The 71,431-nt window shown below is 52.3% G+C and overlaps 1 protein-coding gene and 1 long non-coding RNA gene across 4 annotated transcripts; one reads left to right on the top strand and one right to left on the bottom strand.

Moving 5' to 3' along the window:
* Positions 1-28,247: 28,247 nt before the first annotated feature.
* On the bottom strand, positions 28,248-29,484 carry LOC119103698 (uncharacterized). Its single transcript, XR_005094801.1, has 2 exons — positions 29,137-29,484; positions 28,248-28,628 (listed from the first exon to the last, which is right to left on the bottom strand). It is a non-coding gene; the product is annotated as an uncharacterized LOC119103698 (long non-coding RNA).
* A 24,417-nt stretch (positions 29,485-53,901) lies between these two features.
* Positions 53,902-70,146, top strand: LOC119103526 (putative pyruvate dehydrogenase E1 component subunit alpha, mitochondrial). 3 transcript variants are annotated; one of them, XM_037227103.1, is made up of 11 exons: positions 53,902-54,019; positions 57,981-58,075; positions 61,565-61,630; positions 64,417-64,590; positions 65,036-65,143; positions 66,108-66,218; positions 66,702-66,794; positions 67,639-67,794; positions 68,127-68,230; positions 68,682-68,826; positions 69,628-70,146. In XM_037227103.1, exons 2-11 carry the CDS (start codon positions 58,025-58,027, stop codon positions 69,817-69,819), a joined length of 1,200 nt encoding a protein of 399 aa, XP_037082998.1. In that variant the 5' UTR covers positions 53,902-54,019; positions 57,981-58,024; the 3' UTR covers positions 69,820-70,146. The 3 variants fall into 3 exon arrangements, with proteins under 3 accessions (XP_037082998.1, XP_037083001.1, XP_037082999.1); XM_037227106.1 differs by having other exon boundaries at positions 54,008-54,032; XM_037227104.1 differs by having other exon boundaries at positions 54,013-54,049.
* Positions 70,147-71,431: the final 1,285 nt, after the last annotated feature.

Below are 71,431 nucleotides of genomic sequence, written 5' to 3'. Positions count from 1 at the left end.
CGGAACCTACTGTTCGGGGTATCAAGCAGCTGACTGAAATAGAGGCACTCACTGTCCCTGTCAATTCAATGCAAGAGATGCTCTGACATTTGGGAATTCGCCATTCGAGTTAGGTGCTACATGGACACCCCAGCCTGCATTTCAGACCATTCAGTCAGGCATCTGATCGTCAGCCCAAAGAGGCACAAAGGACCCTTCGGGACCCTCGGGGCCTAAGGGCGAGGGGAATGTTATGTACTTCAGTCCGCTCCCCCCCCCCCCCCCCCCCCCTCCCCGCTACTTGCGCCCCTTTTGATGGCGCCCTTAGAAGTCGATTCCTCGAGAATTTTGAGGTCATTTCTGGTGTTTCTTCGAATTTGACTTCACTTAATGTGAAGGTTTTGGGCCCTTTGGCGGGTACCTTTGTTGTTGGGTGCTTCTTTAAAAGCTTTGGTCTGGCAGACACCTGAAGTGGGTCGGCTGAAGCAGCGTACTTAAGTTGAAACTGGTGTTAAACTCAAATTTGACCGGTTAGGTAAACAGATATTGTAGTGTTGCCATGGAGTTCCCCCTTTTCAAATAATAGCTTAGGTTTCAAAGGTCTGTGGTGTGCTTTATGTACCAACAAAACATGCCCTTCCCTAGTCTTTCAACTCTGAAATACAATGCAACCAGCTGGTGTTGAATGGGATTGCCGACGTGATCAGGAGGAATTATAGCTATGTGACGATCAAATACAATAGTATGTTACTTGACGTTTTATTTATCTGGGAGGAATAAGAGCTCCAGCTTTCTATAGCAAGATATATGAGTGTCACTCATTAACATCACTTTGTCAATGTGATCTGTTCATCAGAAAATAAATGTGGAAACTGTGGCTGAGTTATGTGCTATGTGGCCTGTTCGTGCACTGCTGGGACTTGAAACTACTGTATCTTTTTAGTTTAAATGGGTGTTTTCAAGCTGATGTTTTAGTTGAGCAGTTCGTGGATCATTTAGTGGTAATTTCTTTTTGATAAGTTTTCAATCCGTTCAATCCATGTGAGCCGACATATCTAAAAATCCGGCCCGGTCCTAATCCATGATTCGGAATAAATTTCTGATCGAGTACAATCCGGCCCGTGGATGAATCCACAACCCGTGGATTAACATAATTCGTGAAGTGCTCCAATCAGTAGTCTATATAAGCAGCGTCCAGTCGCTGGTGCGCGACGCGTGCGCCAGGTTCGGTGAGGCCGGCCGGCCGCTGCTGACCGCTCTCTGTCGCGGTCCGGCGCGGGGCCGGCCGGCCTGTCGACGCCGCCGGCACCACCGGCGCCGTTCTCCCGCCGTGCCGCGCCGGCACCACCCGTCAAAGACAATACCCACTTCCCAGGAGCAGCTCAGTTGCGTAATAGCGGCCAATGGGGACGGCGGGGCGCCGGCCGGTCCGCGTCGGTCGCGACGCGTCGGTCGCGACGCGCGGCGACCGGGCGTCGCGCCGGCGGAGATGGAGCCGCCCGCCGGCGGAGATGGAGCCGCCCGCCGGCGGAGATGGAGCCGCCCGCCGGAGGAGATGGAGCCGCCCGCCGGCGGAGATGGAGCCGTCCGCCGGCGGAGATGGAGCCGCCCGCCGGCGGAGATGGAGCCGTCCGCCGGCGGAGATGAAGCCGCCGCCGGCGGAGATGGAGCCGCCCGCCGGCGGAGATGGAGCCGCCCGCCGGCGGAGATGGAGCGCCTGCCGGCGGAGATGGAGCCGCCCGCCGGCGGCGTCGGCAGGGTCGTCCACAGTCAGCGATGGAGCCACCGGCACCACGGCGGAGGCGCCGCCCCGAGCGGCGGCTGCTGGCAGTGGAACAGGCGCTGTGCCCGCCGGCCGCGGCCGGGTGGAGGACGCGCGGGTGGAAGGGTGTCGGTGGCACGCGCCTGACGGCGATCAACTCCCCTGAGCTGCAGCCAGATGATATGCTGGTTTTGTACACGTCCAAATCCATACACTGGACCACATCCGCATGTCTGCATCGACATCCACTTCGCACAACTCGCGACTGTACTTTTTCAGACGACCTAATTTTAGATTGTTTGGCTGGCCCGAGCAGTGAGGTGAGGGGCCCGTGGAGCCACGCCTTTCCCTTGGAAACGAACCGGGCGCAGCCAAACAGTGCGCTTGCTTCTTCGAGATGCTGAAGTATGGCATGCTTGCATGCCTTCAGGGCATGGAACGAGTCGCCACCGGATAGCGGCTTCAGCTGTTCTTTCCTCTCAAGATTGCTTTGACACAGAACACTGGTCTAAAAATGGACTAAACCACTGAAGCAGATATCCAATAATAAGAGTACTTTCCACGTTCCTTTTTCTAGACTTGAGCCTGTGCCGTAACTGGCATTGTAAGTTTGTGATCTGAGAGTCAGTGGGAGGATAAGAATGACGGTTTCAGCTGTTTGGCATTCACTTCTAAGCTGAAGGCGCTGATCTTCAACTAGCGTTAAACTTTGTTAACTGCAGTTGTGACATCAGGACGTGTTGATTGTTGCCTGTGGTGTGTGGGCAGAAATATGTGGGTTTTCCTGTGAGATACGTTGAGCTGTTAGATGCTTACTTCTAAGCTCAAGGCAAATGACCTATAACTAGCAGGTAAACTTTATTAGTTGCATAAGCATGCTGATTGTTTGAATTGCCTGTGGTGTGTGACTCATGATAAATGTGAAAGAAAAAATATGTGGGCTGCTCTGCGTGACTTGCATAACCTTGTGGCAGAAAACCATCAATCAGAGTATTGTACATGAAAAAAATCAGTGAAATCCAGCGTTTAAGATCCAGTGTTTTTAAAAGAGCCAGGAACCAGGCCCAGGCCCATGGCCTGTTCAAGAACCAGAGGCAACTAGCGTCCACGGCTTGGCTTCTTCTGAGGAACCAGTGGTAACCAGGATCCAGGGGTTTGCTTTGACTGAGAACCAGTGGGAACCAGGAACCAACACTGGGTACCAGGCACATACCTGGTTTTGTCAAGTACAATTTGAGAAGCGATTATTCCACAGTTATACCCAAGAAGAGGTGCTTAATCTAGGAAAAAAATTCGATAGCAAATGCTCTGTCGGTTTGCACTAAATTTGGCCGGCATGCTCTGCTCCCATTCATCCAATAACACATCTTTCCATGTCAAGCACAGATCTTCGGTTGATCTCACATCTATATGAGGTCGATGCTATGAATTATCACACAACTGGCGCTGCCCGAATAGCCTTATAGCCTTATAGCCTTATAGCCTTCGGCATACAATGCCGAAAATGTAACAACGTGGTGAGCAGATGCCACGGCATCGGCGATCGATTACATGACGTTGACTACGCACCCCGCTCAGCGCGTGACGTCATTAGCCCGCGCCACACTCAGCGTCTGACGTCATCAGCCCGCGTCACGCTCAGCGTATGACGTCATCAGCCCACATTCCGTAAGTGCACGACACACGCCTGGCGGCCCGCGCGACGGGCGGCTGGATGGTCGGCGCGCGGGTGGCACCCTCCCCCTCCGTCTATCCCTGGGCTGAGGCCGGCCGACCTCGGTGGAAGGGGAGGGGGGCGACGATTACCATGGGATAGTCAGCCCCCCTCATCATTGTTCCGGCCAGACCGGCACCTCGCCCCGGGAGAAGTGACTGGCTAGGGCGGCCGGCAGCCGACGGCGACGAGATGGACGAGGTGCCGTATTGGGTCTCCCTCAGGGTGGTGTGCCGTATTGGGTCTCCCTCAGGGTGGTGTGCCGTATTGGGTCTCCCTCAGGGTGGTGTTCCGTATTGGGTCTCCCTCGGGGTGGTGTGCCGTATTGGATCTCCCCTCAGGGTGGTGTGCCGTATTGGGTCTCCCTCAGGGTGGTGTGCCGTATTGGTCTCCCTCAGGTGGTGTGCCGTATTGGGTCTCCCTCGGGGTGGTGTGCCGTATTGGGTCTCCCTCGGGGTGGTGTTCCGTATTGGGTCTCCCTCAGGGTGGTGTGCCGTATTGGGTCTCCCTCAGGGTGGTGTGCCGTATTGGATCTCCCTCAGGGTGGTGTGCCGTATTGGATCTCCCTCAGGGTGGTGTGCCGTATTGGGTCTCCTTCAGGGTTGTGTGTCATATTGGGTCTATTTCAGGGTTGTGTGCCGTGTTGGGTCCCCCTCAGGGTTGTGTGCCGTATTGGGTCTCCCTCGGGGTGGTGTTCCGTATTGGGTCTCCCTCAGGGTGGTGTGCCGTATTGGGTCTCCCTCAGGGTGGTGTGCCGTATTGGGTCTCCCTCAGGGTGGTGTGCCGTATTGGATCTCCCTCGGGGTGGTGTGCCGTATTGGATCTCCCTCAGGGTGGTGTGCCGTATTGGGTCTCCTTCAGGGTTGTGTGTCATATTGGGTCTCCTTCAGGGTTGTGTGTCATATTGGGTCTATTTCAGGGTTGTGTGCCGTGTTGGGTCCCCCTCAGGGTGTGTGCCGTATTGGGTCTCCCTCGGGGTGGTGTTCCGTATTGGGTCTCCCTCAGGGTGGTGTGCCGTATTGGGTCTCCCTCAGGGTGGTGTGCCGTATTGGATCTCCCTCGGGGTGGTGTGCCGTATTGGATCTCCCTCAGGGTGGTGTGCCGTATTGGATCTCCCTCAGGGTGGTGTGCCGTATTGGGTCTCCCTCAGGGTGGTGTGCCGTATTGGGTCTCCCTCAGGGGGTGTGCCGTATTGGGTCTCCCTCAGGGTGGTGTGCCGTATTGGGTCTCCTCAGGGTGGTGTGCCGTATTGGGTCTCCCTCAGGGTGGTGTGCCGTATTGGATCTCCCTCAGGGTGGTGTGCCGTATTGGGTCTCCTTCAGGGTGTGTGTGTCATATTGGGTCTATTTCAGGGTTGTGTGCCGTGTTGGGTCCCCTCAGGGTTGTGTGCCGTATTGGGTCTCCCTCGGGGTGGTGTTCCGTATTGGGTCCCTCAGGGTGGTGTGCCGTATTGGGTCTCCCTCAGGGTGGTGTGCCGTATTGGGTCTCCCTCAGGGTGGTGTGCCGTATTGGATCTCCCTCGGGGTGGTGTGCCGTATTGGATCTCCCTCAGGGTGGTGTGCCGTATTGGGTCTCCTTCAGGGTTGTGTGTCATATTGGGTCTATTTCAGGGTTGTGTGCCGTGTTGGGTCCCCCTCAGGGTTGTGTGCCGTGTTAGATCTCCCTCAGGGTTGTGTGCCGTGTTGGATGTCCCTCATGTTGCTGCAGCCCTATTCGCAGAGTACTATGATGTTTTCAGGACCAAAAATAAAAAACAACATTGTTTTGGTGTGTCGGGGATGTTAATTGCAGAACCCTTTCCCAAACAATATTGTTTGTGGGAAGCTAATTAGTTTCGAACTTTTCCATTGCTGCCTTTTCTACTACCCCTACCTCCCAGTATCTTTTCCGTTACGCACCTTTGCATACGAACCCTTACTCAGGCTTAGCCAATAATTTGATTACGAACATTTCGTGCCCGAACTTTTTTCGCCACGAAACTTTATTAAATACCATCCTTTTCCGGTACGAGCATTTTCCATTACCAGCTTTTTGTTGGTGAACTTTGGTCCAATCATCTCGCCAGCAGGTGCACGAGGCATGTCGTGGCCTCTCCTCGCATAAGTCTGCATACGTCCCGTCCGGAGAGCTGAGCACGAATGGACGGTGAGCGGCCCCTTTCGATGACGCCATGCACGATTTCCAGCGTTCGCATGGCGGCGGCAGAGTGCCGTGCTGGTACACCCGAGCTTGTAATTGCAGCACCTTCGTATCACGTAGTAAGACCACCTGTCTCCGGCCATCCGCGGCGTCCAGCGGCGAAGACAACTCGGCCCCCGGCGGTAGATCAGATGACAGCAAAGCGTGGGCAAACTCCTATTATGCTCCTAACTAAGGTCATTATTACTGCCTTATCTATGTGAATACTGTTCATCGCAAATGGGCTTAACTTTCGTAATTTTGTCCCGCTTCCTCCAAACTGAGATGCCATTTTGTTTCTAAAACGTGATATCCAGCACTAACAGACGTAATTCAACGGAAATGTTGTCACTTGAAGCTTTTTATTCAGCCGGAAACGCCGCGACAGTATGTCCTAAAGTACTCAAACGGAGACAGTGTTCAAGACAAAAACCTGCATAACTATGGCAGCTCAGGGACCAAATGGCTGGCGAGCACAGGAGCATGACTATAATTGAGAGTAAATAACGCTACGTTTTGCATGTTCAACTGAACATGTTGCTACGGACTTATCTCTGTTAATGGTAGCATGCCTACTGACGACACCGCACAACAGGTGACACCTAGCCTGGCCTCCAGTTTTTAGCCGTGCCCACATATACGCAGGACGTGTCCGACGCCGCTCATATCCAGGCGTGTGTCTCTCAGCGTCCGTGAGGCAGCGCGGCCGGGAGGGGGTCGGAGACCGGGGTTGGACCGGGGCCAGTTCACCGGCGCATCGGGGCCGGCATCCGACCGTCGAAAGCTCCCGACCAACAGACACGGCGTTACGACCAGCACTCGGAAACCCCAGTAAAGACGCGGCTCTCAGCGCCATCGACTTCCAGCTGCTCTCCCTTTTATTGCCTGATTTCGGATTGTGTTTTACTGACAGGAAGGAGCGTAAAAGCCCGTACACTGCTGACTGCTAAAAGGGAACGATCACGACTGGAAGATTCTTGCCTCTGCCACCGACATCAGAATGTGTAGAGGCATTGCCATTTGAAAAAAGCGAAGCACAGCCCGGTGCGGTTCGTGACAAAACACTGATTATTGCATACCACTAAGCAGGATGTGTAAGTTTCCTTCCCGCGTAGTTGTCTCCACCCTCCAGTTTTGGTCTGAAGCATTCTGAAAATATCAAAATACAGTCGAGGTCCACCCGCTTCGTTGGGCGACTGTTATGATTATTTTGAGGTGTATCGGCCTTTTTACATTTTCATATCCGCAAAGATATTTGTCTAATGGTCTCCCATCTGTGTGACTCCTTTCATGCTTCCTTACGAAGCGCTCTCTATTTACGTGGTAGCTTCTGCTGCCGTCCCCCTCCATGCGCCGCCCTTCATCTCCAATGTAGCTCCTCTTCCCGCCCCTCTCCCTGCGCCGCCCTTCATCTGCCACGCAGCTCCTCCTCCCGTCCCTCTTTCTGCGGCGCCCTCCATCTGCCGGGCGGTTCCTTCTCCAGGTCCTGCCCTTGCACCATCCTCCATCTCCGATGTGGATCCTCCTCCCACTCCTTCTGAGCTGTCCTTCACCTACAGGGTGACTCCTCCTCCTGCTGTCCCTCTTCCCGCGCTGTTCTCCATTTGTGGGGCAGCCTCTCCCGCTGGTTCTCTTCTCACCCGTCCTTCCTCTGTGGGACGAGCCTTCCTTCTACTCCTTGTCCGGCAGCGTCCTCCACCTGCGAGCCGACTTCTCCTCCTGGCCTGGTGACTTCTCCCTGCTCCTTGTTCTCGACGGTCCTCTACCTGCAGGATTCACTCTGCTCTTCGTCCTGAGCCGTCCTCTATTTACGGTGCAGCTCCTCCTCTTGTCTCCCTTCCTGCACCGTCCTCCATCTGCGGGGACCCCTATTCCAGATTCCCCTGCACAATCCTCCATCTGTAGCACGGATCCTCCTCGCTGTCCCCTTTTTGCGGGCGACCCTTCCCGCCGTTTTTTTCTGTCGCATCCTCCCTCTGTAAGAAAGGTGGTATTCTGTTCCTTGTTCTGCAGCATCTTTCATCTGTGGGATAACCCCCCTTTCTGTCTTCCTCCTGCGACGTTCTTCACGTTCCCTTCTATAAACAGCCGCATTTTCTTGAGCTCCATCGTCGCACTCTTTGATACGTATTCTTGACACAATCTGTGCTTCTTTGCTTTTCTTTTGTGTAAAAGTGAGCAGAGCCACATAGCAAATTGGGATCCGATTACCTGTCTCTTTTTATAGCCCATACCAGCTTCTATATAGCCACATCTTACCAGCTTCTGGTGGCCAAACGCACCGGAATGACGCATGCTGTTGTCACCGTGGCTGAACTCTTCCGTCCGCAGCCAATTCATGAGATGCAGATGAATAAAACACGATGGTTGTATTTGTTCACAGCGCGTGCGCTTTAGCACGTTTTACTTGAATTACTCGGCGGCGGGGACTGGGCAATCGATCGGTTCGCATATTGGCGTCGCGGAAAAGGCGGAATAGTGGTCCCTTAGGCGAACTTGATGTCCTGAACGGAAGAGTGCACAAAATGATCAAAAACGGCTGGTGATTACCGCCACTGAATCGGTGTGTGCGGTGACATAAATGTCGACGCAATCGTGACGATGGTTCTTGCGACAGCGTGATGCATTTGGCCCCGTTTTGTCGAATCTCGACATGCCTGGCTTGGACGACAATTACCGGCATCATGGTGCCTTGCACAGCCTCGTGCTAGTCACATAAGTTGCAGGCGGTACCGGTACATGTTTTGACGCTTGGTGCTGGATTCACCCCTCTAAGGCTCTGGCTCCCAGGATGTGACAAGAGCCGTGAAAATGGTCAACACCGAGAACATCTGCGTTTGCCACCGCTTTGCACGTGGCACGTGCAGCGCCACACGCGACGTCACGCAGTTCCCTGCTGTCCAATTTCTGTCCAAGCGTGTTGATTTGGTGTCGCTCCGACCCGCGGTTGCCGAGATGCGACCGCGGTTTCGAACGGCCGCTCGCCGGTTTTGACCAAGGTCGCTTTTTCGCGCTGCTCATGCAGAGCTAATGAGAAAAACAACAATTTCCAACACGTGCCACGTGCGACTCGTTGACCTCAGTGGCACGAAACTCACTATGGCGCGTTGTCACGTACGTACGTGCACCGTGTAAATTTTCACTTTTATCCGTCACGTCGTTTGACCTGCACACTGGGCCAAGCAAAATGATGACACACACGCGCGCTATTCAGGCAGTTAGTTAGAAACTGAACTCTGATTTTTTTTTCTCTCTAAAACCCATCCTTTGTCCCTGCACAAACTTTATGAAGCCATCCTCCTCCTAGTCGGTGTTACCAAATACGCTGGGTCGGGTTGCGGGCCTAACAACCGTAAAAGAGAGGCAATGACATCCAAATGTGTGAAAGGTGACATCTGCTGGGCATCTGTTACTGCTTGACTTTATGCCCAATAACTTATGCATGAGCATGCAACATGGGCTTCGCGTCACTGTGTCAAACGCTGACTTCACTTTTGCATGCTGCCTGTGCCGCTTCCCCATCTGCAAAGAAACCATTGCACGGTTTCAGTCTTTCTGCGATCATCACACTGTGTGGTTGTTGCTTTCAGCTTGGCCATTGCTTACATTTCGTTTGTAAATTGTCTTCACAGTGCTTCTATTGCCTGAAGTGCAACCCATTTTTAGAATTGTGCATGCATCCATTTTGGAAACGTTTTCCAAGGCGTCGGTTGCAGAGGGAAGGCTCTTGTCTTCTTCGGGGGTTCCTTATTGTTCAATTTGATTAAAAATATTGTTTGGAGATTTTTTTGTCCCAGTTTATATGAATGCACTGGCAATTATATTCCGCCACAAGGAACAGAATTCACACACCCTGCAACGCTTGAGCATGGAAACCATTGCTGACAGAAGAGACGGACTATGCCTAAGGCTGGGAAAAAATACGAGCGTCTTTCATGCGCAGAGCTCTACTCCTGAAGCAACAAATGGAGATCTCCGGCAGAAATACTCGGATTGCAAATACACTGTAACTGTTAACTGTAGTATGCGACTACCCAAATCAAGTATCCCGCGTAAGACCACTCTCATCAATACATATATTACATTAACTTTGTAGCACCCACTTTGGAGGGGTTTGTAGGCGCAAGAATCTTAACTGCGTTGCTTTGTCCATATTCATAGTGAATTTTTGTCGGAGTGTATGTGCGTATGCTGTGCTATATGAGTTAACACTCGAAGACATGTCTTTCTTCGCAAACCGTCTCTCCCCCCTTCTCTCTCTCTCTCTCTCTCTCTCTCTCTCTCTCTCTCTCTCTCTCTCTCTCTCTCTCTCTCTCTCTCTCTCTCTCTCTCTCTCTCTCTCTCTCTCTCTCTCTCTCTCTCTCTCTCTCTCTCTCTCTCTCTCTCTCTCTCTCTCTCTCTCTCTCTCTCTCTCTCTCTCTCTCTCTCTCTCTCTCTCTCTCTCTCTCTCTCTCTCTCTCTCTCTCTCTCTCTCTCTCTCTCTCTCTCTCTCTCTCTCTCTCTCTGTCTCTCTCTCTCTCTCTCTCTCTCTCTCTCTCTCCTTCTCTTCTTTATCTTTACATCATCAAACAGTATATTAGGATCGTCCTAAAGCGCAGGTACAATAACTCCGTTACGTTCATGCGTCATCCTAAGGTACAAGAACCATCTTGAGGTTAATGCTCTACATCATGGTTGCTTTCGCAAAAGCGAAATGCGTGATGGACCCTGCCCACGCCCTATTCTACGTCCATCACACCCAACGCCCAGTCTCTAGCTGCTCTTGACCATTCCAATCGTGTGGGCGCTCGCGGGATTCGTTGCTGTTCGCGGCTGGCTCGGATGCCTGCTGCACCGCCGGACGCCTGTGCCCGGCGGAACAGACGCCCTCCTAGGGTGATGGCGTTGATTTCACTGCCGTCGTCGGGACATAATGCTCCGCACTCTCGGTATCAGAGCTCTGTCCACACCCGCATTCCTTCCTCCTCCTCCTCCCTCCCCAATATCAGGCCCAGATTTCCCCTCGTTGCCTAGCACTAGACCTAGAGCCCCCCGTCCTACCTAACACCAGCCCAAAGCTCTCTTCCCATCCTGCCCAACACTAGCCCAGAACACCATACCTCCCATCCCAACGCCAGTCCCAGGGCCCCTCTCATGCCCGATACCAGAACTAGAGTACCCTGCCCTCACCCTAACATGGGTCCCAGCACACCTTTCTTCTCCAACGCCGGTCTCGCAGCACATTGCTTCGCCAACACCGGTCTCGCATCCTTCTTCTCCAACACCGGTCTCGCAGCACCCTTCTTCCCGACACCGGTCTCGCAGTACCGTTCTTCCCCGGGCCCGAAAGCTGTTGAGCAGCTCTAGAGGGTCGACGCCTCGCACCGTTTCACTTAGCGGACGGCGCGCGCATTTATCTCGGCGGGTTAATTTATTTCTCGACGGCACCGCGGCGCCTCACGCTGCGGAGAGCTTCACTTAAGAAGCGCGTCGCCCATTGGGGCGTGCCAGGCCCCTGCAGCGCAGGCCGGCCGGGATTCCGCCGCCGGCCAGGCATCGTGTGCAAAGCCGGCCGGGTCTGGCAGGGTCCGGCCGGTGGAGTCTAGATGGATGCCCTGCGGCCAGACCTGCCTGATGGCAAGCAGGGACAGTGCTGCCTTGAGTGGGACAATCTTTTTCAGTGATGCCCTTGTTTTCGCAAATGCTCAGCACTTCGCGTCAAGGTGGTGGGCTGTAAATGAGCGGGCGGGGGAGGGAGTGGGGGCGGTACGCGGTATTGCGTGCCGTGTGCATTTGAAAGGCCGTGCGGCGTAAGTCCACAGTAAGGTGTAAGGAAGTTAGCAGCGTGCTCGACTCCACGGAACCGCGTGGTGTCCCCGCTGGCACGCGTGTTCCAGGAGCGACTGATGGAGACTCTTCTGTCGCCCGTGTCCTTTTTGAGCCTAAGGGCCCAGCCTATACTAAGGTCGACGAACGGGACATGGTGCGGCTCCAGCGGCCGGGCCCAGCCATGGATGCTTTCCATAGGTTTAGGTTTATGCAGCCAGTGCTCATACCTGTGAGAAACTTTCGGCAAGGAGAGACACGACTCTTTAGAAAGTGTGCTATGGTGGTTTCAGGAAATCTGTGCGCCACCTGCTTCGTCAGGCGGAGGTTGTTCTGCAACATTTTAACATCGCCACGATGCCTCCTCATTAGCTTAACATTGCAACGTGGTATCTAGAATTCAATAAAGTGTTGGAGACCATTGGTCAAAATCAGATGTCGGTGACGCGGCATCCAGCAACACGAGACGAATACCCATTGACGGGGAGAGGGGGGGGGGGGGGGGAGGTATCCAGCGGCACGAAACCAATCCCTTTTGGCAAAGGAGCATCCAGCGACACGATACAAACACCTTTTGACGGAGAGGAGAACGGGCAGCCGCATTGATGGTCATCATACGATCATAATGGTGACCATACTGGAGCAATTGTTAGTCAACTGCATCGTAGGTCACACGCTTCCGGGTATGGACCATGGACCCGTTGTTGTTTCTTTGGGGAGGGGGCGGGAATTTTGAAGGCCGGTGTTGGAACTCTTGTAGCAAATTTCTGACTGTTTGCGTGATACACGAGTGTAGACCTCGCTCGTGCCAGTCCTTCTCGCGAATCTGTCAGAGATAGCTCTTGTCGACCTACAGCTTCTATTTTCCAATAACTTACATTCACCACCATCCACATCACAACACAAAGCCCACGTGCGCAACCAACAGTAGCCTTACGTCTTCGGGTCCAGGGAGCGTATGAGGATACGTGGTGACGAACGATTCGCCTTATACACTGCCTCCAACGGAAACAAGTCCTGGTCACGTGTTACCGAAAAGACGGGGTGATTAACCAATGATAGGCGAGTACGACATCGTTCAATGGTTCGGTAAGCCAACCACATGGCGTGGGGTCGCCTTGCGATCCCAAAGCTGTCTCATGCATCGGATGGCTGTTGAGGAGCTAAGGGCTACTTTCCGAGGAAAGTATCGAATCACATTGCGGATGAGATGTATAGTTTAGACTCCAGATGGCACGTGGCGATTATTCTCTTTCCCAGGAGAGTTTGATGTCTACTGGTGTTGTTTTGTCCTAGAGTCTTATAACATCTGGAAGTTTTTAGAATCCTAGAGAACTTTACCGCCGGGAGATATAACTTCGTTACAACTTCGCAACTAAAGCAACTAACAAACGTGTTGGAAGCTCCATGGTGTAGGCGAATGCACTATCTGGCAATGTCTGACACATGGGTGAGCCAGCAGGGGACCGGGAAACGATATGTTTCACCAATTCCGAAACCTCTCTTGAGTTCAACACCCTGCCGCGTAACTCGATTTTGTAGCTGTGGTTGGGCCAGAAATGGGACCATGATTGAACGTCTGACACGTATTGCAACCGACATCCATCCATATCGGCGTTTTTAGCAATGCCCTGTGCACTATCAACGAAAAAGTGAACGTAAATCACTCCAAATTTAGGTAGAGATTGGACCAATCGTCCAGAACAGCCGCCTGTTTTATTTTTAGCGCATACAGGTCCGTCCATGACCGTCACTGGAGCATTTGGCCGTCCATCCACCGACCACCTCCGATCAATTATCTGCTTGTTAGGCGAGTCGGGGCGGAACTCACTCATAAAGCCCTATTCAACGGCCAACACATGTCCTTCCCTGGACATGCTATTGGCAACCATGACATTGTCAGACCTGACACCGTCCGACCTCCATGGAAGGCCATTTGTAAATGTCGGTCACGACGATTAACAGGTGAGTACCTCCGCCTGTTAATCTCACAAATGAGGCAGTGATATTCCAGTGCTTTGATATGGCCTATCTGCATAGGTTTTCAACTTGCGACGTGTTTCATTGATTTATGTTTGTATCTAATGTATACAGTGAAAACAGTGGTATCCGTTATCACCTCGCTTGTCACGCACTCCAAAAGACATCCCACTGGCCAGAGCCCCTCCGTTTCACGCAGCTGGGAGCGGCCCGCATCTGTGCTGCAGCTGTTCATCCGTCCGGGTGAAGTTGTGCACCCCGACCCAGTGGACACCTTACGCGAGTTGCGGCCGCTTGTGCGGCCCACGCCCGGTCCGGCCGGGGCGCTTGCCGACCCACACTCAGCAGCCCGCCACAATAGCGGGCGCGATCCGGCTCCGACCCGGCACGCACGCGGCGCCGATGCGCGTCCGTGTTGACACCGTGCCGACGCCGGGCCGGCTCAACGCCGCATATAGATGCGTCCGGGCGGCAACATCACAGCGTGCTCCAATTCCCTGGTGGAGAGCGGCGACATATTGCCGTCCGGAATTGACGACCAAATATCGCCGAAGCCAGACGGCGTGCCGGCGCCAATAACGGCGTGCGGCGAGCATCATCGGACCCGGTCCGTGCTTCATGAGGCGGGCACTTGCGGCGCGGGGATCAGCAGCGCCACGGACCGGGCCGTCATGACGGCCCGGCACTGGCATCGGGGTACCGGTCTGAACGGGGCCGACGACGGGCGTAACGCTAATGACACGCAGTATCCTGCGCACGTTCGGCAGAAGCAGTGGAAAGGTGAGAAACAATGAATGACATAAACAAACCCAAGTAGGATCAAGCTCTACGTTGCCGAACTTCGTTCCCGACATTTTACCTGTTCGCAGCTCCCACAATGTTTCCCAAATTGTTACCGTGCAAGCAAAATGAAAACGCACGTGTTACAGCGGACACACAGCGAATCGATACATCACTTGGCAAAGTGCATCTGGTATGATTTTATTCCGAAGATGAGTCCACAATAACAATGTACTAATGGACCAAGTGGTAAATAATGGGAGGATAGCCTCTGGTGCTGCACAACAGAGCAGCTGTGGTAAACACGGCATGAGCATACCAGAACATCCGTCACTACCAGTAATTTGTGGCGTACCTGGGGAAGAACCTAACAAAAAAAGGTCAAGGAAGAAGAAGGAAACGATGAAAGGACGAATGCTGGAAAGGTCTTACAATGCAGTGCACGCGGGGCGGCTCAAATTTTGATATAATTAGCACAGTACTGATTGCGCAGCGGACCCGAACTGAGGACCACGATCCTATCTTGTGAAAGGGAACATTAGAGATGCGGGGACGTTGAAAATATTTTTGGAGTCAACTTCCTTAACAGAAGATAAACGGTACACCTGTTTGATGTTTCACAGTCGTGGACGACGACGTTCCATGGCCGGCATGGATGACGCACGACCCTGGAACCCTTAGATGCTTCTACCCACGGTTCTGGTACAAAGGTTACGAGTCGTCTGCACAGCAGCTCAATTCCGCCAAGTCCGGTTTCTGTCCCAGAAATCCACCCGATCAAGAAAGTTTGAACAAAATCGTTGAAAATGGCTTAGCTCACCGGCAGCAAAATGTATCGGACCTAAAACTAGTAAGCCATATACCATGAAATGGGTTCCCAGTTTCAACTCATGAGGCTATGTCTTTCATGCGCTTAGGCATAAGGCAAAAAAGCTATACCTTCATTACATACTTGGGTTGTCCGATAAATTACAGCAAAAGAGAGCGGTACTCGTGCTCCAAAGCATCTGAGCTCGCTGTATATTGTATTGTGCTACAATCGGTTAACATGCTACACCATCTATGCTGAACATTCAAAATGAATGCACGCAACGACTGAGTAGTCCAATGATCGTACTATTTTATGCATGCGAAAGGTATGTATAGTTTTTGTGAAGAACAGTAGTAATAGTCGTGCATGGCTTTGCATGCTTGATATAACCAAAAATTCCCACGGTGCCGGATACAGAGGATCGGTGTAACCTCAACTGCACGATTCCCCGACTGAACGAGCCTTTTTATCCTTTTTAGGTCTAATAATGTTTTATATTTTTTAGCAACGCTTTAGTGTGGCACGCACGCATCAGACCCTGAGCTGGTATCTAACCTGAAATGCACGAAAAACAAAATGAACGGGGGAAAAACCCATGTTTTTTATCAAACTTATCCAAATATCCTGCAAACTGCAAACCATTTAACGGAAGCGGTTCTGTTTCATCATGTGCAAACTTGTAATTTTACGGCTGCACAAGCTTGGTATCATAAAGTGTAGCAAGCGGAAAATGGTGAATACGTGAAAGAAAGTCATGAGGACAAAGTATCTGCCGCTTATAATTTTTGTACCTTTCAGATTTTGTACCAAATTAGATCCTTGTCACATCACGGTAGCGCGACAGGAGCTGTAGTAGAGTAAAAAGCCAAACAACTGGGTGGCATTGCCGTACGCCCTCTCCCATTTCGAGCAGATTGTCATCACTGATGTCTGGGAAGTTACTGATCAGACCGAGCAAAACAAAGCCGAACAGCGTTCTTGCCACCTCCTGGCAGCTTGCCGTCATTTGAAGACTACAGCTGATGCAGGTCAAAACAGTGTACCACTATTCACTTCCGAGGGTTACATGACGTCATATTAAGTTATCCCACGTCCATCAAATCGAGCACTGAACGACCTCAACCATAACAGATGCATACGCCATCGATGTTGTTACACTGTGACAAAACTGGTTCCTCTTTTGGCCAATTTCCAATATTGGAAATGATGCCGCTTTCAACCTAGGTGATGCGGACGTCACCGTGAGCGCGCACCACTCATGTTGGCCCATGATGGCTCGAGTACGTGGCATGACCGATCGCTAACGTAAGCCGCGTCTTTGTCGAAGGCCAGGCAGTGGCGCTTGCCATCGTATAACAAAATGGTCGGTAGACAAACAATATGACAAATAGAAACGTGCTGCCTGCCCTACCCGGCGCTGAGAAGAGACTGCGTCGCTCACAAAACGTCGTAATGGCAATGCATGCAATGCAGATTCCCCATTCATAAACAAATGTTCCCATCTAGGACCGTGATAAATGGAAATGAGACAACATATCTTAAGCACGTTCTAAAGTTCTTCTTAATTTGCGGCGGACCATGCGGGAAAATTTGAATCGCTTTGAGGAGGCCATCCCCAGAGACTCGAGTTGCTAATCCCCGCCCCGTCCCCCCCCCGCAATTACATGTCAACCAAAACGCTCCGAAAACGTCGGAGAGGGGCCCAATTTTTGTCTTGGCCTTCTCTGGCTTCCTACTATGCGTTATAAACTCCGACTTGTTTTATGAAGTGCTGGTCCTGCATTGGACGCCATCTCTGACATGCCTTGAGATTTAAGTAATCAATGATGAGACAACCCACAAACAATGCCGCAATTTGGTCTAGTCTTATGGCTGGGCGTTAAATCCAGCGTCATCAGCACCTATGCAGATGTGAGGGCTGCCACTTGGGCTCATTGAACAATGAACCCTACAATTGTGTGATTGTAGTATTTATAGCGTAATAACAATGTTTTACCCTCGCCCTAATTCGCCATTTTGCAAGGCTCGGAATGATGTCCCTTGGTGTTTCAACACTAATGAAAATACGGCAGCAAAAAAAAAAACAAAACAAAAGCGCACCAAAAAACACCAGCAGCTGGTCTCAGAGAGATTTCGTGACTGATATTTGAGCCCATTTATTTGATATTATTTATAAATTATTATATTATATGAGATATATGAGATACATATTATATGAGATATTTGACCCCACTGAGCCAGGTCAAAATCAAGTTTTTTAGAGAGCCGCATTCTTCAGCCTTTTCATTATGCATGCAGTCATACATTGCGGCGATGCAAAGCCTAAACACGCATGCCTCTAGTTTTGAGTAAAACGATGCATGTTTTTATGTGTTTTGAACATGCTGGGTATTAAGATGGGGTGGTTGGGAATCGATGACGGGATAAAGGAACGCCTTTTTAAAATTTCGTCGTAGCCCATCCATTTGGTGGATATCTGGGATCCGAGCTCATCCTAAATAGCGTTTGTTGCGCAAGCCTTGGCCCCACCATTTCGATCTTCTCATCGCGATCGCGAAATTTCCGGTCATCGGCAGAATTTTGCGGCGAAAGTTTAGCGTACTGTGATGCTCGGCATTGCCCGCTCTACATGAATTTCACCGGAACTTAAGCACGACCGCTGCCAACAGGCACAGGTCATCACAATGAGGGTCAAGTGGCGATCATTAAAGTGATTCGAACCCACACCGCTACCTGTGAGTGAAGGATGTTGGGCACATAAACCAACTGAGCTACCGGATCTGGCTATCGCTCTACATCCTGCGGTCCCCATTCAGCTGAACAGGTCGCTTTTATCGTTCGGTATTTGTAATGTGAGAAACAATGTCACGGACTTTTGATATAGCAAGTAAGGCCCAAGAAAATCATAGGGATTTTAGCACTTAAACCCGACGCCCTCATCGCCACCTCCTACTGACATGAAGCTTATCTCATCATAATTTTTCATAATTTAATTTTAATTCTTATATGAGGGTGCCACACGTGAGCCACATATCTCTCATCGACCTGCTCTCGTTTGATGCGCTGGTGTTCGCCGAATGGTTTTCTGATGGCCTCATGGCCTCTGTGTGACATCTGATGCACGGTCCTGCAATTTGGCTTCCTCCCATCTCCATCCACGAAGAACTGAATTCATGGGTGAACTTCGAAAAAGCATTGGGGAGGTCGAAACTCACACCTGCAAGGAATAAGGAAAGGTTCTCTCGTTTATTGGAGGGATCAGCTTAATATTGGGAGTTCTAAAGGACATACAAATATCACCTAAGAACACAGTGGAAGTCCATGTTAAGAACATTTGTATTTCGGGATAGAACATGCGAAAACAGCGATACGGATCTACTTTCATGTCAGTTCCACCTGAAAGATTTTTCAATAGTTTGTTTACGCACACCTAAAGTACAGAGCGACAAGCTTGAGGCACTTTCCATATTTGTCATAGAAGTTGGTCCATCAGCTCAAAAAAATATATCTACTTGCCGCACCAGTAAAAAGTGGGGAGGGGGATCTGTAATTGTAAGTGAAATTTGGTGCAGTGTGAGGTAACGCTCCTCGCAAGTAACATGTCAAAACGGGTCCTGAGACAAAGGTAGATAAGCATAAAGTAATGACCGATAGTAATGCAAATAAAATCAAGTACTGACCGATATGTTTCATAATTGCAAACTGAAAAAATGGCGAAGACGAAATGTTCGGGCTTGAAACAATGTTTTAGAGGGAATCGAATTGATCATCACGAACAACACGTCTAAATCTTTGTCCAAAAAAATATTCCCCGAAAAACCCATTTCAGGTCGTTGGATGCCGCCGACACATTCAGTACCGAAAACGATCAAACTCAGAGAATCTGCGGAGCTGTAACGCCGCGTGACGCTTCCCTTCCCCGTCTGCCACACCCGCACGGGGCCTAGTACTCTGGTGAGCCCGCTGACCCGGAAGCCATCGAGTGACAGCCCCGCTCGTCAGATGCCCGGCTGCCGCCTGTCCTGGGCGGATTCGCAGACAGACGAGCACGGCGGCTCGCGGGCCGCGGGTGCAGCTGTGCTGCGCGGCGAGCGCTGGCGCGCCCGGGTCGTCAAGGTCGCGCGAGGCGGAGCGGCCGAAGCCCGCGCTGACTAACACACCGGTGTCAACGGCTCATCCAAATACAGGTGCGACTGAGAACTGAGGAAGTAAGCCAGAAAGGGATGGAGATACATCTTGAAGTAAAGGAGACAGCAAATCCGAAGGAGCTAGTGAAGCTGCGTGCAAAGCTGGCAAAAATATCTAGACAGCTCGGCAAGCGACCAGTCAAACACTTGCAGAAATGGCTGGCTTGGTCTGATGCTTGTTACATTTGTTTCCATACCTCCAGACGCCTCATAACATTTCTCATGGGTAGCTTGGCTCCTGACCGTCACCCCCACGTACCGCACCGACGTAAGGAGCAGTAGAACGGCACGTGCAAGTAATCGTCCCACTGAGAACACTTCCTCCGTAACTGAGTCAGTGACACATGAAGCGGGTGCTGTGGCTCGCCTAGTTGTACAGATGCTGTAGTGTGAACAGTGGTCACGTTAGCACGAGCGTGGTGCCGCTTGCCGGAGGCGACCGGGCAGCGCGCGGACGTTCCACTGCGTTCTGCCGAGCCCGGCCGCGGCCGGCGCAGGGGCTCGGCCGAAGCCACGCCCGCCGCGCGTACCTGGGAGGCGAGCCGGTGGCCGGCGCCGCCCAGCCGTCACACTCGCTCATCTCTCTGACGGCGGCGCCGGCGGCACGCGCGCGCCTGGTCGATGGACGCCGCCACTGCGGCCGCGGCCGCAGGTAATTATTGTCCGGAAATTATGCGGCATCGCGCTGTATCGCCGGTGGGCTCCTCCTCTCAGTGGAAGCTCGGGGCCGGTCCCAGCCAGCCGTCGAGTGAGGACAGACAATACCTTAATTAGTCGCCGTCTCGGCATCAAAGGAACTTAGCCACGCGGAGTCCCGTACATCCGCTGCGTGAGTCATGTCATTCGGACGATCTCTAACCGCGTGATCGATTAGTCATTTCGCGCGTGCACCATCACAGGCACGTAACTGGCCGTCATTCGTAAACAGATGCACGGACAGAATCATAACCTGTCGCGTTGTCAGTCGAGGCAGTGAAAAGCGCCGCACCGGACGAGCGATTTCGGTCGGTTGAGGAGCGCAACAGCCCAGATTACCGCTGGCTCCGATCGAACATATGCGTGAGCTTCCCGCCACGTGTCGCAAAATGCATGTAATCTCCGTGGATGGAAGCGAGGGGATTCACGCAACGTGCATCAAACGTCGGCCAGCGCAAGCGAACGACTGCCGGTTATCGGTCGCTCCTTCCGTCGCATCCAACGGCCCTACGGGGTCCAGACTGCAGCCCTTCTGGCGACCAGCGTTACCTGTCACTGCGTACCCGGCAGCCGTCGTTTGCACGCTGTCCCAAGTGGCCAGGTGGGCGCGTGCGGCGCCCCGCCCGGCCAGGCCTCAGCGGCGGGCCTCAGTAGCGGCCCTGGGTCGCCCGCCGAGCCGCGCTCCAGCCGGTCGAGCCGGTGGGGGCAGGTCACCTGTTGCGGTGCTGTCCGGCGCCCGCCGCCATAAATTGTCGCCACGCCACCGGCCCGGTCCGGCCGGCACTCCGCACGTCACCGCCGACACCGACACAGACGTCTGCGCCCAAGCCGCTCGGCAACTGCGCCCGAACCGCCCGGCAACTGTGCACTGCGTCGGCAGCCGACAACTTCACGGGACAGCGCCGACGGCACCTGTCACCGAACGGGACCACTGGCATTTGTCCCAGGCCAGAACTGCCGACACCTGTCACCGAACGGGACCACTGGCATTTGTCCCAGGCCAGAACTGCCGACACCTGTCACCGAACGGGACCACTGGCACTTGTCCTAGGCCAGAACTGCCGACACATGTCACCGAACAGGACCAATGGCACTTGTCCCAGGCCAGGACTGACAACACATGTCACTGGTCAGGACTGACGACACTTGTCACTGGCCTGGATTGACCACACATGTCCCTGGTCAGTACTGACGATGCTTGTCACGGGTCAGGACTGATAACACATGTCCTTGGTCAGTACTGACGATGCTTGTCACGGGTCAGGACTGATAGCACATGTCACGGGCCAGGATTGATAACACCTGTCACTGGTCAGGACTGACGATGCCTGCCTCTGGTCAGGACTGACGATGCCTGGCATGTACCCAGACTGATAACACGTGTCACGGGCCAGGACTGACAACACGTGTCACGGGCCAGGACTGACAACACATGTCCCTGGTCAGGACTGACGATGCTTGTCATGTACCAAGACTGATAACACATGTCACGGGCCAGGACTGACAACACCTGTCACTGGTCAGGACTGACGATACCTGCCACTGGTCAGGACTGACAACTCCCGTCATGTACCAAGACTGACAACACATGACACGGGTCAGGACTACCGGCTAGGGCTGGCGACGCTTGTCGCAGAACAGGACTCCTGAGAACAAGTCAGGTCATGTTACATCGTACGTTTCACGCCACAGGTGACCATTACTAACCGCTCCACAATTTAGGACTGGTCAAATCTGCCTGTCGCAAGCATTGCATCGCATTGTACCTCCGGACAATCCGCGATAAAAAGAAACCGAATCACCTACTGCTGATCGAGTAAAAACTGTGCGTAGGTAAAGGCACCGACTCAACGCCTTTACCGACACCTGCTGAAGGTGAGGATCTATGTCATCTGCCCCATCGATCGGATTGTTTTGTTCTATTAAATACTTCTGAGATGAGACTCGATAAAAGCGGGCCTAAAACGACCGGTCAAAAGAAGCAGTAAAACAGTGGGCAAAAAAGACCGTGAACTCCTGGCACCTGTCAAGGTCAGATCTATTAGTGCCTGTCACCGGCAGAGCTGCAGACACCTGGCACAGGTCGGAAATGCAGCACCCACCAGCTACGGCTAGCGCAAACAATGAGGTGGCGGAGCGGATCACAGCGACTGAAAGCGAAATCTCATAGAGTGGGCATAGGGCCAAGCTCAGTGGGTCCTGGACCGCCGGGTCTGGCCATCAGCACGCGGTGAGTACGACGGCTGACGCTGCCGCCGGCAGCCGCCGCGCTGGGGTCATCGACGGGCAGACGAACCAGTGCCGTGGTCCGCAGCGGGGGCACCCAGGGACGGGCCGGCCTGCCAGTGGGCTGACCTCGAGGCGTGGAAGCGAATGGGTTCGCCTATCATCGTCTGGTCAACGGCGTGCTTGACTTTTCTGACGACGGATTTGCTGAGCGGGAGTTGGTGTGGGTCTACTTGGCCTCGGCCTCGACAACATACTTTAGTTTCCTTCAAGCATCCACATGTCTGAGCGCATTTTTACCCGGCCGAGACCATGTCAAATCGATTTATCAAGGTAAAAAATGAAGCAAACGTTTACATAAAATCACTATCTCTGGGAGATTACCCGCGCTTTCGCATTATGCTAGGGCTTAAGGCCTCGTTGGCTGACTTTTTTCGACCGGGTGCACGGAACCCTAATGCCATTGTTCTCATATAATAGCGATGCTGAACAACGCTAGGAATTAGTTTTGCAGCTGGGGTAAGTTGCTCTTTTTCCGCGCAGCGCCTTCGACAGATCAAACACTTTGAGATGTCTCCCACTGGACCATCGAACCCCTGGGGAATATTCACACAGACTGAACAACCCAGAGGATCGTAAGTGGAAACGAACGGTGAAATTACAACAATTCATCCTTCAAGGCGACTTCGCTGTGGTCAATAATGCCAGCACGTGAACACATTTTTATTTAAATCTTCATCAGATTCTGACTGAACACCAGTCATCTATGAGAGAAGAACTCACTTTTCACCTGGCGCAAATACATGGACACATTGCTTTTGAGCAACTGCCGGACACACAAATATCCTTGAGTACATTACCGGTTGCCTCACAATAGCTGCGTTGACAAGACGTGTAGCGCATAGTAAAGACACCTGACTTCACCAGAAACTTGTTCGAGGCATTGCCCACAAAACGCTCCGCTTATGATTTATCCCTGGTGTCACCTTCAGAAACTTTGGATAACAAATGCGATGATAGTGTTTGTCTGATTTATGTGAGTGAGATAAATATACTGTGGCTGGGACTAAGAAGGCTTTTGCTTTGTCTGTAATGGTTTTTAGGTTTTGCTGTAAACGTGGCTTTTAACGTAATATTTCCGTTGCCAACAACGTTTTTCCACCATAAACGGTCACGGCTCATGCAGTTAAAGGAATTTCCTCGTGAGGAACTGGAAGAGTCGTTTAATGAAAATGAAGAACTCAATCGCTTACAGGTGTTTATCGAACCGCACAGACATCTTGTAAATTGGTACCAATAGGTACAATACATCAACTGTAAACTGCAGAGGTGACTCACGCAACATGCATTTTGGTCCAGAGGTTGTAGTTCGTTGGAAGTTTTCGTAAGGTTGCAGTTGGCAAAAGGGTGAGATGACGCGACAATAGGTTGAGAGACAGGGTTTTTCTTCCCCTTCAGCCCTTGCACAATTTAACACCAACTCTATGGCGATGCAGGGAAAGGCAGAGTAAATATGAAAACACCTTAAGACCCTCCCGCCCCAGTCCCATATCCTACTTATCCAGACAGAACCTAAGAAAGACTTCGGGCTATCTCCTCAAAGTTCCTGCTATGCATTTCTAGTTTTAACCCCATTTTGTTATTTATCGTGCCGCATTTCCACGAAAATCTTGCTATAAAGATGGAATACGGAAAGACAGTGGTTACAGCAAGAGTAAAACACCATCGCAGTGCAGTATTCAAAGAACAAGGCTACGGTGCATCGAGCTGAGCCCCCTTCCCATCACAAAACTAGGTTTACTCGATCGCTGTGCTTGACTGGTTGGGGCTGAAAATAACCTTAAACGGACAGTTTTCGTTCCAGGAAACATAACCCAGGCCACAGAGGAGACGGAGAAACGCGTCCACTCCAAAGATTGCGGAGTTGGATATTATTCAGATGGCGCACTGTGGAAAAGAATGCCTTATGTCTCCAATTACTTTCCCGTGGCAAGGCCTCAACTGAAAGCCATAGAATTGGTAAACTTATCTATGGATCTAATGAGCTACAATGCGTGCAGGCGTGAATTATAGTATTTCATTCTTAACTGATGTGCTTAGACTAAAACGTGATAACATTGCCAAGTGAACCACAAAAGCCGACTTGGTGGGAGATAGAACACGTTTTACGGATCGTTCACGCATGGATCGGCGTGGCAATTGCTACTTGTATTGCTGGACGTGCCTTACGTCCCTATGACCGAGAATGGTCGGCTGAGACGCAGCTACGATTTGTCAAGCTCCATCCTACATCGCCTCCTTCATCGTCGAGCCGACTAATTCCTAACAAACGCGCCATGGGTACAAATACACCGAACAAACAAGAACGTGCGAAACGGTTCCAGGTTCAGCCAGTTGACGGCCGCAGCAGCATGTGTGTCCGGCAGCGTTGGACTCACCGCCCGGAGCTGCTGCTGCGGAGAAGGAGGGTCGGGCTCCGCGTGCCACCGGCGGGCAGCCAGCACCGGCTCGTGGCTGGGCTGGTCGACTGAGGCCGCGCCCCGCCAGCTGCCGGCGCACAGATGGTCGGTGGGCCGACGCCGCTACCTCCCCCCCCCCCCCCCCCCCCTCGGGGCAGCAGCGGCGCGCAGTCGCCCGGCCAGCCAATCGATAGACGAGAAACGCGGTCGGTTAAAAGTGATAATTAGGGTTGGCCGACTATTGTTCTTGCAGTTATGTGGCTTAAGTCTACTTAGTGGGGAATGCAGACTGAATGGTTGCTGTACCGATCCATCCGTTGCACATTTCGGCTGGCAACACGAGAGGCTTAAATGAGAGCAAGGCTTAAAGGAGGGCATTGAAGAGTGTTTCGGGTTGTTGCCTTACCTCGTTTGACGATTATACAAAATGCACGGCCCGCAACGAACGCACAGTTGCGAATTAGACGCTTTTAATCACTGATTTACCCCTTCGCCATGAAATTTATTCGCATGTTGCACGTCGTCTGAACACCGACGCCTTTCCGCGGCTTTTTCCAGCTTTGGCTGTGACCCTACCGCGCCAGCTGCGGACGCGCGGACGCCGGCAGCTCGCCAGCTTCAGCAGTATATGTGGTAGCACACTTTGAAAAGCATACTAACATTAAGTAGAGACATTTATAAGAATCACCCGACGTGAACTTGAGTGGCCTGAATGTCGCACCAACATGTTTCGGTCATTTTGACTCATTGAAGTCTGACTCACTTTCTCTCATTTCGTTTTCACTCATGCCCTCATTTTCTGACTCATTTGACGACTTAGCAGATGACGCAAACCGACGTGTCGTGATCGGTTTGTGTCAAAAACGGAATGGGTGACGAGTGTTCCCAGCAACGTCGCAAAACATGCCTGTCGCAGTAAGGCATACATTAGTAAGGCACACATTAGTAAGATAATTATGCGCCAATGATACTGACTGAAGCTGGTCCATAATGCGCTTATCAAGAGATGAAATTTTGTCGTCGATTATCACCAGCTTTGTCGGCTAACCCTGCCGCCCGAGCGCTAGACATGACCACAGAAAGCAAAGGGGTACTTGACATACTCTCGTGCACCATGAACTTACCAGTCCACATATCTTACCGAAAAATACGAACCTACACAGCCGTAACCATTCAACAGGGCGCAAATCTGGCGAAAGAATGCGTTTGCGGCTTTTGGCCCTTATCGAGCTGACATGAACCACAGCCCATGGACTTTTCCAGATTCTCCAACTTCGTGTCCAGCTGCAGCCGCCTGACGGCCATCGCAGAAGGTACACCACCGCTGCACGTGCAGTGCGTGTGTTCATACACGTATCGCAAACCTTCCGTTTTTAATTTTAAGCGCGTGCCAGCCAAACGTACCAACAATTTGTCAATTTCTGATCACTCCCCCCTCCTTTTTGCGCACGTTTCAACGTGATTTTACGACCAATTCCCATTTGTGAGGGTCCTTATGAGACACTGAAACGCCGTAGAGTTAACCAGGCACCATTTCAGGTTGACAAAAAGGTCACCAAAGTGCAAACAATCAAATTGTTGACAAGCGATATCAGGAGAGACAATGCGAGTCAAATGAGGCTACGGCTAATTCCGCTCTGCGCCGGGTTCCAGAGCTGTGGCGCACCATGCTAAGGTATTGCGTGCCATCTTTTATACAGGGAGTTGTAAAACTTGCATTTTTTAGTCTTCTCTATTCTGAGATTTTCGCGTGATTAATTCGCAGACCTTTACAGTCCATCCACGATCGTTGACCTTGCATCAGTGGTGCAGCTATGGGGAGAGCATGCGGTTTTAGCCCCCTCTCGCAAGTAAAGCATATTTTTGCTTTAAATCTCATATACTAACATGGGCAGTGACATGACGAGCCCAATAGTCGCTTACGATACCTATCATGAGCGATATCTGTCAAAGCGCTTACGATATCTATCATAGTCGTTTAAAGCATGTTTATTTTACAGCATATTATTGTCATTTATTATCATTCATCGTGGCTTACATCATGTGCTGCCTTGCATACGAAACCTTCACGATTACCCCGATCAAACTTCGGGGGTAGCCGGTCCCAGTCTCAAAGTTGAGGGAGGGGGGCAAGCGCCCCTCCTGACCGCCCCCTGCTCTCACGCCAAGACCCCTCCCGTTGTGAATCCTCGCTGAGCCCGTCTTTACGTGACGTTAGTTTGTTTTGTCGCTTCATTACGTTAAGCACCATCTGACACTGTCGTGTTTCTGTGGGGTCAGAGCGCGCAAAACTCCCCTAGTTTGAGTTCAAGGGATATCAGTTTTTTTTGGGGGGGGGGGAGCAAAGGCATACCATTACTTCCCCTGCCTCCCCCGCCCCTTGCTGCACCGCCACTGTTCGGTGGGAAACAGAAGTTTTTTTCTACGTGAGCAAAACCAGTTCGTCAATTCAGGTGTGCAGAATTTTGGTTCAAAAAAGGGACGGCAGCGAAAACGGAGGACAAACGCGGACCATCGGTCCGACGTCAAGCTGTCATTCAAAAAGGATCTGTGTCGCAGTTTTAAGCGTCTGTTGTGATATTGCCCACGTCAGATGCTCTGATTCCGCTGCAAGCACCCTCAGCCGCAGAGCCTGTAACTTACCCTTAACTTCGGCGATCGCGTCACGCATCGACATGTGCTGAAACTTCGTAACTAGCTGACGTGGTTCAATCGCATCAAAAACGGCAGGGGTGTAGTTTTCTTTTCAGTTAGGGAGCGGTTGGCTCCAGCCCCCTCCAAATTCAAGAAGGTGGGTTAAACTCGTGGAGGAACCCGCTTGTTGGCGTATTTTGTGGGTGAATTTCGCTGTTTTTCACCGCCCAGCCCCTTCCCCCGCCAACCACACATAGTGGATGCCATTTTATGCGCTCATACGATACGCAGTGCAGTATACCGCAGTTTATGCGCAGTATACCCTGTGGGCTGCCTTTGGGAAACCCTGCGCGGCCTCGGCGTGGCAATATCCCGCACATTTTCATACCGTCGACAGGTGACGGATTTCCACGCAAGCCACTTTTACAGATTCGAGCACGACCGGCACCTGCAACAAACAGGGCACAATTGGCTCGAGGCACGCTCTCCATCTTCCCCCTCCCCGCCACATGTTTGGTGTTAATTCAACAGCAAATAATTTACTTGGTCTCACATAATACATGCGCGGTCTGGGGCGGAAGAATACGGAGTAGCTGCATACTTGATTTATTTTACGTGGAGCACGAGCAGCGCAGCTTTCCAGCCGGGCGTCTAGGATGTAAAAAACAAATGCACGCCACCAGAATCATGGTTCCCCGGAGGTCTCCAGTCCGCGCGCAACTCGTTGCCCTTTGACACCGAACCCAGGCATCCCACCTGCCCGGCCCATTCATTAGGTCCGAAGCGCTTAGACGTCGGGTCGACTGCCGCCCGGTTCCACGTTAATTGGCCAATTTTCGGCAATGGGAGAGCGGCAGGCAGTTAACAAGCCGCAAGAGCAATGATATGAAAAAATACCTACACCCCCGCTGCCCAAATGTTGATTCATACACTAAGCAGGAGAGCCAGGTTTGCTAACGTTTCTGCAGACAGGTGTTCTAACCGACGAACCCTCCGTTCTCTCAGTCACACATCACCAAACACCAGCAAAAATCCGTCGTAATCACAGTGCTTTATTGCTCTCACCCACTAAACAAATCGAAGTGTTATCACGTAACTCTGCAATCTCTGCAGACCTCCACGCCAGTGCTCATCTTTCCACATAATTCACGTCGCCATCACCAACCAAGACCTCAGGTCGGCGTCTTTCTGCCCCTCGCCGTTCGATCACCTCGGTGAAATCACTCGTGCCGCTACCCAAATTGAGTGCCTCCAAATCCTGCCACTTTCAGATTTCTGGATTCCCGCATTCTGCAATCTGCAGCGTCGTGGTGCTCTCTCGAAGCATTCTAAGTCTGCTAGTCCTTCACCATTAGTCCGACGGACAAAGCGGCCATCATCGCCACGAACTTGACCATAGCTTGCAGCTCGCCAGCAGCTGCGAAAGCGACGCCGTTAGAACATGCAATGAAATTGAGCAAAGCAGATGGGCCATTCGGTTATGTAAAGCATCAATAATACATCATGAAAACAGTTGAGAGCACTCGATCCTCGCAGCGGTCTAACCGACGTATTCTACTTGGAAATGGCGAGGGCAATTTTCAAAGCGCAGCAAAAAGTGAACTCCCAAAAATCCATACACAATAACCACAGTCCGTACGGAGTATTACAGCGCCAAAATACACGCCAAAGCTATCATAATCACTGGATAGGCCCTTCCATCAAAATGCCCAAAGTGCGCTTTTCTGCCACCAAAGCGAGCTCCCGTAAGTCACGCGTCGTTGGTCGATGCACGCGGTGAAATATAACGACACAATGCCCATGAGCCTCGCTTCAGGATCAAGTTCCTGCCCTACCGTATTTTGTAAAATATATTAGAATGCGATAAGACAGTTATCTCTCGAAGCCCATGCCATTACAAGCGCTGAAGGACGCAAGGTACTAACCGCTGCCTTCAGTGGTGCCAGACGCCTCTCCCTCCGCGGCCGATGGAGCCTGGGTAGCATCACCGCCAGCCGCCGCCTCCGGTGTTGTTGCTGCAGCACCACCCGCATCACCCCCAGCATCACCTCCAGCCCCTGCTCCACCCGCATCACCAGCTGCGGTTGAACCTCCTGCGCCTCCAGCATCTGCCGCCGTCGTCTGCGCACATGCCTCGTACGAAAGCACCAAGAGCACTAACAGAACAACCACTCCAAACCTCTTAAAAGACAGCATTTTTAGTTCGATTTTCCACCGAAATCCGCAAAATGCAAATTTAGCGCCACAGACACGCACTCCACGACAGAACCTGAGCGAATGAGGGCCAACAATTAGACAGCACGTGCTGAGCCAGACGGCAATTGCCATAGCAACCAGCTAATTCGGCGGGAATTTTTTTAAAGGAGTTATTCAATGCGCAAAATAGAGAAATGTTACTTTTTACCCGAAACTATTACAGGGGCTTGAAAGCGTGATGAAAGTTCCAAAAAGAATGAAGTAGAAATTTAAGTGTCATGAAGTTTATTTTTTCCAACCTTTCGATCACCAAGCAACATTCATGTACGGACATTCACCAACACTAGTTTAGTTAGGGTGTATCTAGATAAGCTATATTGCAGGTCTGACATCAATTAAATAGACAAATTTAGCACAGATGAACACATTTATTTTACGCAGCGCCGATAATACCACCCGCAAATCATCTCATTGCTGTATTCGATGTGTAAGGGTTTCAAAACGGCCATGATGCCCATAGCATCATTATTTTTCCTAACCTTAGGAAGCAATGGGAGGTCGCTCATTGGCTGTTTTGATCAACCGTTAACGTCATATTCGCTTTGACGAGTCTATTTTACGCACCGGGAAAAGCAGTGTCTGGTTTTGAAGGCGGTGTCTCGTGTACGCAGTCGGGCGGCAGTAATTATACCAAAACGTTGTAGGTTCGAAATTGATACCGCCCTATAGATCTAATTTTAATTTCGATGATAACTAGCAATTGCAAAACTGGAATGACAATCCAACACATTATTGCTTGTTGCGTATTATACAGCTATACAAATGTATATATATATATATATATATATATATATAGTGTGTGTGTGTGTGTGTGTGTGTGTGTGTGTATGTGTGTTTGCGCGTGTGGGTGTGGGTGTGGGTATGGGTGTATGGGTGCGTGTGTGTGTTTGTGTGTTAAGCATTAACCCGAAACGACAACTGTTAGAAAAGTGTCCTCAACAGCCTGATGTGACTTAATGTGGCAATTTCCACAGTTTTGGTGCTCCGGAGACATAAAAAGTGCCTTGGCTCAGCTAGCAACAAAGGCGTTTTACTCCGTTGATTGCCTACTATCACTAAAAATTTGCGTCCAGGCGTCTTCTACACTGACGTTCATGCAATGCGTTTACCTGAATTACGTCTTCAAGTAGCGTAAAAGCAACCAATCCTTCACCTGCACCATTGGAACATCCAAACTGTTGATGAAAAGCATATGGAGGTGAGTTTAATATGCAGTCAAGTACGATTTGACTTGATGTCCTCCCGTTCTCTCCCGCTCACCCAGTCTGACATCGACTATTGCATTAATATTAATGCCAGATACGGCGTTCAGTTAATGTATCTGAATTTCGTTAGGGGAGGAGCCACGCTTCATTATGGTGCCCCGCCCCTTCACAAAAACTTCCGGATTTCTGTCACTTCATTTCCATCTTTTTACTTTTTTCATCGCTAAGCTATGTGCTTTCGGAGTGTTCCGTCGGATGTAGCCCACTCGATTTCTGGAGGTCAATTTTCTTTCGTTTTTATGCTGAGTTTCTGTGATGAAATGATGAGCCATGAACTATCATAAGATGCGATGCGTTATGTATCTAGAACAAAAAGGCAGTTAAATAAGAACCAAATGACTCCGTCACGTAAACAGCGGGCGCTTTTTACCTTTCAATTATTCATTCATACCCTTCAACTGAAAAATAACAATTGGGCATGTTGCCGCATTTTGAGAGAAGCACTTCACAGCCATGAGCTGGGGCTGACCTATAAGCCCTAACTCGAGGAAATTGCGATCCGTCATACTAGCCATACCCATACCCACCAGTTTATCTACTTTACACTTGCCAATTTCAATAGCGTTCCGTGACGGAATAAACATTACCTCGGTTTATATATATATATATATATATATATATATATATATATATATATATAGTTTCGTCCAACGCAGTGATTTGCTTTGAGCTCCAAAATTTTCTCCGAGTACAAAACGGAGAGCGATAAGACAGGTAGTTTAACATTAAGTGTCGCTCTGCTCCACCGTTTTTGTTCTTAGTTTTTGCTAGCCGCCCTGGAATTTTAATACGAAGGATTACTGCTTTCCCGCCGTCATCGCCGTCACTTGAGCTTTCCGACGGACCCGGCTGCTAGGGGCATATGGCGTCACCTACCCATCACCCTGGTAGGAAGGGCAGACACCGCGGGGACGTCCCCGGTTTAGCCCGGCTGAGACGTTGTCTTCGTTTCAAAACGGAGCTTATTCACACCAGCACTTGTGAAAAGACGATTGTTCGAAGATATAATAATACTGGATTAAAATGAACTTAATAAGGCCAAGGTTATCAAAATGGTCGTGCAAATTGTCATTCGTGTTATATGGTAATGGTAAAGAAAATCTCATATCCTGGCGCTTTCATACAAGGCACCTATATACACAGATTTCCAGGTCCACGACACTTCAAAAGATTTTATTCCAGATTTTTGAATGAATGTTTTCTGAGATCAGAGCTCATGCTAAGGCAATGCTTTTTGCGTGAGCCCCTACCTATCATCCCTATCTGTACCCCTACTCCTACCACTGCCTCTACCCCTACCATTTAACCGCGCCATTCAGGTCAACGGCAGGATATGCTGGCGTAAGTTTCACGTGCCGTAGCGTTCGGAACGGTTCATCCTACCTTTTGACGTCTCCTGACCTTTAGCGCGGGCGCTGCCACCGGCCGCAGGCCATACCTGTCAAGGCCAAATGACGAGCACCTAAAACAACTGAAAGCCATCCCGCCACGGGTAGGTGAATCGGAAGGCAGACGCTCCAACCAGCTGAGCTATCGGGACGGACCGCCAATAAAAGGAAACAAACCAAACTGCAGGGCTGTACCTACCTGCGTTACTAAGCTTCTACAAAAACGCGACGGTGGAACTGGTGGTGACACGTGATGATCATTAACGGAGGGTACGGCAATAGCAGTCGTATCTTGGAAATGAAGAATATTGTATTGTGACACGTGCGCTACAATCTTATATTAGTTGTTGGTATGTAGCTGTTGGTATGCTTTTAAGTGAAAGGACTGCTTCAGACAATACAATTTGTCCGTAAAGCAAACATGCTCCTCAATACGCCATTGTTTGATTACGTCATGGAACGTCCGTATGACGTGAAGGTGATACCAAACTAGCCATGCGAAATTGCAGCCCTAGCACCCACTTGTAATATTTCAACTCGCCGAGAGATGCAGTGACTGTGCTCGAAGTGCTCGCTCAAGTCAAATATCGTTATGTGCTCGTGTTTTAGCCCTTTCTCGTGGCGTTTTGCTCATTTACCCGTGAGTTTAATATGTCTACTTATATTCTCACACTCGATTGTGGCATAAGTCTTCAGCTGTTCGATTACAAGTCATTTTTCCGTAAGCAATAGCAATCATGTCCAACTTGTTATATTGTGTCGCACAAAACGTGATACGTTGTTAAAACTCGCAGATTTTGCTTATCACTGAATGAGAGTGGATTGGCATACACTTTACTCTAAAATCGTGTTCACGGACGCCAAATCTGAACAACTTGACAAAAATATCCTTCTCGGCGTTGAACGACGCATGGCCCATGAGGTGGTAGGATTTAAATGGTATTGCTATAGTGTCATGCATGCCTAGATGGCCCCGTAATAGTCTGCATCAAATAGTCTACACATCTTTGTGGGCGTGTAGGTCAGAAGCTGGAGGGTTTTAGATCTCACTGCTCAGAGGGGCAGAGCAGTGAACTGCACCGAGTATTCTTAAAAATGGCCCCTTCATTTCAAAATACCGTGCAAATGCGGAACACTCCCTTCAAGAATACTGCATTGTAGCACGTGCACAACAACGCAATAATCGTTTGCGCTTTTCCTTTTAGAAATATGTATATCCATGGGATGCAGGCACGGGAGGAATCATTTCCTAATCTAACATGGAACTCTAGGCACGGAAGACTTTGAGTAAGCTCGGGCAGTATAGGGAAATATCGTCGAGGGTTTTTGGAGTCCTAAAAGCATCATAGGTGCTAGATTTGAAGCAATTTAATCCTACAGATGTGAGGTTACTTCACCATGGTAATTTGGGAATATTGGCCCTGTTATGGAAATTTGCGTGAAGGATGTATTTTGTCCAAAAAAGGTCCATAGGATAGCGGGGACCATCCCCCTATCCGACAATACATGGAGACGCCTCCCCATCGTCCCGCGCGATGGCACCGCTCCTGCTAGCTCAGATATGCTTGCCTCCTTGGTGTGAATTTTGGTAATCTACGGATAGCTACAATGCCGTTAGTTTGGGAAAAAAGTGTCTCCCAGAAATGTTGAGCTGGCGAGAGCATACTATTGCACCCTGCCAGCCGATAAGGAGGGACAACTACCGCTCTGCTCCCCCCCCCCCCCCGCGCTGCTACGCCGCCCCTGATGGTGCCCCAGAATGAAGGCGTCGGTGCCCCGTCACTGAATGGGCCGATCGAGGATTTCGTGGATAGAGAGGTATGGACATTACGGAGCCCCCTGGTATTGGGTGCTTCTTGAAAATTAAGGTTATAGTGCAATGAAATGGATGTTTTGATGCTCCTTCGCTAAATGGACCGATCCAGGATTTCGTCAAGGAACATGGTGCGGACATTGTGGTGCTCCTGGAATGTGGTGCCTCTTAAAATTGTAGGTTATGTGGTTTCAGAATAAGAGCTTTGGTGCCCCTTCGCCAGGATATTTTGGCGTCTTGAAGGGGCATGAAAACCTCATGGGGGCCTGGCCCCCTCTGGATTCACCCCTGACATGGGACAGTTTTCCCACAAAATGCTAACGAGTTTCACATCAAGGAGCACCATAACTAATCTAGGGGATACCTAATCATGCTCCTAAAAGCCCGGCTTAGGGTCCTGAGGCCTTCTGCATTTATAACCCTGTTTCATAGATCAGGAGTACAGCGCAGCTAGAGCCATGGCAAAGGGGGCACAGGGTTGACAAAGGACCTCTGATTGCAAAAGGTCCCACCCAAAAAATCACCGGATGTGGTCCATTTGTTAATGAGGGTGTGCTTTTCTGTCTGTTAGTTTTCCATTTTTACCTTCTATTACAGGAACTGTAAGTTGCCGCGAGAAGCTAAAAGCTACTGCTAGATCAGTTTTGTCTGCATTTTATATCTAAAGTAAAAAGACTGAGGAAATCATGCGTTAAATGACCGCATGAAATAATCTCCGGCGCTCCTTACTTTACAACGGTACAATGACACTATTTCTAAGCAGGTGTAACTCAGAAACTTCACCAGAATTTTGATCTGGGCTGTGCGGAGATATTAAGGCCCTAGAACTTTAATTGTAGTTTGAAATGGATCAATACGGTCGGTTTTCCCCGCGTTGAACACCGCCGCATATAAGCTACGGAACCGACATCGTGAGGCCCATGGAGATTACAACGCCGAGCACCGGTGTCGCTTATTTTTTCGTCGAGGGATTCTGAAAAAGGAATTGTCCCCGTACTAAAAGCGTTCGACAATGTATGCCCATGTTTTGCTCTGTTTTAGTCTGCGCTACCGTTTATTTGCAGTCCCGTCCATATCTTTGAAAACCGGGACAGCCCGGTGACGCTCCTGCTTATTAGCATCTTATTGAAGGGGTTGAGTGAACCATCGTAAAGTGAATGACACCAGCGGTACATTCGATGTAGACGGCAGTCATGTAATTCTTGGCCGATTTCACACTATTTCCTCCTAATGTAGTGCAGGATTGTTCTGCTAGCTTCTGGATTTCTTACCAGTCGAAGAAGTGCAACATATAAAACGAGTAAATTAATCTCGCGGCTAACGGTCAAACCCTGCGCCTCAGATATGCCGCGAAAGCCAATATACACCTTGTGTAAGACGATGCCTGCAGTGTGATCCATTGCCATTGGGAAAATACGTATGTACGACAACATAACTAGCAGTTGAACATGCTTGTAATCCAATAAATACAGATGATACGGTTAGGGCTGAAATGTGTCCCGGTGATACGCACATATGCATCCGAATATGTACATACATAAGCTTGACATCCAAATAACTCGTTCCTCTTTGACTTTACGGAAACCAGTTCTTACTCATCGAACCGATGATTATGCTTTACACTTTCATGTCCAAACGACGACAATTCCGACACGTAACCCATTTATGTTCCCAGTTGGTGACAGTTAGCTAAATTCACTGTTTTAGAGACACGAAACATTGTGCGTGCGTCTTGCGTCTTCACCGTAACAAAACTGCACGTCACCTTGGACATATGTTGCTGAATACTGGCGTTGTCAAACAAGGACGGATGCAGAAGCTCAGAATATTTGAGCTGGCGATCTTTTCTTGCCGAGGGCGTGATGGCCGAGTGGTTAGCGCCTTTGGCTCCCGCGTGAGAACTGACCCTCTCATCCTCTATCCTGCTTTATCCTGCATCCTCGCGACAACCCGCCTGTCCGGGACAGGCTGCATGCGTCAGCCGCGAGTGGGCCGAGAGCCCCGTGGGAAGGGGGACCCCGACCGGGTATCCAGTGCGCATGCGTGGGTTAAAGCTCGGCGGCTGGCCCCTCAGGCGCTTGAAACCCTGCCCCACCGTTAACCACTTTCCCTCATCCCATAGCCCTGAAATGGCCATCTCTGGTCCAAAGGGCTCTAATCCAAACAACTAAGCAACCAAACCCACGTGAGAGGCTCGTGTTCAAAGCGTGGATGCGCCATGGTCCGTGAGCGCTAATATGGCTCCTGCAGCCTCTAACGCTCCATAAAATGATGTGCGACGACACGCGTCGCGTTTCTTTTTTGGTGACTTCATCGCAAATAACAAAAGCCGCGTTTTCCAATGCACTTTTGCCTTCAAATGCTAGGTAATGTTACGTGCCGGCAGCGCTTACACCTAATGCGCCTCAGCTTTTTTACCGTGCAGCTCATATTGCTTATTCACCGCTCGAGTCATGTTCCTCAGTAAGCATTTAATAAATGTTTGTACTCCTTCAAGATATTCAAAACCTGCTGTATGATATTTGATTATCTTCATGTTGATGATACAACATATTTGAAAAATTCCAAGGGGCTGCCCGTACGTTTTTCTACAAGGAGGTGTGAAAGGAAACCCTCATCTGGTGAGTGGCGGAAGCGGCGAAGTGGATGGAAAGGGGAGGAACAGCGGAAAGAGAAACGTTTGTGGCGAGAACAGTGTCGTGGAGGGAAAAACGGCAGGGGGGGGGGGGCGCGTAGCTTGGAGAGCAGGGTACCGAGCTGTGTACGGTGTTGGAGGCCAGGAGGAGTGACGTGCTGCGTGGCTCAAATGCATAGCATTTTTGAGATCCGCTAGCTACTTCTTACAAGCTATTTCGGCACATGCGCTCAAGATGGCGGAACCTGGGAATTTGGACTTGAGAATCATTCTGGAGTTCAGTGGCCAGGAATCCGTTGTGAAGTGGCTCGATAAAGTGGACCTATTGTGCAGACTGAAAGGAGCGAGCGACCTGCAAAGCGTGATTCCCCTCCGGCCCACTGGTGGGGCATTCAGCGTGTACCAGCAACTTCCCGGTGACGACAAGCAGAAGCCGAGCGAGGTAAAGGACACCCTGATGACGGCTTTCACCGTCGACAAATTTGACGCATACAAGAAATTCGTCGCTAGGCGTCTCAGAGAGGGCGAAGTCGTCGACGTCTTCTTTGCAGACTTGCGCAGGCTGGCCAATCTGTTTGGCGGTTTGTCTGAGACGGGGTTGATCTGCGCCTTCGTAGCTGGCTTGCCAGAGACCGTGCGGCACGCGCTGGGGGCCAGCACGCGCGTGGAGGCCTTGAGCCTGACTGAGGTGCTGGGCCGGGCACGCGCCCTGGTCGCGGAGGAGTTGGCGGCGGTGGCGTCGACCGCTGCGGCTACGGCGGGCGCAGCAGCGGCAGCGAGCAATGGGCTCGGCTTCTCAAGCCAAGGAGGGCGCGGCGGCGGCCTGCGCCCGGCAGCCGGCATCCTGCTTCCGCTGCGGCGAGCGCGGCCATCTGGCTCGCTGGTGCCAGCGCGACATCGTCTGCTTCAGGTGTGGACAAGAAGGTCACGTAGCGGCCCGCTGCGCGGGAAACAGGGAGGCGTGAGCGCCAGTCTTCTCTACGTGGTCGGCGTTGGTGCTCTCCCAACCCGGCAACTACGCGTTAACGGATCCGTCTGCATTGCACTGGTGGACACAGGTTGTTCCCGTAGCCTCGTGCACGCCTCGTTGTGCCGAGACTGGCGGAGGGGACGCGTTAGCGTGCTCACAGTGAACGGCAACCGGTTTATATGCGCGGGTAGCGGGCCGGCGTGTTTAGAGCTCGAGTGTGGCGCGCGCGCTGATGTCAGCGCTTTGGTGGTAACTGCCAGGCTTCTGGGATTTGGCATGGTGTTAGGCGTGGATGCGATCAAAAGCGTTGGGTGGCGTCACTGTTTCTTCGGCAGGGTCGCAGTTCGGTGTCGAGCCAGACTGTGCTGCCGTGGCATCTGGCACGACGGAAGTGGAAGTGGCAGACTTTCGCGCGCGTTACGATCAGGAGACACGCCAGTGGACAGTAACGTGGAAGTGGGCCGACGGGATCGAACCAGAGGGACTACAAGGGAGCGGTGTGACAGAATACCGAGTTCCTCCGGCGTCTCGCGCGGAATATGAAGAGGAACTCCAGCAGTGGATCGAGAAGGGCTGGCTGCAGCCCTATGACGAAAAACAATTCGGACCCGTGGAGGGGACGCTTCCTCTTATGGCGGTGGTAGAGCGCAACAAGGACAAAGTCCGTCCTGTGCTTGACTTCCGCCCTCTGAACTCTCACGAGGATGCCCACACCGCAGAGGCCGACGTGTGTACGGAGAAACTACGAGAGTGGCGGCGGCGCGGCGGTGCTGCTGCGCTGATCGACCTCCGCCGAGCATGCCTGCAGATCCGAGTTGACGGGTCACTGTGGCCGTACCAAACGGTCGTGATCCGGGGCGTTCGTTACTGCTTGACGAGCCTCGGGTTCGGTGTGAACGTCGCACAGGTCGTGCTGAAGAAGCTGTTGACGACGGTGTTGGGCTGGGACCCGGAAGTGGAGCGGGCTGCTTCGCCATCCCTGAACGAAATCTTCGTCGACGGGTCCATAGTACCCGCGGAGCGCGTGGAGGCTCACCTGCGTCGGCACGAGCTTGACTGTAAACCGCCAGAGCGGCTGGCCAACAGTGCTCCCGTGCTGGGACTGCGCGTGCAGGAGGAGGGCGGCGTGTCTGATCTGGCGAAGAGGCAACGAGATTGGAGGAGTCGAAGAGCCACTCACGAAACGACAGGTGTTCTCGCTCTGCGGTCGCCTGGTCGGGCACCTTCCAGTGTTAGATTGGCTGCGGCCACCCGCCCGTTTGTGAAGCGGCTCGCGAATGAGGCGGTCGCAGCCAACCTCGGTCGCAGGCGACGCCGCCGAGGCCAGCATGGCCAGCGCGGAGGGAATGTCGGCCGGCGGCGGCGGTGACGACGCCGGCCCCGGTGTTGACGCTGCCGTGGCCGCTACGGGAACCGCAGGTGGCGCTACCGGCGTTCCGGCGACCGCCGCTGCGGGCGACGTAGTCGTCGGCGACGACGGGTCAGCCGGGGTCAGCGACGAGAAGATTTGCGAAGTTCACGAGGCCGTTGGGCACCCGGGTGTGCAGCGCACTTTGTACTTTTGTCGCAGAGCCGGTCTGAGCGCGACGAAGCGAGCGGCACGCGATCTAGTACGGGTCTGTCAGCAGTGTCAATCCGTCGACCCCGCCCCCGTACGTTGGGAGCGGGGCGAGCTGGCAGTGAGTGACAACTGACGGCGATGAAGTATGGATATAACTCACGTCGGCGCCGCGCACTATCTTACGATCGTCGATTGCGGACCGTCAAGGTTCGCTGTGTGGCGACGTCTGAGGAGGCAGGACAGCGCCAGCGTCATCGAACAGCTGGAGCAGGTGTTCCGTGAGAGAGAAGCACCGACGGAAATGTTGACCGTTAACCTGTCAGTTTTCCGCAGCCACGTTTTTGGAAACTTTGCGGAGCGGTGGGGTGTCGTGATGCGCATCAGCCATCCGGGAACGGCATAGTGGAGCGCTGTCACCGTACGGTGAAGCGGATGGTGGCCCGCACCAGCTGCCCCCTGCTGGACGTCGTGTACTGGTATAACGTCACGCCTAAGGACGACGTGAGCGCCGGTACTGCGCCAGCGAACGTTCTCTACGCGCATGAGGTGAGAGTCCGCGGCATTGACAAGAACGAGCACGATCCCGGGGCTGTGACATGTCGATTCGGTGCCGGCGATCAGGTGTGGATTCGCGACCCAAGTCGCAGATGCGACGCCCCTAGCGCGACTGGAACCGTGACCCGCGTGGTATCGCCTTAAACTGTTGAAGTAGACGGGGTGTCACGTCACGTGCGTGACTTGCGAACAGGCGGCGCCCCGACGCGTGTAACACCAGCTGAGGAGACCGGACCGAGTACTCAGGTAGGCGATGAAGACACCGACGACTGCGGCTGCTGGCTGGTACGACGGGTAGGCGACAACCGAGTCGAAGCTGCTTCTTACAGGAGGCAGATCACATCAAAAGTATTTCATTTCCACTAGCTTTGCCGCTTTCTACACCCACTACCAGCCTGCCAATATTCGCGGCATGACATGCCGCCCAGTTGCAATACGTTTTAGACATCGTGTGCAAATTATTGCTTTTTATTTAACCGTTCACTGTGGGTTTGATTCCCCGGTTTGCCCGCCCTCTCTGTCAGAGTGAGAGGCAAGCGTCGCCGCTGAGTCTCAATAGCGGAGTACAGCCCAGTGGCACACAGCGATTTACCGCGAGGATAGCTACCTTCAAATTGCTTTTTTTTGCTGGTTTTGTTGTCTTTTACTCGTTTTGACATATCTTCTCCGAAATAGTAATGCAGGGATCCATCAGTATCCGGAAAGAGATGAACTTGCGCCATGTACATGCGTATCTGCCTATGCCCAGCCCTCGGCGGTGCGCAGAGGACGGTAGTTTTCCAATGAGAGATTAAGGATCTGAAAATGAGATGGAATTTCCGGGGACATTTAGTGAGAGGGGCCAGGTTCCACGAGGCATCACAATGAGGCGTCGGCCCTCCCTTGAGGAAATCCTGGCCCCACCCGCAGCGGTAACCATAATACATGTAACCTTTTGGATATGCAAGATATATTTATGTTACCAATTTTGTGAAGACAATTTTAGATTATCTGTGTTTGGAAGGAGCGAAGGAGTATTAGGGGACGGTCCCACATTGCGGAGGCCCAGCCCAACGTTGCGAGGGCCCATCCCAACATTGCGCGGTCGGGGGGCGGGGGCAGCTCAACATTAGAGGTGAGGGAGCACGGCCCCAAAGGGATACAAAGTTCGCCCGTTCTTGACACCGGGCTGATTTGCTACCCATGCTTCAAACATTTTCGCCTCATTGTCACACTCCCTTCCACCGTGGCCCCTGTGGCCCCCCGTGGTTCCCGGTGGCCCCGGTGCCTCGGTTGGTCAGAGCGCCTGTCATCGAATTCAACCATGCGTGGTAGGGTGGGTTCTAGTCGCTTGAGCCAGTCGCTACTTGACAGGTATGGCCTAAGGCCGGTGTCAAAGCACGTGCTGAAGTTCAGATGGTGCCAGAGAGCAGGATGGGTCGTGCCGAGCATTGCAACTCCTTAAACTTCCGCCACCAAATTCTGCCGTTGTCCTGGAATGACGCGATCGTATGTTAGAGTTCGGTGTTCACACGAGAAGCACTGCTTAACATGAGCTTGGATATCAGAAATCCATCCAATCAGGGGACTCGGATAGAATATAACGAACTCGGATAACGAACTCGGATAAAACGAAAGGCTCTGAATGCATTCCGGATGATGTAGTGATGACGTGGAAGTAGTGATGACGCGTTTGCACGCCACCTTCGCTACACTCAGTGAAAAATTATAATTTTTTATTGTGTATGCTTTGCAGTTTAAGTCACGGTTATAAGTGCACTGGTGCTGGCGACCTCTGGCGGCCGGCGGCGGGAAAGAGCGCATTTCACCTGCAGTCCCTCGATGCTACTACTTTTATCGAGTGCTTTCGCGGATGGGCACTGGGCACGTATGATGAGTATATGCTTTGCATTTTGTGCTTATTGCTGTTTCTCTTTTAATGAGATGACTTCGTCTGTAGGTCGAAGAGTGTGTTGGTGATCATCTTAATAAAGACGCACGTTAAACGCAAACAGCCGCTGACAAAATCTGTCCAGTTTGGATCTCGGGTATCCTTACCGACCGACGTTTTTTCTTCTTTTCCTCATCACTTGATCATACTTGATATCGCTCTCATCAAAGTGGTATATGCACTTTATTTCTATCACAGGATGAGGAGCGATGTGGGAATATAGAAATAGCGGCAAGTGCAGCACACATCTGAAGAAATGCACCGTAATGTCTTTAATTCACAAAAGGCAGTAAGCAAGTAACGTGTTCGACGAAATGGGATGCGGAGGTCCACGTTATTAATCAAGACAAAGTGAGTTATTTTTAACTAAACAGCGCGCATACTGCCTCGCCACATTCGAATTGCTTTTGCAACAATCTGCTTGCGGCAGTTTTTTGTATACGAATATTTACGTAAAATTGGTACGCAGTGTTGATGATACCAGTAATTGCATCTGAGCTAACGCGTGTATACGAAGCACACTGTGGCCACCGTTTGTAGGGCGACTTCGCTTCAGTGATAGATGGCGCACAACATTAAGGGCGCTGTTCGTGGCCGAGATGGTGGCGAGAGATGGCGCTCGTGATGGCGTTCGTTGTGCCGCGGGGCGTTTGAAGGCGAGCGGCTCTTGCGGTGCCGCTCAGAATGTGGTCAGACCATGATGTGCCAGGGACGCGTCCGTAAAGGGTGGGTCACTGTACTGACTTAAAATGCTGCTTTATTATTGTGTCAGGTCATTATATGCATTGTTCATCATGCCAGGTCGTATGTATTTTTGGGTTATTATTATTGTTTCACTTTCATTTCAGGTTTTGCGTAAAATAAAACAGCAAGATCGAAATGGCAGATTCGAAGCGGTTGGAATGAGCCGTAATCATGAAATGGCTGCTACATACACAATACCAACATTTCGTGGAAAATTTTACACACGAGGCATTGCCATAGTCACAAAATGCGACATCGGTGCCACGCGTGCCTATGCCGTAAAATATGACTTAATTTTGCGTCCATTTACATGTAGCACTCAAGATCTAAGCAATATATAATCCGTCAACTTATGTTCTGCCTACATTATATTTCACATTTATGCATTGACAACGAAACTCGACACGCTCCAAAGACCTACATGCAATTGATTAATGCGGTAAAACAACACTTTACGAGCTATGGCCGTCTTGTCCGTATGTATGACGGTCAGTACCAACCTGTTGAGTAAATCGATTCATATCTTAGCAGCCTAGGTTCTCGCTCGAAACAAAACAAGGAGACAACGAAGAATTCCACGCTAGCCGTTCACACGGGCGGCATGGCGGGGTAACCCGAATGTAGATGGGAAGGGATGATCCGGCTCTGGACTCCTTGCCGAGACATGTTTACACAGGCGGCATGGCGGGGTAACCCGAATGTGGATGGGAAGGGATGATCCGGCTCTGGACTCCTCGCCGAGGTATGTTTACATGGGCGGCATGGCGGGGTAACCCGAATGTAGATGGGAAGGGATGATCCGGCTCTGGATTCCTCGCCGAGGTATGTTTACATGGGTGAAACCGGCTAGACGTCGGATTAGTAGCCGGTGATCCGAACTAGAGAAATTCAAGTCGAGAAACGGATTATGGTCGCGGAGCACGCCTCTGAGGAAAATGGACGCAGTGCTATAGTTACTTCTCAAATGATAACTGGAGATCGTGAGAGTTTACCCGGGGATCGTGGCCGAAGGATTGTGTGGGATTAAGGATTACGTACCCTGTCACACCAAGAATTCGTACAGGACTTGTAACCTTAATAGTCGTAGCGCTCCAGCATGGCGCGGTCCGCCTCTCCCTCGAGCACGGTTTTCATTTCGCTACCTTGCCGTTTCGCTTTCTTCTCTCCATTTTCAATAGTCTTGAGCAGGAAACTTTGCCAGCTGCAACACAGCTGCATGTGTCAGACATTTTTCGGTTACCTGTGTCATGCACGGAAGCGTGCATTTAGCAGCCTTGACTACCGCAGATTCGAACAAAATCCCTTCCTGAACGAATGCTCCTCTCATGGGAAAGGCTTTCAGCCGGCGCGTGGTTGGAATTCGTCGAACAGCGCGCTGTTTACGTGGGCCCGATAGCTCTGATCGAGGCCAGGTGCAAGCTGAATTTGAATTTCACCTGCCCTGACAAGCCTGGTTACTGCAACGAGGTGCTTTGAGTGCAGCACCATGCACATTATTGACATACTATCCTTAACCTATTATCCTTAAATCTTTGAGACGGTGATCCATGATGCTGAGTCTAGACTGCTTTCACGTGTTGGATTCCTTCACGGTCGGGCCTCTGCCAGGGCCAGTGAGCCATGCAATATCACACGGACCCTCATGACACGTCTATTCCGAGGAGCCCCTTCTGCTAGCCTCTACGCACGGCCTCATTCGCGCCTCTGGCTAAATACGGCCGGTTATCAGTGAGCTGGGCGGGCCCAGGTCGGAGGTCGGACGAAGGCCTGAGTAGTGGCGACTCCAAGCAACCCGTCCAACTGTCCCGCTGGTGAAGTCGATTCCCGATTTTGTTGCGTCCCCTGTTCTAGATGAAGCTACAACACACAGAATACATTGGCAGGAGAGAGCATGCGGGCGGCGCACCATGCGGGCGCCGCCCGCGATTTCAGCCAGCTAGCGCAGCAAACACCGGAGCAGTGGCGCCGCTCCAGCTGAACTCTAGCACGCAAAATGCATTTTGTGGAGACGTGTACATGCGAGCGAGCTGTAGGAAGGACAGCATGCGTCCCATCCTCGACAAAATTAGGCTGGGGTTACGTTATATCTTACTGCTTGCATGCACGTTAAACTTACTCGTTGTGCGAGATAAAAAATCGTGACTCCATGGTCGTGTCTAAAGTTGGCGCAAAAGTGATGCACTCCCATGACGCACATGATCCTGCTGTTATGGGAACCCTGGGTGCCACAGGAGGAGGCAAGTGCCGCGGACCCCGACGTTGGCGCCAATGGACGCAGCGAAGCTGGCACTGGCTCGGAAGGGGTCGGAAGGGCGGGACGGGCACCGCCACAGCTGAAGATCTGCTGAACACGACTTACGCGATGAAGAAATAGCCTATCTGTCCCAATGACTCATGCACTGGGACGAGAACAAAACCAAATCTGATCCGCGTACCCGATACGCACCAGGCAGAAGTGGCCTCGTCTGTTCGCCGTGGCGAGCCTTGGTGGCGGACGGCAGCCTGACCTTCCCACCCCACTGATTTGGCGAAGAGCGCTCCTCAGCGCTTCGGTTAAACACCGAAAGCTTTGCACCATGATGCGGATTGGCGTCCAGTCGACGGTGGCGAAGCGGAAGTGTCTGGGAGGAAAGCGCCAAGGATCTCTCGTGGGCCGTGGGAAGGACCGTTCCGGGGCGACCACGCTATCCTGCACCCCTCAAAAGCCCAAGACTCAGCCCGATTTTCACTGGTATGTTGCCACCGTAGCTGGTACCTGACGGAGAGTTAAACACCCTTGAGTTTAGCCGGGTCAGTGAGATCCATCGACGCTCGGCAGACAGGTGCAAGCAAGTCGCAGATTAATGTTCGGAAGACATTCCCACGAAAAGAACCAAACACTCATGACACAGTGGCGTTATCTCGATTTCTCTTGTTGCTGTAACTGCCAACTTACTTTAAGTGTAATTGTAACAGAACGAGGATCCTCGTTCGGTACTGAGACCGCCGACACGGAGTCTCCTGACAGGCACTATGAGCTCCTGATCAGCACAGCGGCTTTTCACTGTCTCAAGGGCCCAACCAATACTATAGGCTTCTGATTAACATTTGCAGACACGGCCCTGCTCATAACTGGGGAAAGTGGTCCCCAGGCCCCAGACCGGTGCGGAACCAACCGTTCAGGATTGGTGACCTCGATTACCTAACTGACATAGAGACCTTTACTGTCCCAGGCGGTCCCCTATCGGTGCAAGAGGCCCTGCGACAGCCTTCTGAGTCTCGTCTTCTGACCGGAGTCCATTAATCTGCCCCGGCCTGCCTCTCGATCCCTCCGATCAGACCATTGATCGCCTGCCTCTCGCTCCCTCCGATCAGACCCTTGATCGTCGGCCTCTCGATCCCTCTGATCAGACCCTTGATCGTCGGCCATTCGGTCCCTCTGATCGGACCCTTGATCGTCGGCCTTTCGATCCCTCTGATCAGACCCTTGATCGTCGGCCTTTTGATCCCTCTGATCAGACCCTTGATCACCGGTCATTCGGTCCCTCTGATCAGACCCTTGATCGTCGGCCATTTGGTCCCTCTGATCAGACCCTTGATCGTTGGCCATTTGGTCCCTCTGATCAGACCCTTGAACGTCGGCCTTTCGATACCTCTGATCAGGCCCTTGATCACCGGTCATTCGGTCCCTCTGATCAGACCCTTGATCGTCGGCCATTTGGTTCCTCTGATCAGACCCTTGATCGTCGGCCATTCGGTCCCTCTGATCAGACCCTTGATCGTCGGCCTTTCGATCCCTCTGATCAGACCCTTGATCGTCGGTCATTCGGTCCCTCTGATCAGACCCTTGATCGTCGGCCATTTGGCCCCTCTGATCAGACCCTTGATCGTCGGCCATTCGGTCCCTCTGATCAGACCCTTGATCGTCGGCCTTTCGATCCCTCTGATCAGACCCTCGATCATCGGCCACTCGTTCCCTCTGATCAGACCCTTGATCGTCGGCCAGTCGGTCCCTCTGATCAGACCCTTGATCGTCGGCCCCTCAGGACCTAGTTGTCTAGTATCGGTCACGTGCCCCTCTTCCACATATGGTGGCTTCCTTGATTCTTCGTGATCAGTTGTTCTTTGAAATTTATGGTGCAGCCTAGAATTTTAAGTCATTCGGAATTGGAGGGTTTCAAACACTTTGTGATGCCTTCCTAGACTTGGGTGTCTCTTAAAAGCACAGACCATGGTACCCGAGATGAAAGTTTTGTGCATCTCTTCACCGAAGGGGTTGGTCTATATTCCGTCAGGGCGGAAGGCACAGAAGTTGTGTTGGTCCGGTTTGTCGCTTCTTGAAGATGAAGACGTTGGGGTCATTTAAATGACCCGCTTGGGCTTGGTGCCTTTTAAAAATAAAGTTACGGTGTCCAAAAATTAAAGTTTTGGTGACCCATCGCCGAATGGGCCGATCCCGGATTGTGTCAATGGGTTTGTACAAACACTGTGGTGCTCCCTGGAATTGGTTGCCTCTTGAAAATGAACGTTTTGGTGCCATTCGTGCGCTCTCTGGCGTTGGGCGCCTTTTAAAATAAGGGCTACCATCCGCGATGAATGTTTTTTATACCTCTTCATCGAATGGGTCGATTCAGGATTTGGCAAGGGCAGAAATCAAATAAATCGCGCTTTCCCTTAGAAACTGAAGGTTTCGGTGCTCTCGAAAAGGCCCGCTTGAATTTGGTGCCTTCCGAAAATAAACCTTGGTACGCCGAATGCCAGGCTTAGGCGTCCTCTTTGCCATATGAACTGATGCAGGATGTCGTCAATTGAGTTGCTCGGGCATTTCAATTTCCCCTGACATTTATTGCCTCTTAAAAATAAAGGTTTTGGGACCCTTGTGGCGCGCTTGGAATCGGGTGTCCCCGAATAATGATAAAGGTGAAGGTAGGTAAAAAAGGTAAGTATAACTCCAAAGAAAGGCTACAAAGAAACACAATGTTCGCCCCTGGACATGTGATCGAATAAATTCAGAAAAGCACCGTAACCGCGTATGCGAAAACAAGAAAACTTCTTAAACTCACGGATAAATATGCAAGAACACTATAAGAAAGGGTCAAAACACAGCACTTAGTTAAGCAAACACTTTCAGTACTCCGCTGCCATCTCTCAGGAAGGTTGAAAATACTACAATTGAGCGCAAATGTGGCAACTTCGCACGGTTTTTTTGGCAGCACCTTAACGACATACAAATGACGCAACCCATGACGTGTTGAAGACTAACTATTACACGTGTTGATGTACTGAATAGAGAAATTGTATTGTCTGGAGCAGTTTTTCACTTAATGACACACTAATAGCTGTAGATGATATATGTTATCATATCTGACGCTTCCCGTAATATCTTCGGCCGTGGAATATTCCCTTTAAAACGAATTGGCATAACTTGCTTTACTCATAGCCGAGCTGCCAACCTTGTATTTCCTTTATAAAGCATGGGATCTCATATTGAGATCCTACACTGTCGACTACCGCGAATTTTTCACGGAAGTATGTTTCACGCAGCTAGGAGATCCAAGTAAGCTTATGGACGGAGCTCTGCCCTAGTTGCATGTTGCGTACGACTGGTTACAAAGCTATTGGTGAAATTGATGCATGTTTCAGGTCTGCACATGTATTTTCTACGTGTTTCATACCCATAATATTGCCGATGAGAATGAGATTGCCATTCCGCTCAGCTAATCCTCACTACGGATTCAACCCATGCGCCGCGACAGAAGAAACAAGCTGCGCGAAATGTACTGCGCCCATCATCGGTTAGCTGACATGTTCATTATACCTGAAAACAGAAGAGCGACAGTTCTTCACTGCACTAAATATCGGTTCCCGAAGTGCAGGTATTTCGTGGGTTAACGCGCGCTCGGGTGGGTGGAGGCTCAGTTTAAACCCCGAAGGTTTTGCCTGAATGGTTTCCGAATGGCGCGGCGTAACCGCGCAAAATTTTGCTTGGCAGTAGACAATCAAATAGCAAATCGCTTGGTATCAAAAATTTAGATCTACTTTATAAGGTCGCTGACCCATGGCGGATCAAAATCAGACCATGGATTGAGCGAGGACAATTCGAGGGGACATGGAGTAGTTTCTGGTGCTCATTTAGGCTCTATTGATAAAAGTAGCGACATAATACATCTTCCATGGACTTCATAAAGGTCAGAATAGTTTACTGACCCGAGGTGACATCGCTCTTAGGTCATAGGTCATAGGTTTTGTTTCAAGAACATACTGCCTTGCCTAAGCTTTGACGCATATTCAAATGCAAAACTCAAAGTGGTCTTATATGATTTTGGTCACCATGACCATCGAAAGGCCAAGCAAGGTCACTGCCCTTAAATGAGCACCAGTGACCTTTTGCTTAGAACAGGTATCTAGGTTCTAGTGGCACTTTAAGTACGCATCTGGAGTTTGACAGGTTTGGAGCTTATTTCACCCGGAGATAAAACCCAGGAACATCAGATTCTGACACAGGTGAGTTCACGTATAGGCCAACACACTACGTAAATTTTATATCTCTAGCTTTCTTAGTCTCTGAGGTCTCAAGGGGGGGGGGGAGGGCGAATTGACTCCCGCCCACCCGGGGCAAAGGATATTCAACCGGCCCCCCGGGCGCGAGCTAAAGGGAGTATGCCACTTTTTTGTACTTTTCACTCATTGTTAGCTCATGCGCGTGCGATTTGATCAGTACACCAGCTTTCTCAAAATTCTTCTGAATAGCTCAGAATTTAGATTTGAAGTAGCCGATGCCGAGGGAGAAATCTCACTAGACTTCCTGTTCCCTACTATGAAGGAAATACGTTTCGTTTCCTTTGCTTCTTGCACGTGTTTGCTCTGTAATGTTTGTAGCACATTAATTTGTCAAAATGTTGGTGTAATCAATGTTACGAACGCTTGAAACGCTCTGTTTAGACAAAAAAAAAAAACACTTGTGGACATGAAGTTATAATCCCGAAAATTTGTCAGGAATGGTGCCCGGCACTGACAACATAGATAATCATCATAAATGATTACCGGCACACAGGACGTGACCCGGAAAACTTTCAGAGCATAATCAGATGGAGAATCTTTTTTTTCGCTATGCATAACCGGAACCCACGGGTAGGCTGGGACCCCTAGCTGCGCATGTCGCGTGGGATACGAAAGTGGGTGATGATATCCGGGATTGCCAATCACAAATGGATAATTTCCGTGGACAGTTCTCGAAGAGACAATTATCCGTTGAATAACTTCCCTGAGCCGCACGCGCCCTAGGTTTTTGGTGCGCCACAACGCAACTCGCGGGAAGGGTCTAAAAAACTGGCATTTGACGCAGACTCGCAAGTTTTCCGAAACGGCTCGTCCGATCGCCTTAAAGCTTTCAACAATTGATTTCGTGGAATGAGGTGAGTCGAGAGAGGCAATACTGAGACCTGACCTGAGTTGAATCACCTCGAAAACGCAAAAATAAAATTTTACATGCAAATGTAGACGACTCAGATCTGAGATACTAATGGACCAATCACTATGAAACCTTCACCATTGGACGCCCCATACCTGATTCCGCTTTGAATTTCAAAATGTGGTGACCCTAGGTCCGGTCAAGAGTCGTCAAGTCTCACAAAGTCCAAAATTCTTGCTTGCGGATAATTTATGGCTCAGGACTTACTGAGCCCATCACTGCCAAACCGTTACCCGGGAATGCTCCACACCTAATTCCCTGTTGCAGGTTCCGTATATGGTGACACTATGTCAGGTCGAAGGCCGTCAAATTTTACAAAGTCCAAAGTTCTTGCTTGCAGACAACTTATGGCTCAGAACCTACCGAACTGATCAAGGGTCACCAAATTTGGAACTGCAGCAGGTTATCGGACATGGGCATCCAATGATTCCACAGTAGGGTGTGTCATCAGTAACAAAATCAAGTGAGACAAATAAATTATTTGGCGCAGGAGTCCAAAAGTACCCGGCATAGCAAAAGTTCTTCCCCAAAACTTAAATTCGTCATGCGTGAGTCGATCGAAATATCGCCGTAAACCGACGCCTGGCGTTGCAGTCACCCAATGCTGGGCGTCGACCGCCGCCGCAGGTAACACCAAGCCGTGGGCGGCACGCGACACAAAATACCTTTGCGTATAGAAACGATGCTACCGGGTATTCCTTCAGCTGTCGTGCGGGAATGTCTTGGTCAGAGGTCTAATGGTCTAATATGCAGATCAGACATTGCCCAAATGATTATCCTCTGGCGGAAGCTTTATGTGTTGCTGAGTATGAACTTGTTGCACGAATCTGCTGGTTAGTAATGCTTTAAACTTGTACTTCTCTAAGACAACTCATGTGATGCAAACAAAACTATGCATAGCATATGACTCAGAATATATTGTCCGCTTTACAACTTAATACATACAGCAAATTCTGCACCCTGTACCACGGACGTAGAAAGGGGGGTGGGGGGGGGGGGGGGGGCGGTAGGGTGACTCCATGCACAGGTTGCTCCTTGCCAAGCCTGTGTATTCGATACACCAGCCCAAGCAGCAACTGATTACAGACGGGAAACCCAAAACGCGTGTTGGCAGAGATCCCACGGTAGCAGAAATACATTCGCAGCTGGGCTCTACATACTGCTTAAGCTCCAGCTCCAGCCGTAGACGCCCTCGGCAGTGTGGCGCTGCGTCACACTCCTAGTGTGAACCAGATAGGGCAAGATGGCCAGCGGTATCTGCACTTCGTTCCGCAGCTCGCAGTCGCTGAATTCTCGCAGTGGAGGCTACTTGACTGGTCCGTGCCAGGGAATCTGTTCGTTGTACCCCACGGCATCGAAGTTTACCGCTGAGGTAGCGAACCCCTGGGATGAAAAAGATCCTCGGTTTGCCGCTTACGAGCGGCGCGACGATCGGAACCGCCTGTTCGCGGACCATGCGGTTCTCATCCTACACCATGTCAAGCAGCAGCTGTTCCGGACGGACCCAGTACCCGTTACTCTGGAGGACCGGCTGCACCGTGGCCTATGTGTGCTGCGGCAAGTCGCGGAGCAGCGCGATGCTCCGGAACAAGTTGCGTAAGCCAGAGTCGCAGCCGCTGTTTTGCCGGATGGCGGACCATACCGACACATACTGGCCGACCACGCACTGGATGAGGTCCTTGAGAGCGCTGCTGGAGGTCTCGGTAGGGATGTGAACTAGCAGCAGACGAGTGGCCAGTGTCAGCCATCTGAAAACAAAAGCGAATATATTAGAACAATTTGCTACGAACTGAGCATTAGATCATACAAAAATAATTGCGCCTCTTTAGTGCATGTAACAACAAATATGCTAGTAAGCATGAACCAACCAGCAAGTGATGCGACATACTACGGCACAAGGTATGACGATAAGTAAATGCTCAACAGCGAGCACGTGAAATATCAACTGATAATTGATGATATTTTAACACTCATTGCTATCTATTCGAATATAGTGCGTTTTCATATTTACCTGACAGGGTTCGATGGTCCGATTCGCCGCTGGACTACCACGTTTCGGACAGAGCCGTTTTGAATGCCGGGGGCAGAAGGTACAGCAGCTGTTGGTTGGTGCTCAGCTGCTGAATCAGGTCGACCGGCAGGTTTGGCACGTGCCCCGACCTAGGCCTGGATGCCACAGCGCCCCTCTCCCAGACCTCTCCGGCACAAGTCTTGCCGATGGGTCCAGAAAAATCTCCATCCCGTGGTCGTGTCGTCCAAGCTCAGCAGCAGATGGAGGAGGTTCAGCTTGTTGCCGTGCAGCTGGCAGATGAACCAGTCTACGGGTGACATGATGGCCAGCTCAAACAGCCGGAACACGTCGCCTATCGTTTCAGTGCTGACGGACGTGCCATCGCAGCCGAGCACCTTCATGTGACCGTCGCACTGCGAGCTCACGGAGCGCAGCTCGTTGAACAAGTGCAGGGCGCGGCCGAACTCGACGTAGAAGGAGTCACGTAGCGGCTGCCTGGCTCAGTGATGGCAACCACGTGTTTCTCGACGGCATTCGTCTGGCTCCGTGAGGCTCATGTAGCCCCTGCTTTCGCGGCCGCCGGAGTAAAGGATAATCAAACATGACTCGTGGATTGCTTCAAAATTTTAACGAGTCGTCTCCTTTCCCACTCTGTCTCTTGCGCAGCAGATCTTAGGATCTACGAGATTTGATTTCAAGTAGCCAGTCCGTCTCTGCTGTCTTGTTGAAAGGCGTTGATGATAGCAAGCAGCGGCCCGGTTCGAGCCATCGTAGCTGTTAAACGCCAGAGCGGTGTCAGTCAGATCGTTGACGTTAAAGCCTACATTGACTGGTCTCAGCCGGAATGAACAATCGGCGTCATTGCCACCTTCTATCCTGTACGGAACCACGTAAGAATCCGTGCTCTCGGCTGAATCGCCAGCGCTGAGACCACCTGGTCCCGGAGCAGGCTCGGGGTTAGCACTAGCAGCCAGGGCTGGCTCAGCAGGCGGCGAGGGCTCAGCAGTCGGCGAAGAAGGCGACTCAGGTTCAGCAGCAGACACCACCTCACTGGCGGCCGAGCCATGACGCCCTTGAAGTTGTCTGACCATCCTCCGCACCTCGCGTTGCCGTGTCACTCCCTTTCTTTCTTTGCTTTCTTACTGATAGCTCTGTTGGGATGAAATAAATCCCTCTCGATCAATTTTGTCACGTATTTTAGATCATGGACAGGGATGGCTTCATTAGTCCACGGTGCCCTGATTTCTACCATCGCGGTCTTGAAGATGGTTTTAGTGAGATTCTTCTTCGATTCGCTCAGACACCTGATGTAGCTCAATGCTTTCCCGTAGTCGGCAGTTGGTGCTGGGATAGTAGAGCTGAGTGGCCTATCACAAAATGTTTTGTGTCCGACGGTGTAGCCTTCGGCGTGCTAATGCAAGCAGTTGTTCGAAAGGAATACTTCACTACCAGCAAAACTTAACTAATAAACCCATATCTCACACGCAAAAAGCACATGAACTGCGAATCAACATAACAATTATGCGTTAGCAATGACAAACTTGAACATAGCCCGGTCTACTGGAGCATTATCATAACTGCACAGCGTTGGATTTTACCAAAAAATAATGTTATTCACCAAAAAGTCAGTTTAAAAGCTGTTTAGCGATGTTTTACTGGTACTCTTCACGATATCTATTTCATACTTAATCCACCAAGTACCATTGGTGTGGAAAGCGACAGCTTTGAGGCTTGTTGGAGAGTGATACCAGTGAGTAAAATAGGTGGCGCTAGTATTACATACGGTTTTCTTGGCCTATCAAAGAAAAACTGCTCTCGCCTCACGAACATCAACATTGGTGCGGCGCAACAGAGCCGGAAGCTTATCACTAATCCGTGTGCCAAAAAAACTTTGTCTCAGCTGATTCCAAGAGATTCACCCCCTCTATGACACACCTTATTCCACATTGATGGGTCCAGTCGACTCTGAGATCTTAGTTGTCTGCATTCGCATGTAAAATTATCATTTCGTGTTTTCGAGATGTCTCATCTCCCGCCAGGTCACGATATTACCTTGTTATGACTCAGCGCATTGTACGGAATCGATTGGTGAGGGTTTCAAGGCGATCGGACGAGTCGTTTCGGAAAACTTGCGTGTTTACACCATACGCCAGTTTTTTAGACCCTGCCCCAATTCGCGGACCGTCGTCCATCGCCTTGCCCTTGACGGCTGAAGACGGGTGGGAGGCCGGTGAGTCGGTGGTGTAAGACTGGTGGAATCGTTAGTAATGCTCGTATTTATCAGTGTGAACTGCCCATTATACAGTTTTATTCTCATGACACGGTCTAAATCCTTTGATTGTGCTGTATATTCGGTGGAGAACACACCTGCGGTGAATATGTGTGACATACCGTGATGGTCATGGTGAATGTCTGTGATTACAGAAATTGGGTCGCACAATTTGATACCAAGGTCTGAAAATGCAAGGTCTTGATTGTTTCAATCCACAGGTTCTCTGAGCCAGCATGCAAATGTTTGTTTGGCTCTTGGGGAGTGAGAAAAAAAGCTGAAATATTTGCTTGTAATGAGAACCAAAAAGCCCATGTGAAATTGTGCTGTGAACACAGCTGGTGCTGTAGGACATTCCTTAGCAATTGTTGACAGTATGTACCATATGCTAGCTGTTCTCAGTGATTGTATTGAAGATTGGTGGCCTGTTATCCTGTAAGTTTCTGGGTTCCCATGTAAGTGCTTTCTTCTTAGCAGTATGCTCTCACATGCTATACTTTTTGAAACTATGCAGCACATATGAAGCTGTTTGTATTGACAGTTTTGTTTTTAAAGGTATGAGCATCAGTCAAGGCCATTAGTGCAGTTATCTTTCAGCTAAGGTAGTATTTTCTCAAGTGATGCCTTGAGCACCATCAAACTAGTAGGCTTGGTGCTTTTTCATTTAACAAATTTTATGTTCCATTTTTATTTTTATGCACAGATTTTTAACATACTTGCCAGAACCAGCAAAATTTCCAAGGCAGCATGAAAGGAAAGGTTCCACATTTTAAGATTTTGAAGCATCAGATATAGTGCAGTAAGCTCACTTATAGCTAATGGGATACTTTTTAAGTGGTGCAGGCTGCAGTAGATAACACAGTTTTTTTATTAAAGATTCTCACCACTATGACATTGTTTAACAGTGTCATGATACCTTACCCAGGATTGATTGAGGGCTAATTGATGCCTGAAACTGTGAAACACAGAAACTGTGCCCACAAATGGCAGATATAGATAGCTCATTGCTTCATATTATATTTTTTATGTCTTTGTTTGCTGCATGCACAATAGAATGACAGTGCCATGGTTGCAGGGGTTACTTGGAAACAGTCTGCACAAAATAACATGCACACCTTTGCAGTCTTGTAGCTCAGAAACTAGAGGGACTTACATCTTACAGGGAGCAGGGCTGTGAACTGCACTGAATTATGTGCAGATGATTATTTCATTCCAAGACCACATATAAATGTAGAGCACACCCTTTAAAAGGGGGTGTTTCACTTTTGAAGGCAATGAAAGAAGCATCAGACAATGAAATAAGCTCACCTATAACTATTGGTAAACTTTTAGATGCAAAAGGCTCCATGAGGCAGCACAATTCCTGTGTTTAGTAGATATCTTCTGTCATACAGCATTGCTCAATTATGTTGTTGTACCCAGTACAACATTGAGAGCCAATGGATGACTGTCATATCTAGAAATCATACTCATGAATGCCAGATATGAACAAATATATTTTTTGGTTGCTCTTGCATGCATGATGCCTGCAACCTGGTGTGACTTGTAGTGGCCAATGCTGTTTGGTTTTAGGGAAACTGTGACCCAGGCCATGGCTGTCCTTGCTTCCGAGATTTTGGGCATGCAGGCTCAAGCCTTTTGATGTGGCTTGTCTCACTAGTGATTCTGCAAAAGAAGAAATGTACATAGGCAAACATGGAATGACCCTGTTTATTTTTTAACTCACCTCGACCTCAACCCACTCTATTCAGCCCTAAGGATGCCCCTCAGTTCTTTCTGGGCAAGGAGCCAGCTTATGTAGAACACTAGGGGGCACATTATTCTTCCTGGTCAAAGGCTGGAAGGTCATTCCATCCCACCCAGGTTGTCTTCTGGCTGCCTTCCTGGCGACATGGGGCGGGATCCCTTGGTCGATCTGGGGGCCCTTAGAGGGATGCATCATACCATATTGGTCCCATCCTTGATGCGGGAGGCCTTCTGACCCACGCAGTTGGGCCTCGGATCGGCGCAGGAATCCTCATTGACGCAGCAGCATCCCTGATAGCTGCAGGCGGTCCAATCATTGGCTCTTGTGAGCCCCAGTTAATCTCAGTGGGCCCGTGCTGGAATTGGGTTTGGTGGGCCCACCATTTGGTACGACAGGCCCTGACTGACACAGGAGCCTTCCATTGCCTCAACATGAACACTCATCAAGTTCTCATGTTTCCGTACATTTTCAGAGTGCCCCAACCAACGCAAAAGGCCCCCTGTCATTTGGGGTCTGTGCCGCGCCCCTGCTGAGCAAACATTCCCATGACCGGTTTGAGGCCCCATGTTAACACCGAGCACCCTGTTGGGCACTGGGCCCCTAACCAGTACAGGAGCCCCACACTTTCAGCGTCCCCGACCAATGTAAATCGCGGGCCCAGTCCTTGTCCCTGCTTTGGAAATGGGCCCTAAAGCTCAGACCGCCACAGAGCCGTTTGTCCGGCGCTGGTAATCTCCAGCCGAGGAGCCCCTCATTGTGTCAGGGACCCTGAGCAGTGACGAATCGTGGGCCTCGACCTCGTTCTTGCTTGAGAAGTGGGTTCTAAGGGCTCGGACAGACGTGGAGCCGACTGTTTGGCTCCTTGGGGAGGCCATGTATGATAAGGATAAAGAACCCTGATAAAGGGACCCTAATGGAAGCCCTCTGACTGACGTTTCAAATCACGGCACCACAGGGGCCGAGCCGGAGTCCAGTCGGGTCTGTAATCTGTGGTCCCGAGGCGCGACGTTCGGGGGCCTCGTCGGGCCCCCACGGAGACAGCTCCTGGCGACTCGGGGCCACTTGCAGACACAGAACTCGCTGTTAAGACACTGTGAGCTCCTGACATGCACACAGGCCCCAACCATTGTATCAGACAACTAGACCAATGCAAACGTGGCCTCCGGCGTTGCTCCTGCTTGGAAAATGTCCCTCCCCCCCACAAGGGCTCAAACTGACGGGAAGCCCCCTGTTCAATTGTTCGTGGTCTCTGGCCGATTCAGAAACCCACATTGTCTCAGAGATCCTCGAACGATGCAAGAGGATCTCTGACGAATACTTCGGGTCATGACTCTACAGGCCGGGATTCTTTATGTGACCTACAGTTACCTCTTCAGCTCCTTATGCACTCCAACCAGATCCTTGATCGTGGTTCCGTTAGGCTGCCCGGCCCCTCTTCGGGCCTCATCGAACACTGCCTCTGGCCGACTGAGGCTCCCTTGCCAACACAGGGTCCCCATTAGGCGCTGTGGTGCACTGGCAGACGCTGGTCTCCGATCGGCGCAAAAGGCCCTCTGACATGCAGGGCCCTTTGGCTGGCATCAGAATGCTCGGCCCCGCGAGCTGGGGCCTCTCCATGCGACCTCGGGCGGGCCTTACGGGCGCTCAAATTGGGCCCATTGTGATAGGTCCCGAGGGGGCCGAAGGAATCTCGGAACCTAAGGGTGGGGAAGGGGGGGGGGACACGCGCCCCTCTGTCCCCGCCTGCGCTACTGCTCACACAGGCACTGCCTAACATGAGCTCTGGCCACAGAAATTCGTCCATTAAAAAGCTTCTGGCAAAATCTTCACTACTGAAAAATGGCAGTGATGTTCTCTTCTGTTTTATGATGCTACAAGGCCATATATGAGTTTTCGTCAAGAGAAATAATGAGATTGGGTATGGTATTACTGTTCTTTTTGAAGTTACAGAGTCTTGCTATTCAAGGAGATATGTCTGTTGTATCCAGTTTGATAGCTAAATAAACAACAAAAAAAGATCAAAATTGCTTGATTTGTGGCCTGATAGCCTTAAATTATTTGATGAACGTGATTTGCGTGATAACTAGTCTGCCATCTTACTCTGCCCTGTGCACGACCATGTTGCAAACCAACTGGATTGATGCTATTCACATACATTTTGTTTCCTGTTGCCAGATTGCTGCAACCTGCCTTCTGCAGCATACAGCACACAGTGAAACATGATTACCTCAAGGATCGCCAGCTCCTTGTGGGCACAGCCCCTGAGGCAGGTGAGTGACGCGGTCAGAAGGTGGCTTAATCCCTGATTGCAGTAATTCTGTTGCCTTTGATATAGCTATGTTATTAGCATACTGGCAAAGATGCTTAGTTGGGGGATTTTGACTTAAATCCATAGTGTTGCATGAGTATGAACAGTCAATGTTGTGATCTGGTGCTTATTTTTTTCTGGTGTGGTATTATGACCACCATAGCTTATTATGGATGTATTTGTTACTAGCTTCCTATATAACCATATTTTCCATTGGTCAATATGTGAATATGAAGCTATTTTTCATGGCTGACTATCTGCATTGCAAATAGCGACAAGTAACACACTTTTTGTACCGGGCATTTATGTGAGGCTGGTTGCCTCTGGTTACTGTCAAGTCCTCTGTCAATATGAGGAAGATGGCCCAACAGTCATATAGTAGTATGGTGGCTGTTGTATGTTATGGTAGTATCATTGTTCAGCATAAACATGTCTGTTGTGTAGTTCATGTTAGTGCATTTTTTTGGTAGCTTTTTGTTCACAATGTCCAGGGTACCATGTCATTAATACTGCTTGATAAAGTGCTCTGATATCTAGCCAGTATGTGTTCAGAATGCATGAATAATAAGGATTTCACCCCCGTCAGCACAGTACCTATTCGAACTTGACATCCAGATGCTGAAGCAGCAATTCACTCAAATGCTCCCCAAAATACCTGATATCATCTGTTGATGTGTTAACAGGTGACTCACATTTGCGAGGTAAAGCAGATGGAGCTGAGAGCCTATATGTTGAGGCCCTTGTTTGAGTCCCAGAAGGAAAACAAACTGTCTGCAATGCTGATACACCATGACCACACAGGACTGCTCTAAAGCTCAACTTAATGTTCGGATCTTACTCCCAGCTTGGTGGGCCCAGTTTATTACCCCCAGTTGAGTTGCTACCAATGTGACCTACCATGCAGCTGAACCCCCAGAAAGCACATGGAAGCCGAGGTTTTGGTCCCTGTGTCCCTAAGATAGCAAACTATCCTAATAGCTGTAGCGAACTCAAGACAACTGGATAGCATGTAAAGGTCATTGTTGGAGCCTGTAACTACCATCAGTCATGCGGCTGACCTTGTGACATTGTGGATGACCTTGAGCAACTCTTGTGGCAGTCAGAGGCTGAGTACAGTGACGAAGACCACTCCCGGGAGGAGTCTGCGCTGGCTTTTACCGTATTAAATCACATCACGCGACTCCCACTCCGGACTCCAAAACACCCGTTGGTCGGCTTTGATTTGTGTCTGCACGGATGGATGGGAAACGCGAGTCCTCGGAAAATGTTGAAGAGCGAAGGTTGGCCAACTGCGCTAAAAATGATAGTGGACAGCCAAAAAGCTTTCGATGCATTCGGCAGTCTGGAGGCGGCCCGAGCTCTCAGCGTAGTGAAGGGGCCTGCAGTTCGCTATTCCCGTGGCCAGATGCTGCGGAGGCGCGGGAGCGGGACCTGCGAAGGACCCCGAAGGACCAGTCGCCGTCGGTCTAGTGTGCGGAGCTGTGACCGGAGGCATACCCGCAGCCGTGTAACGGTCCATTGTGCACAAATGCCATCGCAGGCGCGCTACAGCCCAGTGTACTGTGTAGCCTCCCAGTGTGCGGAGCTGTAGTGCCAGGTAGACCACAGTGCCTGCGTAGCGACCATTGCGCGGAGCTGTGACCTGAGGGACACCCCAGTCCGTGTGTAACGATCCGTTGTGCATAGTGGCCACCTGAGGTCCACCACAGCCCAGTGTACTGCGTATGTGCGACGCCGTGTGTGAAGTCGCGCTCCTGTTGCCGCCAGCTCGCCTCGTGGAAGACGCCCGACTTTGGCTATGGCGACTTTGTGGAGTCATCACTGGTAGCTCGGTGTCGTGCTGCGATAGAGTGGCCGCTCGCGGCGCATCGCTTAGGTTTTGTAGATACGCACATCGCAGCCTGTTATGTTCGCATCTTATGTATGAAGCACGTCGGCGGATGTTGCTACATGCTTTGCCACGGCCTTATTCGTGCTGGACTGGCCTTCGATCATCCACAACGGCCGGCCGATGGCCATCGTAGGTCACACAGCCGCTGCAGGTCATGCACTGCGCTCTACTGCGCCCTGCGATGCAAGGCCATGTTCCCACCAAGTCAGCCTGGAGCGGTGGCATGTGCCGCGCATGGGATGCACCGTTCACTAGCGATTTGTTTTACCTTTGAGCCGTTGTGCATTCACATTGGAGGTTAAGACGTGCGGCATGGATGTGTCCTCTCATGCTCATCCTTTTCACACTGACGCTGCCGTAATTGTCGTTTTTGAGCTGGTTGACACGCCGTTGGGACCAACCACGCTTTGCTTGTTGGCATGTGTACGATTACTGTTGTAGCCGTTTTAATCTGTTTGATTAGCGAGAGAGTCAACCTCGCGACGGCTGTGTCCTCCCAGGGGTGTAGCTGCATATTAAGGGCACAGTGGTGGTCCGAAACTAATTTGGCTTAGGCGGGATATAATTCGCTTTGGTGCTGCTTTATATGAGCAACAGTCGAATGGCCCAATACGCGCCGACCCCAGTGGGACGCGGACACCGCCGACCGCCGGCAGTGGTAGTTTCGCAGATGACTCGCGCCGTCTGCGACTATCCAGGACGTGGGGCGGCTGAACTCTTGCGTGCAGGGAAGCTCTGCCAGTCTGCTACATGTATCCATAGCCACATCGGTGTGAGGGTGTTCGGTGAGACCGGCCAAGGCAGCGCCGGATCATGTTGGTGCATGCGCTCACACAAGCGCCCTGCTAGGGCTGGCAGGGTTAGCCGTTTGACCTCAGAATTGCTTCGGAACATCCTGCGGACTTTGAGAAACAGTGCCATCAAAACTTGACGCAACCTTTGACGTCATTTCAGCGTTTTAGGCTCAGCGTTTGATTCGGCGCGACCTCTGGCAGGGAGCCCTCATGTGAAGGGTTCAGTATAGCAAGGACGAGGCACACAGCGTCACTTGTTTCCGAAATGATGCAGACAGCGAGCATACGAACTCATGCTTTACTTTGCTTGAGTAACCTGAACCAATTCATTACCAGTGAGATTTGCGTCAAGGCGCTCGTTTTGCACCTGCATTGATTATGCGTTTGATACCGCGCAGCGGTGTGAAGCTCGGCTCTACGAGCCAATTTACAACCGTCAATCAGTGGGTACACGTCGTAAATAGAGCAGCTCGCGCCGGACGAGAATGTTTAGTGTTAACGTGTTTTTAATGTCAAGTGTGTACGCCCTACGCACTGCGTTCCTGACTGGCCAAAACAGCCCGCACAATAAGCCGTGAGGCGCCCGTGAGAAAAGGGGCTGCACACGTCCCCACCGGCCGAGCGCGACACCAGATCTTGTCAGTGGAAGGATGGAGGCCGGACTGCCGTGGTGCGCGGCAGGGGGCGGTGACAGCGGTGGGGCAGGGGGGCCGTGTGTGGGCGCGGGCGGCCATGGATCGGCGGTGACGCGCCCGGTCTGTTCCAGAAACTCGTCTCTCCCCTGGTGTCCGCTTCCAAGAGCCTCAGCACGGAGGCCACCTTCGAGACGAAGGTACGAACTTTTATGATGAAGAGACAGTGACGATATATATATATATATATATATATATATATATATATATATATATATACGCGTGCGTGCGTGCGTGCGTGCGTGCGTGTGTGCGTGTGTATGTGTGTATGTATGTTTGTTTGTATATATGCATCTATTGCTTCCTTTCGGCCATCCACCGTGAAGCGTGGCTATTACGGACCCGTGATTCTTACAGGAGATAAAGCATGCAGATGCAAAACATGTAACACAGACACCATTCAGCGACTACCAATAGCATTATCGCTCGACAGGTGCGCTCGCACCGCGCGATGCGCGCACTTAGCCGGGCCACTTGTTTGACCTCTGTTTAATCTTATGATTATGGTTATTACGTACGCGCAGCAGCGTTGTTATCTTTTACTATTGTTATGTCCTCACTTCGTGGAAGGCCGCGGGCATAGCAGTGCTGAAGCACACGGTTTTTGTTTCGCTTCTACCAAGCTTTTGTCGTGGCATGTGTTGCCTTGTACGTTCACTGAATATCTAGCTGAATAATTTTCTATAAAAAATGAGCGGTGGTTCGCTGACGTTTTCTGGGCGTAATGTCTGGTGCGGAGGACCGTCCTGCCCGCCAGGAGTCGTCTCTCCCCAGTGATTGCTCGGATAAATTCGTCATGTATGGTGCCATGTCGCCAAAGTAGCACAGCATGCCGCCTGATGGGCCTGGGGATGCCACGGGGTACCTCCATCCGCTGTCCCTGGGATGTCCCGGGGTGCCTCCATCCGCTGTCCCTGGGATGCCACGGGGTGCCTCATCCGCTGTCCCTGGGATGCCACGGGGTGCCTCCATCCGCTGTCCCTGGGATGTCACGGGGTGCCTCCATCGGCTGTCCCTGGGATGTCACGGGGTGCCTTCATCGGCTGTCCCTGGGATGCCACGGGGTGCCTCCATCGGCTGTCCCTGGGATGTCACGGTGTGCCTCCATCGGGTGTCCCTGGGATGTCACGGTGTGCCTCCATCGGGTCCTGTCCCAGGGATGTCACGGGGTACCTCCATCCGCTGTCCCTGGGATGTCACGGGGTGCCTCCATCCGCTGTCCCTGGGATGCCACGGGTACCTCCATCCGCTGTCCCTGGGATGTCACGGGGTACCTCCATCCGCTGTCCCTGGATGTCACGGGGTACCTCCATCCGCTGTCCCTGGGATGCCACGGGGTGCCTCCATCCGCTGTCCCTGGGATGTCACGGGGTACCTTCATCGGCTGTCCCTGGGATGTCACGGGGTGCCTCCATCCGCTGTCCCTAGGATGCCACGGGGTGCCTCCATCGGCTGTCCCTGGGATGCCACGGTGTGCCTCCATCGGCTGTCCCTGGGATGCCACGGGGTGCCTCCATCCGCTGTCCCTGGGATGCCACAGGGTGCCTCCATCCGCTGTCCCTGGGATGTCACGGTGTGCCTCCATCGGCTGTCCCTGGGATGCCACGGGGTGCCTCCATCGGCTGTCCCTGGGATGCCCCAGGGTGCCTCCATCCGCTGTCCCTGGGATGCCACGGGGTACCTCCATCCGCTGTCCCTGGGATGCCAGGTGCCTCCATCCGCTGTCCCTGGGATGCCACAGGGTGCCTCCATCCGCTGTCCCTGGGATGCCCCGGGGTGCCTCCATCCGCTGTCCCTGGGATGCCCCGGGGTGCCTCCATCCGCTGTCCCTGGGATGCCACGGGGTGCCTCCATCCGCTGTCCCTGGGATGCCACGGGGTGCCTCCATCGGCTGTCCCTGGGATGCCCCGGGGTGCCTTCATCCGCTGTCCCTGGGATGTCACGGGGTGCCTTCATCCGCTGTCCCTGGGATGCCACGGGGTGCCTCCATCGGCTGTCCCTGGGATGCCCCGGGGTGCCTCATCCGCTGTCCCTGGGATGCCACGGGGTGCCTTCATCCGCTGGTCCTGGGATGCCACGGGGTGCTTCCATCCGCTGTCCCTGGGATGCCACGGGGTGCCTTCATACGCTCCAGATGGCGGACAGTGTGAAGAACAGCTGCTCGGTGGGCACGGCATTGCCTTCCGGCCGTTCATGTTTGGGTTAGATTCGCATCACAGCGTGCTGTGAACCGTTCTTTTTTAAGAATGCGCGTTCCGATGTCTTCAGAATGTTTTGGGATGCAGTAAATGGGGAGCATTACTTTCATAGTGATGGGAATAGAGCCTATGAGATTTCTCCCGCTGGAGCGGCAAATTAAAATACATATTTGAAAATATTCAGAGAGATTTCGAGAAAACTAGTGTTACCGATGAAATCACGCGCGTCTGATCTGACAAGAAGCGAAAAGTTAAAAAGCGTGGGCCTAAAATCCCTTTAAAGGCAGGTCGGTGGCACAGAATTGCATTTTGTCATGTCCATTATCAAACGCTTGTGACTTCCGCGCCTGTACCTTTGCTTTGTAACACATGATCAGGAAGGGGCCGCGGACTCAGAGACTCCAGTCCGTTTTAGTTGCCATTCCAACCTGTGAAATATGTGAAATGTTAATTACACGTATTCCGCCAAGGGTAAAGCGGATTTCCCCAGCTGACAGCGCCCAAAACCGGCTCAATTTGGATAGTGGTGGTAGCCACAGCCAAAAGGGGAAAGGACGGGAAAAGCCACACGTACACAATTTCACGTCAACTTAGGTGCAAAAAAATACCGTAAATCGTACTCAATAAGGACCTAGCATTGATCACGATTTAGTGCACCGTTCGTCACCGTGATGTCTGTCGCAGTAAGCTGTCGTTGGGTAGACGCTCACCAGATGTCTCTGCCGCAGCCGTACGCCATGCACCGCGCCGAGACGTCACCGTCGCAGTCTGTGACGTGCTCGCGGGACGAGGCGCTGCACCTGTACCGTCAGATGCAGACCATCCGGCGCATGGAGACGGCCGCCGGCAACCTCTACAAGGAGAAGGCCATCCGCGGCTTCTGCCACCTCTACTCGGGCCAGGTGGGACCGCAGAGCGACCCGCGGGGCGCAGAGCTGACGCGCGCTGCCAGATCGGAGGTCGTCCCTCACTGCGGCGCGAGCATGGAGGTTTATCACGTTGGATGATTGTCTTAGTCCTCTTTTTCGAAGTGTACAAGCCACACCATTCGCTGAGCTGACATCCAAGTTGTTAATGACGCATTAATGCTCCCCCGTTTCGTCCCTTTCTGTCTTCCCGCCGTCGGCTAAAGCACCGAGCTCAGTTTGAGGGCACGCGGCGTTGCGGAAAGGGCGTCAATATTCGTGAGCTGCGGAGCGGCGTTCAGCACAACACGGCGTGCTCACGCGGTACGGTCCCCTGAGACGGCAGCCGGCGCGCCGGTGCCGCTTCAGCCGCTGCCGCCGCTGCCGCTGCTGCCGCCGCTGCCGCTGCTGCCCCCGCTGACGCTGCTGCTGCCGTCGGCAGGAGGCCAACTGTGTCGGCATGAAGGCGGCCTTGGTCGACGGCGACTCTGTCATCACGGCCTACCGTTGCCACGGCTGGACGTTCGAGATGGGCGCCACACCGCAGGAGGTGAGGCCGCCGTCGGCAGGCCGGGCTGCTAGCGCGTGCCGCGCTCGAGCCCGGCCACCGACAACCGTCGGCGGCGCGGGGTGGGCGGCGCCGCGCTCTGCCACCGGGGGCGGCAGAGTGGATGTTAGTGGGTCGCGTCTGTGTTGCGAGCATTGTTGAGCGCTTGAAGTGTCGTGATTTGCGTATGTACCAGAAGGAGTAAGGTGTTCACTTTGTAGCATGTTTGGTTTTCTAGCCCACTATTTGCAACTAAAGTGACATTTTCTATCGTTAATTTCCATCGCATCACCGAACTATCTCAGGTTATGATGATCGAATCGCACCGTTCGCCGGGGCCGGTCACAATACACCTGATGCAGTGCGCGTGAGCTGTTTGAGCGTGTACCCCGCCGTTCGCCAGGCGCTGACTGAGCTGACCGGCCGTGTACCCCGCCGTTCGCTAGGTGCTGGCTGAACTGACCGGCCGCGTACCCCGCCGTCCGCCAGGTGCTGGCTGAACTGACCGGCCGTGTACCCCGCCGTTCGTGAGGTGCTGGCTGAACTGACCGGCCGTTGTACCCCGCCGTTCGCCCGGCGGCTGGCTGCACTGACCGGCCGTTGTACCACCGCAGTTCGTTGAAGTGCTGGCTGAACTGACCGGCCGTGTACCCCGCCGTCCGCCAGGTGCTGGCTGAGCTGACCGGCCGCGTACCCCGCCGTCCGCCAGGTGCTGGCTGAACTGACCGGCCGTGTACCCCGCCGTTCGTGAGGTGCTGGCTGAACTGACCGGCCGTGTACCCCGCCGTTCGCCAGGTGCTGGCTGAGCTGACCGGCCGCGTACCCCGCCGTCCGCCAGGTGCTGGCTGAACTGACCGGCCGCGTACCCCGCCGTTCGCCAGACGCTGGCTGAACTGACCGGCCGTGTACCCCGCCGTTCGCTAGGCGCTGGCTGAACTGACCGGCCGTGTACCCCGCCGTCCGCCAGGTGCTGGCTGAGCTGACCGGCCGCGTGTCCGGCTGCGCCAGGGGCAAGGGCGGCTCAATGCACATGTACGCGCCCAACTTCTACGGTGGTAACGGCATTGTAGGAGCTCAGGTACGGCGCGCGCACAAGCCAAAATGCTGTTTTGGGCGCACGGTCGATAGGATTGGGAGTCTCGCGCGTCCGCGCTGGAGGTTAAGCCGGGACTTCGTGTAGTTGAACAGTCATAATTGACGGTTTGGCATTCCCGGTGGTCGTCTTCGCAGTTCACTTCACAGTCACTGGCGCTTCCGCAGCCGCCGCGTAGCTCTCTTGTCAGGCTGATGGTGACGTGGTTTGATGCGAAATCAGACTGCTCCTGACCGTCTTTTCATCACCGCACTCCGTTTAAGCTTAGAACGCCTCGCTGCAGTTCAGCTCTCAGCTCAAGTGGCAGAACGATTCTGCATGTTCCATGACATTCGTGAACTGCCAAAGCGGCGTAAATCATCACATCACCGGCTGCCGTGCATTACTTCGCTCCTCTTGGAGAGGCGTGGAGCGCGGGGCGAGTGGTAGTGCCCACCAGGTCGTCAGGCGGCGCTGCTCCTCCCGCAGTGTCCGATGGGTGCCGGCATCGCGCTGGCGCACAAGTACAACAAGACGGGCAACATCTGCCTGACGCTTTACGGCGACGGCGCCGCCAACCAGGTGAGAGCGCGGACCGGGCCGGCCGTCGGCCGTCGCGGTCACGGCCACGGCTGGGCTCAGGTCAGCGGCCGAGTCAGGTCAGCGGCCGAGATCAGTTGAGGTCAGCGGCCGGGGTCAGGTCAGGTCAGCGGCCACCGCCGCCCGGTGTGGAGCGAGCCGCCGAGAAGCACTGCGATCAGACGCGAGTCGCTCCCTCCCCCCATGGCACGGCGTATTTGCCCACTGTGCCTCAGTTGTCTCGAGAACACATCATGTTCAAATCAGCAGGCGTGTCGTTTGTGCCAGCTCGCCCGTTTGTCGCCCCGCTGCGTGGTCCGCCGCGACTGGTTGAGCCGCTCGTGATGACGGCGGTGCGGTGGGTGCGGCGGAACAGCCTCAGCGTGACGAGATGTGTTTCGCGTGTGTCAGCGTGACGAGGTGTGTCTCGCGTGTGTCAGCGTGACGTGTTATGTGTCGCGTGTGTCAGCGTGACGACGTGTGTCTCGCGTGTGTCAGCGTGACGAGGTGTGTCTCGCGTGTGTCAGCGTGACGAGGTGTGCCTCGCGTGTGTCAGCGTGACGTGTTATGTGTCGCGTGTGTCAGCGTGACGAGGTGTGTCTCGCGTGTGTCAGCGTGACGAGGTGTGCCTCGCGTGTGTCAGCGTGACGTGTTATGTGTCGCGTGTGTCAGCGTGACGTGTTATGTGTCGCGTGTGTCGGCGTGACGAGGTGTGTCTCGCGTATGTCGGCGTGACGAGGTGTGTCTCGCGTGTGCCGGCGTGACGAGGTGTGTGTCGCATGTGTCAGCGTGACGAGGTGTGTGTCGCGTGCGTCACGGTGCCGCCCGGTCTGCCTCTCCTCCTCAGGGCCAGCTGTTCGAGGCTATGAACATGGCGGCGCTCTGGGACCTGCCTGTCATCTTCATCTGCGAGAACAACCACTACGGCATGGGCACGTCCGTGTCGCGCGCCTCGCACAACACCGACTACTACACGCGCGGCGACCTCATCCAGGGCATCAAGGTGCGGCACGGGCCGTGGCGCGCCAGCCGCCCGCCAGGCGGTGGGCTCGTCCGGGCGAGTAACGTCATCTGGGGGCACGTGGGGAGTTCGTCATGGGGTCGTTTGCAGAGGTGTGCACGCCTGGCAGCGGGAGTTGGCAAAGGCGGATCGCTTCGTCGCCCTTCCAGTGCTATCGTTAGGGGTGTTCGTTCGTGCAGAGTTGCCTCTGGTGAACGGGCTCGTTCTGCTCTGGTAAGGTTGTGAGTGACGCTGACGGTTCCGACCACGGAGTCGCGTCGCCACGCCGCGCCCGGACGCCGCCGCCCCTCACCAGCCGGCGCGGCTGTCCCCAGGTGGACGGCATGGACGTGCTGGCGGTGCGCGAGGCCACGCGCTGGGCGGCCGAGCAGTGCCGCGCCGGCAACGGACCCGTCGTCATGGAGACGGAGACTTACAGGTCAGCGGCGGCGGCCGCCCCCCCCCCCCCCCTCCCTCACCAGTGCCGGTGCTGGCGTCGGGAGCCCGGCCGTGGGGCCGCGCGCCTGCGCTGGCCGGCACGGTGAAGCCAAACTGCGCGCGTGCCGTTGAACGGGATCGGACGGGTGGCGACTCAGTGCCCGTCCGCTGTGCGCGGGTGAACGGCCGGCTGCTTGGCAGGAGGGTCTGCCTGCCAGGAGGGTCCGCCCGCTCTGATCATCGCGGTAGTCGCAACCACGGCCGGGAACGAGGACAATAGTGTTCTCGAGGATAGCGACCGAAGCCGCCGGAACTCTGCTGCTATTACTTTATTTCGAATGGCTTGCACGGGTGACTTTAGGCTCAGAGTACCTGCCCAACGTAGCGAGCATGCTGAACCCGCCACCCAAGTCATGCTGTTCAGTTCAATGGACAATTTCGCGTCTCGGCAGGTACTCGGGCCACTCCATGTCGGACCCAGGCACGTCGTACCGCACGCGCGCCGAGATCCAGGAGGTGCGCCAGAACCGCGACCCCATCACCTCGTTCCGGGAGAAGATCCTCACCTCCGAGCTGGTCAGCGCCGACGAGCTGAAGGTCAGGTCAAGGACGCGCTGGTCGGCCCCGAGAGGGGATCTGGGACCGGAGGCGTGCGTGGTGTCGCACTAACACTCGTTGGATTCCAAAATTATGTCCACTGGCATGTGTGAGTTTGTAGTTTACCTTGAAATAAGACCCCGCCACCAAATTACCGGGGGCTGGCCTTCAGCGCTGCAGATGTGGGCGAAACCTGCTGAGAAATGCACTTTAAGGCGCACGAACGGATTGCACGCGTTGACTCAAAGTTGAATGCGTACACTTCTGATTATCTTGTTATTTCTATCACCTGCCGATTGTGAACGTTTTTGTGTTGATTTTCGTCAAACGAATGTAACATTGACCTAGTGTTCGCTGTTGCATTGTGAGGGCGTGCCAACATTTGACCTAGTGTCATGACTGTCTTGCACGCAAGGGATTTCTGATGTCACCTTGTGTCTGCTGACACTTGTGAATGCTGTATTATAGCTATAGTTTATAGTTTATATATAATAGTAGTTTATGATATTACAGTAGTATAGTAATATATAATAGTAGTTATAATAGTTTGAGATGGCAGTTTGCGGACGTCACACCCTCCCACCCTTCCACGGGGAAGGACTTTCAGAGGCCTTCCAGCGCGCCTGCTCAATGTGATGGGGACGAAGGCGTTCCCCGTTGTGCGCGCTTCCGTTCATTCCCGCCGAGAACTCACCGCTGGCTCCGCCTGTGGGACGGGATCCCGGTGTGCCGTGCTTGCCGCCCCGCTGACGCCGCGCCGCCGTCCGCCCCCGCTGACGCCGCGCCGCCCTCCGTCCGTAGGAGATGGACACGGAGATCCGCAAGCAGATCGACGAGGCTGTGCACGCGGCCAAGTCGGACCCCGAGATCGGCATGGAGCACCTGGCGTACGACATCTCCAGCGACGACCTGGGCCACTCGACGGTGCGCGGCGTCTCGCCGTTCGTGCAGCTGCCCCACAAGGCTACGGGCCGCGCCGTCAACCGGAAGTGAACGGGTGGTGCCGGGCGACGCCGGTCGCGGCGGCGGTCCGTAGTCAAAGCTGTCGGTCCGTGTTGTGAGCCGGCCGGTCGGGCGCGAGGAGCGGGCGGGGCGGGCTCGGTCCGCCGGCGTAGTCAGAGCCGACAGGCCGTGTTGCGAGGCGGCCGCCGCGCGCCGGCGGCGACAATACTGCGCAATCTCGCGGCACGATGGACCGCCGTCGGTGCGGTCAAGTTCGCTAGGTTGGGTGTGGTGCGTACGTTGTTACTTGGTTTTATCGGGTGTCTGTGCGGTTTTCGTAACGGATCAGTGGTGCCATTAAATTGACTCGCTATGGTGGTTTGCTGCGTGGTGGCCGGCCGGCGAGGAGTCGACGCTGCTGCCAGTGACAAGCCGGCGTCCCCCTGTCTGGTTCCGCCGGGGCCGTGGACCGCTGAGGGAACCAGCCACAACACTGAGCACCGCGGCGCAGGGTAACCTCATACAGAGCACGAAATGCTGGAAGGCGCTAAGCCGAAGGTACTAAACCTGACCACGTAGCTTTCAGCTGGCACGTCGGGCGTGCGCCGGGTCTACATTGGTACTAAACAAGCGTTTGCACACTTGCTTCGCCGCGCTAAGTTGAAAAGGCATAATTTTGAATTCTCTGTCTTTTCCTGGTTGATGTGCGGTTCTAGGTGCTGCGGTGACGTGAAAACGTGAAAGACAGGCAGAAATGGCCAAAATAATCCCGTTAGGGCGCGCACGCGTGACATACGGTACGTGTGACGCAACAAATGGTGTCACGTGATTGCCCGTTCGATTCCCTATTAACGGATGCCACTCGGTTCGTGTTATGAGTGCCGAGATGTGGCACAAAACACGCAAATCCGTGGAAGGGGGCAAAGCCGTCTCTGCGCGTGGCACGTGATACGTGCGACCGTTTGTCTCATGTTTTCGTGCCGTTCGTGCCACTCCCGGTTCGCTCCGACCCGTCGCTGTCGAGATATCGGCGCGAGATGGCATAATCTGTCGGAGGCAGTGAAAGAGTGCTGCATGTCACGTGTTAAGCTGCCGGGAGAGGGACAAAACCGTTCCATCACGGCATAGAGTAGCTATCTTGCAACCCATTTACCTAGGCTCATTTGCGAGCAGATGATCACAAAATATGATAACAAAACGGTGGTGGAGATACAATGCATTGGCAAACACGCTGATGCAGTTTTCAACACTGGATTGCGAGCAGTTTTGACAGTAGAGGCCTGTATTCGGAGCCGACTTTCAAAACTACGCCGCTTGTAACTTGCGGCGCAACCGTGCGTGACATAAACTCTGGAGTGCCGCTGAAATTGTGGCCTCAGCAATTGTGAATGTTAGGGAACCCCATCATGCCTCTACTCACACTGGGCGCCGAGATGTGACTCAAGGCGTAGAAACCTGTCGAAAGCGGTCACTTTCGTCGTTCCAACGCGTGTGCACGCGCCACGCGCGTCGCAACACCACAAACTTACCGCCACCCGATGACCCATGGGATCGTCTATGTAGTTGTGCTACTTTCGTGTCGTTGCGTGTCGTTTGCTATCAAGATATGGCTCCAGGAGTACAAGCGTGTCGGGCCGTCGGTCAGTGGTCGTGAAACTTGCGT

This window comes from Pollicipes pollicipes, unplaced genomic scaffold, assembly GCF_011947565.3.
Source record: "Pollicipes pollicipes isolate AB1234 unplaced genomic scaffold, Ppol_2.1 Scaffold_5724;HRSCAF=6776_pilon_pilon_pilon, whole genome shotgun sequence".
NCBI classification, from domain to species: Eukaryota; Metazoa; Arthropoda; class Thecostraca; order Pollicipedomorpha; family Pollicipedidae; genus Pollicipes; species Pollicipes pollicipes.
Note: the sequence above shows the minus strand (reverse complement) of the source record. Positions and strands in the feature narration are given on the sequence as shown.

Bases quoted from the DNA above. Each gene is read 5' to 3' on its own strand.
- LOC119103526 (XM_037227103.1), top strand. From the start codon at position 58,025: ATGATTACCTCAAGGATCGCCAGCTCCTTGTGGGCACAGCCCCTGAGG. The intron at 61,631-64,416 runs GTACGAACTTTT...TCTCTGCCGCAG, and splicing joins AGGCCACCTTCGAGACGAAG to CCGTACGCCATGCACCGCGC. The intron at 66,219-66,701 runs GTACGGCGCGCG...CTCCTCCCGCAG, and splicing joins ACGGCATTGTAGGAGCTCAG to TGTCCGATGGGTGCCGGCAT.